This window comes from Cetorhinus maximus, chromosome 17 (assembly GCF_964194155.1).
Source record: "Cetorhinus maximus chromosome 17, sCetMax3.hap1.1, whole genome shotgun sequence".
Lineage (NCBI taxonomy): Eukaryota > Metazoa > Chordata > Chondrichthyes > Lamniformes > Cetorhinidae > Cetorhinus > Cetorhinus maximus.
Window position 1 is genome coordinate 92,088,076 of NC_135895.1, and position 72,089 is coordinate 92,160,164.

Here is a 72,089-nt window from a genome sequence, read left to right on the forward strand (position 1 = left end):
GGCCTCCAGCTGCCGCTCAAGCTCCAAAACTTGGAGCTCAAGTAGCTGCAGCTGGTGGCACTTCCTGCACATGTGGTCGGTCAGAGCGCAAGGAGCGCCTAGGACTTCCCACATGTTGCAGGCGGTACATACCATGGGACTCAGCTGCCATGCCTCTAGTTGAAACAAAGCCCTTACTTTAAGTTAAATACAGTAAAAAAAATGTTAAATTATTTATGTACTTTAAATAAAAACTAGAACCCTCACCTTTCCTTAGCTTAATCTATTTTAAACAGGAGAAGAACACTTACACTCTACTCACCAATCAGTTCTCACCTTTGTGCTGACGTCACTTTTTGAAGCTTCCCCACACTTGCGCTGGTTCTGATTTCTCTGCCGCTCTCTCGCAGATATGATTTGTGATGTCACTCTTGTTATTTTCAACAAGAACTGACTGCAGGACAATCTTCCCAGGCTGCTTCACCTCGATGCTGACTGCAGGACACTCTCCCCAGATAGTTTGAGTTCCACCAGCTCCTGACCTCATTACAGGCTTGGTTCAAGCATGGACAAAAGAGATAAATGCCAGAGGTGAGATGAGAGTGATTGGCCTTGATATCAAGGCAACATTTGACCACGTGTGGCATCAAGGAGACCGAGCAAAACTGGAGTCAATGGGAATCAGGGGGAGAACTCTCCGCTGGTTGGAGTCATACCTAGCACAAAGGAAGATGGTTGTGGTAGTTAGGAGTCAATCATCTCAGTTCCAGGACATCACTGCAGGTGTTCCTCAGGGTAGTGTCCTAGGCCCAACCATCTTCAATTGCTTCATCATTGACCTTCCTTCCAACATAAGGTCAGAAGTGGGGAGGTTAACTGATGATTGCACAATGTTCAGCACCATTCGTAACTCCTCAGATACTGAAGCAGTCCATGTCCAAATGCAACAAGATCTGGGCAATAAGAAGGCTTGGGCTGAAAAGTGGCAAGTAACATTTGAGCCACACAAGTGCCAGGCAATGACCATCTCCAACAAGAGAGAATCCAACCATCGCCCCTTGACATTCAATGGCATTACCATCGCTGAACTCCTCACTATCAACATCCTGGGGGTTACCATTGACCAGAAACTGAACTGGACTAGCCATATAAATACTGTGGCTACAAGAGCAGGTCAGAGGCTAGGAATCCTGCGGCGAGTAACTCACCTCCTGTCTCCCCAAAGCTTGTCTACAGGCTGTCTACCATCTACAAGGCACAAGTCAGGAGTGTGTTGGAATACTCCCCACTTGCCAGGATACGTGCAGCTCCAACAATACTCAAGAAGCTGGACACCATCCAGGACCCACTTGATTGGCACCCTATACACAAACATTCACTCCCTCCAACACTGACGCACAGTGGCAGCAGTGTGTACGACCTACAAGATGAACTGCAGGAACTCACCAACTCACCTTAGAAAGCATCATCCAAACCCATGACCACTACTATCTCAAAAGACAAGGGCAGCAGACATATGGGAACACCACCACCTGGAGGTTCCCCTCCAAGCTACCCACCATGCTGATTTGGAAACATATCGCTGTTCCTTCACTGTCGCTGGGTCAAAATCCTGGAACTCCCTCCCTAACAGCACTGTGGGTGTACCTACACCACACAGACTGCAGCGGTTCAAGAAGGCAGCTCACCACCACCTTCTCAAGGGCAATTAGGGATGGGAAATAAATGCTAACCTGCCAGCATTGCCCACATTCCATAAATGAATTCAAAAAAAACAAATGCTGTCCTTGCCATTGATGAACACATCCCATGAAAAAATTTTTTAAAATTGCTCCCTAATTCTCCCACCCTAATTTTTTTTATTTGTTCATGGGCAATAATTGTCCCTTGTTGCCCTTCAGAAGGTGGTGGTGAGCTGCCTTCTTGAACCGCTGCACTCCGTGTAGTGTAGGTACACCCACAGTGCTGTTAGTGAGGTAGTTCCAGGAGTTTTAACCCAGCGACAGTGAAGGAACGGCGATATATTTCCAAGTCAGGATGGTGCGGGACTTGGAGGGGAACTTGCAGGTGGTGGTGTTCCTATGTGACTGCTGCCCTTGCCCTTCTAGGTGGCAGAGGCCAGCTTCTTCCTTTCTTTGATACCAAATATACTGCCTCCTGCTTCACTGTCCCATATATACTGCTCCCAAGATTCAGCCATCTGCCTGGCATGATGAGTAAGCTGCGGATGGTGTGACCACGCACCTCCTGCCTCCCACCCCATCCCCCACTTCCCTCACATCAATCTGCTCCTTCTGTGTTTCTGCTTTAAGACACCCTTAACTACCACCTGTCCAGCTACAGGAGCCCTGGGAGGAGGAAAGGAACTGAGAGCACAGTGCTGATGAAGAGACCTCGTCATTTAATCTGACACCCACAGCCACCAGCTGAGACACTGGCACGGTATGCACGTCAGCATGGTTGACACCTTACAAACACGTATGCTTTGCACGCACATGGCAACGTACACAACATGACAGACAGTTAGCTTCAGACAGCTCCTTATCACTTTGAAATGTGTCAAAACACTGCACGTGCAAAATGCATTGCTTTCAAAGTGCAGCGGCTGTTCTTCAGTAGGTCTCAGCCAAGCAGACAAATTTTACTTCACCATAGGGAGGAGGCCCTTTTGCTAGGCCTCGCTAACTCACTTCCTGTGGAGGACTCATATTGGCGATAGTGGAGGCCTAAGATTATAGAGAGATCTCAGTCACAGTGAGGGTACTGACTCAGGGAGTGGGCAATGAAACTATAGGGATGTTTACTTTTTTTTTTATTCACTCACGGGATGTGGGTGTCGCTGGCTAGGCAAGCATTTATTGCTGATCCCTAATTGCCCTCGCTAGTCTCAAATAAGTAACATGGACACAGTTACTGCAATAATTATTGCAAAAATAGAATTACGATCTATGTGAAGTGGCATAGATTGTCTTGCTCAGTCCATATTATTTGTACATTGAGAAGATAATTTGGGGCTTTGAGACAGTGAATAAGCAATCCACATCTGGTTTAGAATTAGTCACATCTTTCATGGAGTTAAAGTCACAGATTTATAATGAATACCATTCTCCTAATTATTTCAGATTTGCGGTTTTCTTGAACTCATTACAGAAATTAACATCTCAAGAACCGTGCAAAATTGAAACATAAATAAAATCAAAAAAGTTATGCATTTTATGGTTTTCCAAGCCTTGTTCGCATAGTCCAACTGCTGAGGAAAAACTGAATGACCCAGAATTGCAGCAGCGTGATTTCTATTTAAACAGTTATTCATGATGGGTGTTTTACTGCTAAACACTGTGATCGGATGGCTATTAATATCAGCCAATTCTGAGAATCAGTCCACACTCAATATGGTTTACAATGATGCAAGAGGATGCACTGACTTTTTAATTCTTGGCCTTGCTAACAGAACAGGTCCTGTAATTTCCTAAGTGACAGCAAAGGTCTGCTCAAAACAAGACCAGGCAATCTGATTGATCCCGGAGCCAGAGTACACCACGGGTTTAACAAGGAGCAGTAGATGCAAATTGTTGGCATATCTGGAAAGATATGAAAAGTTTAAACACTGGAGGGTGCTAATTTGGGTCACGTAGTGCTTCTGGGAGGACTTGCCCGCTTACGGAGAGTGGGCCACACCACCTGCTGGTTCCTGTGCCACCTGCATGACATAACTGCAGAAGATACTGTCCAAATGAACAGGAGCTGGACAATATCCAGCCCTGGCTGACAAGTAGCAAGTATTAGTCGCGTCACACAAGTGCCAGGCAATGACCATCTCTAACAAAAGAGAATCTAACCATCGCCCCTTGACATTCAATGGCATTACCATCGCTGAATCCCCCACTATCAACATCCTGGGGGTTACCGTTCACCAGAAACACTGTGGCTACAAGGGCAGATCAGAGGCTAGGAATCCTGTGGCAAGTAACTCACTCCCTGACTCCCCAAAGCCTGTCCACCATCTACAAGGCACAAGTCAGGAGTGTGATGGAATACTCCCCACTTATCTGGATGAGTGCAGCTCCAACAACACTCAAGAAGCTTGACACCACCCAAGACAAAGCAGCCCGCTTGATTGGCACCCCATCCGCCACCTTCAACATTCAATCCTTCCACCAACGACACACAGTGGCAGCAGTGTGTACCATCTACAAGGTGCACAGCAGCAACTCACCAAGGCTCCTTCGACAGCACCTTCCAAACCCGTGACCTCTACCACCTAGAAGGACAAGGGCAGCAGACACATGGGAACACCACCACCTGGAAGTTCCCCTCCAAGACACACATCATCCTGACTTGGAAATATATCACCGTTCCTTCACTGTCGCTGAGTCAAAATCCTGGAATTCCCTCCCTAACAGCACTGTGGGTGTACCTACACCACATGGACTGCAGCGGTTCAAGAAGGCAGCTCACCACCACCTTCTCAAGGGCAACTAGGGATGGGCAATAAATGCTGGCTTAGCCAGCGATACCCACGTCCAATGAATGAATAATAAAAAAAAATTCTGGACCTCAAGCGCTGGTACTATGTGCAATGAAGGGCTTGCTCCTGATCTCAGCAAGACCATTGTGAGGAAGCTAGGGCCTTTTTCACTGGAGTGGAAGAGGCAAAACAGGAAAAAGAGGCAGGGATGTAAAGGGATATTGTCATACCTTCACCTCCTATCAGGCCTGAAGAGCACCACTGAGACAACCCTATTTTGGGCTGCGGGTGCTAAATGGCCCAGGGAGACTTGTACAAAGTTACATTTGAAAAGGAAGAAAATAAATAGGATTTTTCATCCACATTAAAAAGGAAACAAAAAGTATGCCAACAGTTTCCTAAGCACAGATGGTTACTCATTTCTGTGACATTAGTCGTCTCAATTTCTCTGCTCCTCTCACCCACTCTAACCTGTCTCTCCCTGAACTTGCTGCACTCCGTTCTCTCAGGTCCAACCCCAACATTGTCATCAAACCCGCTGACAAGGGTGGTGCTGTTGTTGTCTGGCGCACTGACTTCCACCTCGCGGAGGCTGAGCGTCAACTCGCAGACACTTCCTCCTACCTCTCCCCGGACCATGACCCCACCACTGAACATCAAGCCATTGTTTCCAGGACTGTCACTGACCTCATCTCCTCTGGAGATCTTCCTCCCACAGCTTCCAACCTGATAGTCGCCCAACCTCGGACGGCCCGCTTCTACCTCCTACCCAAAATCCACCAACAGAACTCTCCGGGCAGACCGATCGTGTCAGCCTGTTCCTGCCCCACGGAACTCATTTCTCGTTATCTTGACTCCCTTCTCTCTCCCCTTGTCCAGTCCCTTCCCACCTACATCCGTGATTCCTCTGACACCTTACGTCACATCAACGATTTCCAGTTCCCTGGCCCCAACCGCTTCCTCTTCACCATGGACGTCCAATCCCTCTACACCTCCATCCCCCACCAGGATGGTCTGAGGGCCCTTAGCTTCTTCCTTGAACAGAGGCCCCAACAATCCCCATCCACCACTACTCTCCTCCGTCTGGCTGAACTTGTTCTCACACTGAACAATTTCTCCTTTAACTCCTCTCACTTCCTCCAAACAAAAGGTGTGGCTATGGGTGCCCACATGGGCCCCAGCTATGCCTGTCTCTTTATGGAGTATGTGGAACATTCCTTGTTCCAGTCCTACTCCGGCCCCCTCCCACAACTCTTTCTCCGGTACATCGATGATTACTTCGGTGCTGCTTCATGCTCTCGTCGGGACCTGGAAAAATTTATTAATTTTGCTTCCAATCTCCACCCCTCCATCATTTTCACATGGTCCATCTCTGACACTTCCCTTCCCTTCCTTGACCTCTCTGTCTCAATTTCTGGTGATAGACTGTCCACCCATATCCATTACAAGCCTACCGACTCCCACAGCTACCTCGACTACAGCTCCTCACACCCCGCTTCCTGTAAGGACTCCATCCCATTCTCTCAGTTCCTTCGGCTCCGTCGCATCTGTTCTGATGATGCTACCTTCAAAAACAGTTCCTCTGACATGTCCTCCTTCTTCATTAACCAAGGTTTCCACCCACGGCAGTTGACAGGGCCTCAACCGTGTCCGGCCCATCTCCCGCGCATCCGCCCTCACGCCTTCTCCTCCCTCCCAGAACATGATAGGGTCTCCCTTGTCCTCACTTATCACCCCACCAGCCTCCGCATTCAAAGGATCATCCTCCGCCATTTCCGCCAACTCCACCATGATGCCACCACCAAACACATCTTCCCTTCACCCCCCCGGCGGCATTCCGTAGGGATCATTCCCTCCGGGACACCCTGGTCCACTCCTCCATCACCCCCTACTCCTCAACCCCCACCTATGGCATCTCCCCATGCCCACGCAGAAGATACAACACCTGCCCCTTCACTTCCTCTCTCCTCACCATCCAAGGGCCCAAACACTCCTTTCAAGTGAAGCAGCATTTCACTTGCATTTCCCCTAACTTAGTCTACTGCATTCGTTGCTCCCAATGTGGTCTCCTCTACATTGGAGAGACCAGATGTAAACTTGGTGACCGCTTTGCAGAACATCTGCGGTCTGTCCGCAAGAAAGACCCAAGCCTCCCTGTCGCTTGCCATTTTAACACTCCACCCTGCTCTCTTGCCCACATGTCTGTCCTTGGCTTGCTGCATTGTTCCAGTGAAGCCCAACGCAAACTGGAGGAACAGCACCTCATCTTCCGTCTAGGCACTTTACAGCCTTCCGGACTGAATATTGAATTCAACAACTTTAGATCTTGAACTCCATCCCCCATCCCCACCCACTTTCCGTTTCTTCCCCCTCCCTTTTGTTTTTTCCAATAATTTATATGGATTTTTCTTTTCCCACCTATTTCCATTATTTTTAAATCTATACCTGTAATGCCCTGTCAGTCTTTCCACCCCACCCCCACTAGAGCTGTACCTTGAGTGTCCTGCCATCCATTCTTAATTAGCACATTCTCTTAGATAATATCACCACCTTTAACACGTCTTTGTTCCTTTGTCTGTGACATCTTTTGATTATCTGCTCCTATCACTGCTTGCTTGTCCCTACAACCACCTCCCCCCACCCCCCCCCACCACCTCCAACTTCTCTCCCCCCACCTTAAACCAGCTTATATTTCACCTCTCTCCTAACTTTACTCAGTTCTGCTGAAGGGTCAGGAGGACTCGAAATGTCAACTCTTTTCTTCTCCGCTGACGCTGCCAGACCTGCTGAGTTTTTCCAGGTAATTCTGTTTTTGTTTTACTCATTTCTGTAGTTTGTTTTCCAAAATTTAGTTTTATTCATAAATAATTTGCCTTATATAAAAATAAACAAATCTAAGATTTACATTCTACAATTGTCATTGTGGAAGTTATTATTGCACAAAAACTAATCATAAATTGATTACCATAGTGTGCTGTGGTTTAAAGTGATATAAATTCAAAGGGACTGTCCATTCGGACATGCTTTGCTACCACAGGTACTTTTCATATTGAACAATCACAAATCAGTAATGCCATAAGGCCATCCATACAGAACAGTACATTTCTCAGGCAAAGCCTCTCTACATTTCACTGGGATAAATTTGCATTGTATGATACAGCCCGTTCCATTTGCACTTTAGCCCAATTCAAGCAGGCTTCGGAAATGATTAAATCATTATTAAGGCCAAGAGCTTTATCATGTGTCCAAGTCTGTCATGACCATTCCTGTTCCAAATCAAAGTGGTCTTCTTCAATGTTTGCACAGTTCCAATTGTTGCATATACATTTTCCTTGTATCTTTGAATACTGTGCAAGCATATCATTATAACATTTCCAATCAATTGTTATTTGCTGCATATTACAATCTGTTTGCCAATGCTTATAGGTCAACAGACAACAGTTGGAAGAGCAACGCGACTGCAAGTGGTGTGGCATCACAGTACATCAGTGTACTAGTGCACTCTACAAGTGCCACCTCTTTTCACTCTGTGCCCCATCCTCCCCCTTTTGCCTCACAGGGCAAATACTCTTTCTCAGGCTGGGCCACTGGGGAGGTGCCAAGGGGAGGAACAGTTTCATTCTCTGGGAAAAAGCATAGGAATATCAAGGTTCGTTGCCTTCTCAAATCTGTTACTGGTTGGGAAATGACGTTCTGGGTCTTGGGAGGAATTAAAGCCTAAAGATTTTAAATGGTGGTGCTTGGGACATGAGTAGGTAGAGTGCATTTTTATTTTTTTTTAAATAGAGTTATTTCAGTTTTTCAATAATATATAAATTAGCAATGTGAACTAAAGCTTATACAATCCAAAGAAAGTTTTTGTCTCATCGAAGTTAACTAGCTTTGAATCTGACACATTTACATAAATGGATTCACCTTTAAAAAGGCGTATTATTCCTGCTTGATAACTATTTGTAGCCCATTCCCCTTCATTCACAGAACAATAGTTTTTTTTGCTGGTTTCCATTAGAATCACGTCTTTATGATAGCGGTTCGTTCGTTTGAACAGGATGTGTTCTAAGTTCTTTCTAGGGTCACACTTGTGTGATCGGAAATAAATCTTTGAGTAAACAAAGAAAATCCCAGTTTCGTTGACGATCAGGCCTCTGTCTTTGTATCGTACCCCGCTGGTGAAGGCAAGGCCTTTCCGATCATCCCACACGAGTGGGTTGGAACCCGCAGTGATTAAATCCCCTGCAATAAATTCATTGCAAATAAAGATTAAAGAACAATCAGACTTAGACAAATGTGCACTGAATACTGTTTTAAGTGTTTGGAGTACTTATATTACATGAGTGTCTAGGACAACAGAGACTGAACGCTCGAGGCAAATGTATCTCCTTGGGCACCTGATTTGTAAGGATTATTATGTAATAGTGAATGGAATTTTAAGTATGATATAATTTCTAATTCAAATGGGTATTGTTACAGGTATGGAAGCTGTTGTATTGTTCCAAACATGAATTGCAATCCAGAAGGAAAAAGACAGTTCGGACCAGTACTCTTATTTCCTAGTTTTTAACTGATGCTCCAGTTTAAGGTACAAGACCAGTTCGGACCAGTACTCTTATTTCCTAGTTTTTACTGATGCTCCATTTTAAGGTATACAAGACCAGTTCGGACCAGTATTCTTATTTCCTAGTTTTTACTGATGCTCCAGTTTAAGGTACAAGACCAGTTCGGACTAGTACTCTTATTTCCTAGTTTTTACTGATGCTCCAGTTTAAGGTATACAAGACCAGTTCGGACCAGTATTCTTATTTCCTAGTTTTTACTGATGCTCCAGTTTAAGGTACAAGACCAGTTCGGACTAGTACTCTTATTTCCTAGTTTTTACTGATGCTCCATTTTAAGGTATACAAGACCAGTTCGGACCAGTATTCTTATTTCCTAGTTTTTACTGATGCTCCAATTTAAGGTATACAAGACCAGTTCGGACTAGTACTCTTATTTCCTAGTTTTTAACTGATGCTCCATTTTAAGGTATACAAGACCAGTTCAGACCAGTATTCTTATTTCCTAGTTTTTACTGATGCTCCATTTTAAGGTATACAAGACCAGTTCGGACCAGTATTCTTATTTCCTAGTTTTTACTGATGCTCCAATTTAAGGTATACAAGACCAGTTCGGACTAGTACTCTTATTTCCTAGTTTTTAACTGATGCTCCATTTTAAGGTATACAAGACCAGTTCAGACCAGTATTCTTATTTCCTAGTTTTTACTGATGCTCCATTTTAAGGTATACAAGACCAGTTCGGACCAGTATTCTTATTTCCTAGTTTTTACTGATGCTCCAATTTAAGGTATACAAGACCAGTTCGGACTAGTACTCTTATTTCCTAGTATTTAACTGATGCTCCATTTTAAGTTATACAAGACCAGTTCGGACTAGTACTCTTATTTCCTAGTTTTTAACTGATGCTCCATTTTAAGGTATACAAGACCAGTTCGGACCAGTATTCTTATTTCCTAGTTTTTACTGATGCTCCAGTTTAAGGTATACAAGACCAGTTCGGACTAGTACTCTTATTTCCTAGTTTTTACTGATGCTCCATTTTAAGGTACAAGACCAGTTCGGACCAGTATTCTTATTTCCTAGTTTTTACTGATGCTCCAATTTAAGGTATACAAGACCAGTTCGGACCAGTATTCTTATTTCCCAATTTCTACTGTTTTTGCCTTCTGGGGAAGTCAATATGTTTACCTAGCATTGACAACCTGAATCTAGATCAGGGCAAAAATACTCCAAAATATAGATCTTCAATTCCACTAAAACACAGGCCTGTAAATTAAAACTAACTTAGTTGTAAACTAACATCCCATTCCTTTTATAATCAATGGGAAGTAGTATTAATTATACCTGTGAGCAAGCATGTAATTTCCTTACCTTCTCTCATATTTGAATAAAATTGATACTTAAAATGTAAATTGATGAGAAACAAATGCATTCAGACTTAGAATTATAATTTTCAGAAGTCTAATACCAGATTCAAGAAATCAAGATTGAGAGAAGTTGGAGAGCTGATACACGGTAACAGTCAATGTATGTATAATTCAGCAGTTATTAATTGTGTTGGCGACAACTAGTGGCAAGATAGCAATACTACACCAACTTTTGATTTTTACGATGTGGAAAGGATGTCTGATTTGGCGACCTTTGGATGTGGGAAGACTAGGAACAGGAAAAGTCATACAAATCCATGCATTTTCTGTTGGTATTAGTCCAACCTTCTCCTCAATCCCTTCACACACTAACCAGAAATATACCTAGTTGTCTCTTCAATCAGATTTTACCATAAGGCTCAATTGACTTTCTCTTACAGCTTGGTCTATATGAGTATTTCTACCTTCTGTGAAACCTTAATTTTCTAATTCTTAAATGATGCTGCCCCCCAGTGCCTGAAGCTTTTGTTGACGTGAAAAGTTTGAATTAACTTTATCAACTCTCCTTTACCAATTTGAAAACTTCCAATCAGGCACCCTGAAACCTCTCCTTTCCGAGCGAGAACAAGTCTAAAGTTCTTGACCTTTCCTCAGGTAATTCCTGAGAGCAGGGGGCACTGTTGATGCAGGTTCGATGGGCTGAATGGCCTTCTCCTGTTCCTATGTCCTATTCCTATGCTGCACAAATTTAAGGGCAATAGAATCTTTTGTTTGCTGTAGTTTGACCAAATGCCAATGTCCACTATTGGACAAGCAGCTCAATCTGATATTGATTCAAACCATTCATGATAGAAGTGATCTTTAAAATGATCACTCTATACTTTATTCCTTATTTTACAGGTTCTCTTCTGTCAAATCTGCTTTGTTTCCCTTCTCTCGATGATTTCTTCCCCCTATATCTGCATTGCTCATCTTTCAATTTTGATTCACTGCTTTGCTTGACCTATCCTTGCTTCTCTGCCATTCGTTTTTCTTTCACTTTCTCCTCTTCCCCTTCACATCCTCTTTCTTTACATTCATTCTACTCTTTCTACATGGCGATTATGAGTTACTGACCTGTGAGGTGTGCTGCTGTTCTGAGATCCTTGGTTAGCTTTGTGATGTTCTGAGCTCCTATTAAGAGATATAAGTAATTAATTCATAGCAGTCAGTGACAGAGCAGCAGAGAACATCATATTGTACACAAATACAAGCTCAACATTAGGTAACTTTTCTTGTGCAAGTCAGTTGGTTTGACTGAATCTAATTCAAATGGGTATTGTTACAGGCTGTTGTATTATTCCAAACATGAATTGCAATCTAGAAGGAAAAAGACAGTTCGGACCAGTACTGGAACACTTATTGTGAATCTCGGTCCAATGTCAGGTTACAAGAGGTGAAATTAAATCAGCATTTTCCACACTCCCACCCATTCAGAAATAGATCAAAGTAAGTGTGTTTGTGGCTGCCCATATCCTCACTGTTAATTTCCATTCAGTTTGATGCTGGTTGTGCATTGTCTTTCTTATATTATCATTCTCTTTGGAATTTCAAAATTATCCTGTCTCATTCTAAAACATAATAGAATCCTCTGATGTGAGCTGGGGGGTCTCAAGAGGCAATAGAAGCACATGTGCTAGATTTTCACCTCATACTTTTGAAATATTGCATATTTGCATTGAATCATCCCATACTCACCAATAATTTTCTCTGCATATGGACCCTTGTCTCCATTATCCTAATAAAAAGGGGAAAACAAAATTAGTTTGCAGTTTCTGACCTCAGTTGCTTATTTCTCCCACCTCGACCTTCCATAATTCTGCGTGGGGATGTACCTGTTTCATTTCTCGGATCTCCTTTTGAAGCTCAAGTAAATAGACTGCCCCTAGAGCCAGCCCGATCAGTGCCAGGAGGACCAGGTTCAGAAGCAGAATGGTGCCCATAGTCCTCCAGTCCAGTTTTCTCTTTTTCTTCAAGGTGGGCAGTGCCCAGGCTGGCCCAGGAACGTAAGGATTGAGGTTTGGATTGCCATCCACCATATACACTTGCGGATATAGGTAGCTCTGTTGCATGGTTCAGTTGCACAAAATACAAGCCCCCAGCTCAGTGTTTCCTATGGTGTACGCTGATCTCTCCTTCAGTAGTCTCTCTAAGATCAGAGTAATCCACTGGCTCACGTATTGCAGACCACGCTTTGAAGTTCTGCTCAAATCCCCGGGCCGGGTTTTTATAGTGAGAATCCGTTCTGCGTGCGGCCCACGCACACACCCACTTTTGATTGAAGTATGACAACAGCAGACGAAACGTTTCCACAAGTTACTTCAGAAAAATGTGTGCTTTATCAACTGATCAACATTTGCATCGAAGGCTTGTGGCTTTGCCTTAGCTGTTTTTGCAGTTGCTGCCTCAAGCCAATTGTGGCTTTAGACGCGTCAGTGAGACATCGCAAATCATAATGATGCACACTAGGTAACAGTTCAGATGTCAGAACTCAACATGTCCTTTGCAGCCCAACCACACATTTAATCCTGCATTATTGGGAGGTTGTGTGTGGGAGGCCGATAGGGAGTTTGTGAATGTGACAACCTGACCATGCAATGCTTCGAATTGAGAAGTTATTGTTTGATTCCTCACTCTCTTTGACATTGCAGGGTAGCTTAAAAAATACACACCAGAGTGGACTGAGTGTTGCACTTTTGAAAGTTGCACCTTCCTGTCTCCAAATGTCATGGTGTGAGGTGATTGCCTCATGGATTGCCCTCACTGTGAATTACTTTACAGAAAAACACATGATGCAGTATCTCTCTTGAAATATTCTACTCAATGTTAAAGACCAAATTGTTTAAAGAGGTGAATGAACACATTCAATGCCTCATTAATTAAAAAGAAAGAAAAACATTTTTAATTTATTTGTTCATATGATGAAGGTGTCGCTGGCTAGACCAGCATTTATTGCCCATCCCTAATTGCCCTTGAGAAGGCGGTGGTGAGCTGCCTTCTTGAACCGCTGCAGTCCATGTGGTGTAGGTACACCCACAGTGCTGTTAAGGAGGGAGTTCCAGGGTTTTGACCCAGCAACAGTGAAGGAACGGCGATATATTTCCAAGTCAGGATGGTGAGTGGCTTGGAGGGGAACTTCCAGGTGATGATGTTCCCATCTGCTGCCCTTGTCCTTCTAGGTGTTAGAGTTTTCAAGGTGTTTGGAGTTTGGAAGGTGTTGTCAAACAGGGCTTGGTGAGTTGCTGCAGTGCATTTTATCGGTACACACTGCTGCCACTGTGCGTCAGTGGTGGAGAGAGTGAATGTTTAAGATGGTGGTTGGTGTGCCAACCAAGCAGGCTGCTGTGCCCTGGATGGTGTTGAGCTTCTTGAGCATTGTTGGATTTGCACTCATCCAGGCAAGTAGAGAGTATTCCATCGTACTCCTGACTTGTGCTGTGTAGATGGTGCACAGGCTTTGGGGAATCAGGAGGTGAGTTACTCGCCGCAGGGTTCCCAGGTCTCACCTGCTCTTGTAGCCACAGTATTTATATTGGTCCAATTCAATTTCTGGTCAATGGTAATCCGCAGGATGTTGATAGTGGGATTCAGCGATGGTAAGTCCGTTGAATATTGTCCAGGTCTTGCTGCAAATGGACACAGACTGCTTCAGTATCTGAAGAGGCGCGAATGGTGCTGAACATTGTGCAATCATCAGCGAGCTTCCCCACTTCTGACCTTAGGATGGAGGGAAGGTCATTGATGGAGCAGCTGACGATGCTTGGGCCTAGGACACTGCCCTGAGGAACCCCTGCAGTGATGTCCCAAAACAGAGATAATTGACCTCCAACGACCACAACCGTCTTCCTCGATGCTAGGAATGACTTCAACCAGTGGAGAATTTTCTCTCTGATTCCTATTGACTCCAGGTCTGCTAGGGCTCCTTGATGCAAACTTGCATTTATTTAATGACTTTCAGGATCTCAAGACATCAGAAAGTGCTTCACAGCCAATGAGGTGCTTTCTGAATTGTGGTCATTGTTGTATTGTAGAAAACACAATCTAATTTGCCCAGTGAAAGTCCCATAAAATGCAATGAGATAAATGGCTTGATAGTCTGTTTATCTGATGTTGATTGAGGAATAAGTAGTGGTCAGAACAGTTTTTGTTCTTATTTATTCATGGATTGTGGGCATTGCTGGCAGCTCGCATTTCATTGCTCATCCCTAATTTCCTTTGTGAAGGCGGTGGTGAGCCACCTACTTGAACCACTTCAGGTCCATGAGGTTTAGATATACCTAAAGTACTATTGGAAGGAAGTTCCAGGACTTTGACTCCGCGATGATGAAAGAACGGCAATATAGCTCCAAATCAGGATGGTGAATTAGAGGAGAATTTACACTTGATGCTGTTCCCATGATCCTACTGCCCTTATTGACCTTCGAGGTGGTAGAGGTCACGGCTGTACCTAATCAGTTATTATTGAATATGGTGTTCAAAGAAGCTGAGGAAATAATCGTGTGACTTTAAAGTACACTATCCACCATCAACAAAGCAATCCTTTCAGGGTTGAAGAGTAACTCAATTCTATGTATCGTCATTGTCTTCCCTTCCTCCTGCAATCTCCGGATCTTTAAATCTTGATATCACCTCATCCTTAATGGCTGTTTTACCACTTTTCTTTTTTATTCTTTTTAATCATAATGGTCTCCTGCATGAAGGGCCATCTCCCCACCAACCCCCCGCCCCAACCCCATCCCCATTGAGATCTCTCAATTTAAACAAAAAAGCCCTACTATGCTGCTGGACCATTCTAGGTTTTAGAAGTGAGCTTGAACCAACCATCTTGTTGGGTTGAAATTCTGTGCTATCTCACTAAGGGTGGGCAATAATTCTTAGCCTCGCCAGCAACAGCTTCATACTGGGAATGAACAAAGAAAATAAGAAAATGATGTGATGAGCCTTAACTTTAGTCTTAACTCTTAACCAAGAGAATGCAGGGAGGTCTTGAAAATAACATATTTGGATAGGGAATAAGAGCGTTAAGTAATAAGTGTCCACAATGTAGGTCAAAATTATGATACTCAGAAACTTGCATTGTCAGGACGCTGTGGGTTAACCATCGTCGTTGCTGACTCAATTAACTCACCTTGGAATTCATCATAATTTCTTCAAATGGAAAATGCAAATCACTCTGCTGGATGATTTCAACCATTACTGAAATTTAACAGAATAAAAATTCTGGAGGCCAGAATTGCATCGGAGGATAACCCCTGCTGGTTAAGTGGGTTCACTTTACATGGAAAATGACAAACGCAATGAGGAAATCACAGAATTGCAAATCGAGGGTTGCCCAGCTTATCGTAATCTGTATGAAGTGCTGACTCTTTAATCGGAATTTAGGTGGTCAAGCAAATCAACACTTAACATAACTTTATATTTGCGGCCTGAGTTCCTTCTCTAAAGATACTTAAGCCTTCCTGAAGACTGTTGCTGCAGATGTTAATTGGTCTCTGGTAACTTGGCCAAGTGAGGCAATTATCTATAGATAAGCCTAAACAGAGTCAGCTGAGGATATTTGATGGAGCCCATATTTTGCCTTCAGCCAAAATCAACCCGAAGCAGAATTCCAGGAAGGAACCATGGCAGAAATTCCCAGCAGATCTTCCCCTCACTGCCGCAAGGGTGCTCAACTCATGAAAATCTAACACCTGAAGTTTTGTGTTGCTTCTTAAATGTTCAACCCATTTTTTTATGAATTACATAGAATTACACAGAATATGTAACAACATAAACAAGCCATTCAATGCTATCAGTCCGTGCCAACGTTTATGCTCCACATGAACCTCCTCCCAACCTTCTTCACTTAACTCTATGAGGAAAACCTTCTATTCCCATCTCCCTCATATACTTACCTAACATCCCTTTAAAGATACTATTCACCTCAACTACTCACTGTGGCAGTAAGTTCCACATTCTCACCACTCTCTGCGTAAAAAAAAGCATTTCTTCTATTTGGTTTCTTGATGACTATTGTATAATGAAGGAGGTCTTGTGGTGCAGTGGGTAGTTTCCCTGCCTCTGAGCCAGAAGCTCTGAGTTCAAGTCCCACTCCAGGACTTGATGGCCAAGGAATGTGCTTTCATAACGTGGCCAAACAGGTTGATTATCAACTTGTAATTCCTTCCAACATATGCCAATGGCAGGTGGAGGAGATTCCTGGTCAGCCATGTGATGGGAAGAAATTGGTGCCTCTACCATCACTAATCATATGTTCAGGTTACAACATGCATGTAAAAGTGTATGTTGCCATGGAAACCTTGGGGGCTGATTGGCTGGTGTGGCTCAGATTGGTGCCAACAGAGTGGGGTTTGATACCTGCCCCAGCTGTGGTGGATTCGGGACCTGCCTCTTTGTCCTACCTATGGTGGAGATTGTGGCAGAAGACTCTTAATCAGAAGATCTCAAAATAATGGCCCCTAGTTTTGCTGTTTTCCATAAGTTGAAACACTCGCTCTGTGTCTACTCTGTCAAATATTTTCACAATTTTAAAGACCTCTATTAGGTCAGCCCCCAGCCCTCTTAGTTCAAGAGAAGAGAGGCCCAGCCTGTTCATCCTTTCCTACTAGGTATAACCTCACAGTTCTGGCATCATCTTGTTTTCCATCCCCTCCTCTATATCCTTTCGTAATAAGACAGCAGGAATTGTATTTCACAATGTTTCAAGCATAATCTAAATAAGGTTCAACACAAGTTCAGCATAGATTCTCTACTTTTCATTGATATTCCTCTAGAAATAAACCCCAGCCCTTGGTTAGCTTTTGTAATGCTCATATTGTCCTGCATCACAACATTTAGTGACTAGTGTGTCTCCCAGACTGCATTGCTCCTTGACCCTATTTTGATTATTCTTATTTTCCAAGTAATATGAAGTGGTAGAGAAGGTCGATGAGGGCAGTGTGGTTGAAGTTGTATATATGGACTTTCAAAAAAATTTTAATAAAGTAATGTAAAATAGAATTGTTAGAAAAATAGAACTCTATAAGATTAATGGACCATTGGCAGCCTGGATATGGAAGTGGCTAAGGAACAGAGAGTAATGGTGAACAGCTGTTTTTCAGACTCCAGGGAAATGTGATGTGATGTTCCCTGAGGGTCAGTTTTGGAACCATTGCACTTTTTGATGGATGGCCTGGGCTTTGGATGTACAAGGTATAATTTCAGAGTTTGCGAATAACATAAAACCCAGAAATGTAACAAACCTTTTGGTAGGGAGAGTGAGGAGAGGCAATGTAAAGTAGCAGAGCTTAAAGAGAATATGGGAACAGAGACTCGTGGAAATGTATGTATAAAAGTCTTGGAAGGTGACAGGGTCAGTGGAGAAGGCAGTTGAAATGTCATTCAGGATCCATCACTTTATAAATAGAGTCATAGAGTGTGTGATTTTAGCTTTCCTGACCCACCAGGAATAGGGGTGGGGGGGTGATGATAGAGTGCAGGAAATCCAGACATCAGGCTTTCCTCACATGCTGATTGGCAGGCTTGGCTTCCAATCAGATAGAAAGCAATCCAGAGGAGGCCACAGGAGGCTGCAGGATTCAGGAGCTGTAGGCACCTCAACCAGAGGCAGAAGAAGTCTAACCAGGGTGGGGGAGGGGGGTGGGGATGGTGGTGCTAAGTGACTGTGATCATGGGGGTAGTGGATTGCTGAGTCTTGGCTGAATGCTGGGACTGATAGGGAGTGTCTAATCGTCTAATCCAGGTGGCATCAGGGGATCGGTGATTGAAGGCCTGATGGTTAGGTAGCCAGGGGTCGGGGTAGGAGACCTCACTGGAGATAGGAGATCAGAGACCTCGTGGGTGGAAGCCAGAGGCCTGGTGGGAAGTGAGGAAGAGATCAGAGGATTAGGGGAAGGGTGGAGGTCAGGGCAAGGGAAAGTCAGAGGCCTTGATGGCAGGGAATATCAGGGGCCTCATGGGAACATGGTCAGAGGAAATTGGAATGGGGAGGTTGAAGGGGCGGGTGTTGCTCAATCCCAGGGGTTTGGCCAGACAGACAAGTTGGATCCAGCAGGTAAATGGAAAGGCACTTACGTTCTTATTCAGCAGTCCCTTGCCTTGGGTTAGCTGACAGGATTCCGAGGCCTGGGAAACTCGGCCAGCCTGGGTTATATTTCAAATTGCCTCCTGCTATTTGAAATATAGCCTCGTGCCCTGTCCCACCTCCTTTAAAACCAAAAGGGGGCAGATTGGAGTTGGAATTTAGACTTTTAACACTTCCGCCCACCTGACCCGAACCCACCCTTTTTAAGATAATATTTTCCCTATTGGCTACAAAAGCAAAGAAGCTGTGCAATTTTTTTTACATAAAACACTGGTCGGACCCCAGCTCGAAATGTTGTGGAAAATTCTGGTCACCACACTTTAGGATAGTATCAGATCCTTAGAGAGGATGCAGAGGAGATTTACTGGAATTGTACCAGGGATGAAAGATTTCAGTTACGTTGAACCTGGAGTTTTTATCCTTAAAGCAGAGAAGGTGAAGGGGAGATCTATCTGACAGAGGTGTTCAAAATATTGAAGTGTTTGATAGAGTAAATAAGGAGAAACCATTTCCAGTGGCAGATGTGTTGGCAACCAGGTGGCACAGGTAACTGGCAAAAGAACCAAAGATAACAGGATAAAAAATATTGTGAGGGAATTTATAATTTTGAATTTTTTATATCGTTTTTTTTTGGAAGTTACCACATGTGTTGAGTGACCCCTGGTTGACTGGATATTGTAACATTTAAGCTACCGAATGTACCAAGGGTTGTCACATTCGAAATAAAAGCTGGAAATGCTGCAAAACCTCAACAGTCAACCCTGCCTCAGGACAGGATGGGGTGGAACCCTGTTGGAAGATATTAAATAGGTCGTACTGTCAGTTCAAGGGTCACTGAGCTGGGGTCAAACAACGAGAAAATTCAACTCCACGCGACTGTGCTGCTAAGAGTTGGGGATCGGGGGAGCCCAGGCTGTTATTGGCAGCAGCATGGCTGAGAAGCTGGATCCTTGCCTGTGTTTAGACACTGGAATGTAGCCTGGCCAACACAGGAGGGATATGGGTCTCGGTAGGAGGTCAGCTCAGCTGGTAAAGAAGATCAAGAGGGCTAGACCCTTGAGCAGATTTGAGACACATCGGGAATAGTGTGCCTTTTGGGTTAAGGATTGTACCCATGGAACTCGGGTAAAGTAGAGCTGTCAGCAGGATATGACTAGCTCTTTGAAGGAGGAGAGCTAAAATTCCTCATGAGGAAGACGGATTTAAAGAACTTCTGTGACTCGCAATGATGACTGTGATCTGGGTGTGCTGCTGAGAAGGGAACCTGTCTAGTTGGTGTCTGCCATTTAATGTGCAGTTTGTCATGTGCACGATCACAACCTGCCTGTTAATTCATGTTGACCTCATGTTAATTCTGGCTGTTACAGAGTGTAAGCTCGATAGTGTTGGCTGTTTGCTTTGCTGATTTTTGTATGATAAGTTATTGGCTGGGATTTTCCGGCCCTGGTGTGGTGGGTTCCTCCACAGCTGATGCGGTGAGCCATTCGAATGTCCGTTGACTTTGGCAGGAGGGGCCGGAAACTTCCGGCCATTAACTGCTGGAACCTTGTGCCTTTATTCTCTTAGCAAGAAACTGGGGTTTCTAATTTTGTTGTCTTTAACCATAAAAAGTTGCTGACCCCGAACCAGGTCTTAAACAAATTTTGAGGTCTTGTCTGGAACCTTAATAAAATTTTGAGGTCTAGTCTGATTTTGTAATAGCATTTTTATATAACGAGTTACGGGCCTGAATTTTTCCTCGTCAGGCCCGCGCGATCGGTGGGCCCGAGAGCAATCGGGAAATGGACCCCTGACCGTGGTCAGCCCCCAACCGTGATTTCACGCTGCCTGGCCAATTCACGTAAGACGCGCGCTTAAAAGCTCAGCGTTGCCGGGGTGAGGGCGGGCGACGACATCACCGTGGGTGCGGGCGAGCACTGCGAGAGAGCTCTCTGAAGATAGACAGCTGCCTCAGGGAGCTGCCAGTCATAAAATCAAGCATAAAAAAGCTGGAAATACAATGTCCATGCAGCACAATCAAGCACCTGAAAGCACACCTCATAATAATGCTGTTCCCAGATACTTGTTTTTATTTTATTTCCTAACGGAGATTTCATCCCGCCCTTGGACGAGGTTTCATGAAAAATGTAAAGGCTGCACGGTCGATTGGCCCGTCCGCCGCCACCCGTAAGGCTGGATGCGCCACGAAAAATCGCTTTCAATTGCGCTGTCAATGGGCTTAATTGTCGGCGGGGACGATCTTGACGGCCGCCCGCGCCCGCCGAGCGAGATATGGCGCGATGACGTCGGGACGCTTGGCCAACGTCATCTCGCGCGATTTTACACCTGATCGGGTTGGGCACGCGCCCGCCCGCTGGGTGTAAAATTCTGTCCATGTTGACCTGGGATGCCTGAAATGGTGGCAGGTACAGACTTAATAATAAGAACATAAAGGCCAGGATTTTTACCTTGTCGGGCAGGCACGGCAAGTGGAACCACGAGCAGTCGCAAAACCGACCACTGCCCGCGATCGAGCCCCGACATCGAATTCCACACTGGCTGGCCAATTAACGGGCAGCCAGCATGAATCGCGCGCTGCAGCGCTCAGCGCTGTCGCGGTGGGGGGCAGGGAGAGGGCCAGCGCGGAAGTTCGTGCATGCGTGCGAGCGCCTGCAGTGAACGCTCCCTGAGGCACAGGCCAGCCTCAGGGAGCTGAAGGCTTATAACATTAAATATAAAAAAGTTAGCAATGTCAAAAACATGCCCCATCGTACGTCGGCAGTGGGGGAAATTTCTAGAGTCCATTATAAAAGATTTAATAGCTGAGCACGTGGAAAACAGTGGCAGAATCGGACAGAGTCAGCATGGATTTATGAAAGGGAAATCATGCTTGACAAATCTACTGGAATTTTTCGAGGATGTAACTAGTAGAGTTGATGAGGGGGAGCCAGTGGATGTGGTTTATTTGGACTTTCAGAAGGCTTTTGACAAAGTCCCACATAAGAGGTTAGTGTAAAATTAAAGCACATGGGGTTGGGGGTAATGTATTGAGTTGGATAGAAAACTGGTTGGCAGACAGGAAACAAAGAGTAGGAATAAATTGGTCTTTGTCCGAATGGCAGGCAGTGACTAGTGGGAGGGATTGGTGCTGGGACCCCAGCTATTCACAAGATATATTAATGATTTAGATGAGGGAACCAAATGTAATATCTCCAAATTTGCAGATGACACAAAGCTGGGTGGGAGGGTGAGCTGTGAGGAGGATGCAGAGATGCTTCAGTGTGATTTGGACAAGCTGAGTGAGTGGGCAAACGCATGACAGATGCAGTATAATGTGGATAAATGTGAGGTTATCCACTTTGGTAGCAAAAACAGGAAGGCAGATTATTATCTGAATGGCTATAAATTGAGAGAGGGGAATGTGCAATGAGACCTGGGTGTCCTCGTACACCAGTCGCTGAAGGTAAGCATGCAGGTGCAGCAGGCAGTAAAAAAGGCAAATGGTATGTTGGCCTTCATAGCCAGAGAATTCACGTACAGGAGTAGGGATATCTTGCTGCAATTATACAGGGCCTTGGTGAGACCACACCTGGAATATTGTGTGCAGTTTTGGTCTCCTTAACTGAGGAAGGATGTTCTTGCTATAGAGGGAGTGCAGCGAAGGTTGACCAGACTGATTCCTGGGATGGCGGGACTGACATATGAGGAGAGATTGAGTTGGTTAGGATTATATTCGCTGAATATATGAGGGGGGATCTCATAGAATCCTATAAAATTCTAACAGGACTAGACAGGGTAGATGCAGGAAGGATGTTCCCGATGGTGGGGGAGTCCAGAACCGGGGTCACAGTCTGAGGATACAGGGTAGACCATTTAGGACTGAGATGAGGAGAAATTTCTTCACCCAGAGAGTGGTGAGCCTGTGGAATTCGTTACCACAGAAAGTAGTTGAGACCAAAACATTGTATGTTTTCAAGAAGGAGTTAGATATAGCTCTTGGGGCGAAAGGGATCAAAGGACATGGGGAGAAAGCAGGAGCAGGCTATTGAGTTGGATAATCAGCCATGATCATTATGAATGGCGGAGCAGGCTCAAAGGGCCGAATGGCCTACTCCTGCTCCTATTTTCTATGTTTCTATGCCCCCTCATGTGATTCATGTCCCCTCATTGCTGTTGGAAACCTCATCCCGCCCATGGATGAGGCTTCCTAAAAAATCCAAAGGCCGCTTGGCTTTTTTGCCTGCCCGTCAACCGTAAGCGGGTAGTAAAAAGTTTCATTCAATGAGAGCTATAATGGCCTGTTCATTGCCAGTGGGCGTGCTGCCGATTCCCACGCGCACCCGCTGACCAAAATATCGCACGAGTGCCAGATGACGTCGGGACACTCGTCCAACGTCATCGCGCGTCATTTTACGCTCGAGTAGATCAGGTGCGCACCCGCCCGCTCAACGTAAATTTCTGCCCGAGAAATAGGAACAGGAGTAGGCCATTCAGCCCATCGAGCCTGCTCTGCCATTCAATAACATCATGGCTGATCTGATTGTGGCCTTAACTCTACTTTCCCATCTGCTGCTCCCAACCCCCACCTCCACGTCCCCTTATCCCTTGAGTCCCTTGTAGATCAAAAACCTGTCTAACTCAGCCTTGACTATACTCAATGACCCAGTCTCCACTGCTCTCTGGAAAGAGAATTAAAACCAACTGGAAATCAAACACATACTTGCAGAGCACAATGGATTAACAATCCATCGCCTTAACCACTCAGCCACTTCATCCTCCAATTATAACATTCAAAAGGAGATTGGAAAAATACTTGTTGCTGTATTGGTCAGAAATTGGATATATACCTGAATGGGAAAAATTTGCATCACTATGGGGAAAGAGCTGAGGAGTGGGGCGAATTGGATAGTTTTACAAAGAGCTGACAGAGCCACAGTGGGTTGAATGGCCGCTATCAGTGCTGCATGATTCTCTGATTCCACATTCAAATTGGACAAATAGTGCCAAAGAATATTCATTACCATTATCATCAGTTATATAGTCTCCACTTTTAGTAAGTTAAACATGCTGGCTATTTCAGGCTGAAACAGGTCTTCAGTGAACAGATCACATCTTGTTAAGATGTAAGTTAAGTGACAACAATCAGTTCACGTACAGCTAATCAGACCAGCATTTTTTGTAGTGGACTATTTTTAACATTGGTACTTTTTTGTCATCTGCACCGCCCCCACCACCACCGTCCACCCACCCCCCACTGCAAACACTCCCTCACTCCCAAACAACCCAACAAGCTCCAGTGGAGTTCATGTTCTCTGTTATTGCTTCTGCTGTTCTTCTGCAGGTAATGTTTGTGAGAGAGAGGAAAGGTACTGCAAACAAGCAATACGATTAAATCACAATTTGCAGGTTCCCCTGAAGGAACTTCCTTCGTCCTTATCGAGGTTTAAGTAGTGCCAGAACATTTATTGTCATGTAAGCGATCTAACACATGTACAACCTGCACACTCTCAATGATACAAGACAGCCCATTGCAAATTGAGGCCTGTCATGGATATGCACTAAGGCTCCATATTACTAATCATTTCCATAAGTATCTCACATTCACGGGAGTTGACACACACTACCTTGTACCTATTTTCATAATGACAAAACCCCCGAGGAATAGCCATTGTATGCCCTTGTGATCTGAATGAAACGTGCGTTTTATTGTATGTGTACTTCATTAATCTCTGCAAAAACAAAATGAGCCAGAGGGAGCTTGATAAAAATCCATAAACTGTTTTATTTCACAGTAATATTTTTTATTCATTCGTGGAATGTGGGTGTCACTGGCTAGGCCGGCATTTATTTGCTAATTTCAAAATAAAAAACAGGTTTCATGATCAGACTGGTTTAATCAGTGAAACTTTACATAATAATTCAAAATAAAGAATGCATCACTCTTCGCCACATCAGTGGGTCATCTTACTTCGTTTAAACAAGATTTATTCTGAATGTTCTCCTGAACTGCTAAGCTTTTTATAGCAGCCAAAGCCCTCACTGTAAAACTGAAACCTAAATGTTGCTAACCCAAAATTAGAAATCCAAAAATCAGAATGAGGGAATAAAAGGTAAAAAGAAAACAAGGAAAAGAATGAAAGGAAGGGAAAAAGTAAGAAAGGAAGGAGGGATGGAAGGAAGAAAGGAGGAAAAGAAGGAAAGAAAGAAATAACTTGCATTTATATCAACTTCAAGATGTCCCAAAGTGCTTTACAACAAATGAAGTACTTTTGAAATGCAGTCATTTTTTTTTAAATTTATGAAACAGAGCAGCCAATTTGTACTCAGCAATGTCCAAATAATAGCACTGGGATAATGACCAAATCACCTGGTTTAGAGTTGTTGGTTGAGGGATAAATATTGACCAGAACTCCTCGGCACTTCTTCGAAAGTGCGGTGAGGAGTTTTACATCTACCTGAGAAAGCAGACTGAGGGGCCTCGATTTATCGTCTCAACTGACAGATGGATGAACTATTGAACTCCTTTGAAGAGTTCAGTGCCCTTTTCACCCCAGGGGGAAGCAGCAGAAATGATGACCAAACTCAAAAGTAAACTCTAAAAACGTTGATACAATTTGAAACAACTTTTTGATCAGATGAGCGATGCCTCAGTTCTGTGTCTGGAGGGTGGCTACTCTGCTGTGCTATGGAGGCATTGAACCATCGTCATTTAAAGGAACTTGTTAAAAAACTAAGAAACTGGTCTATCGGAAGAAACTACATACAAAAGGAACGGAGAGCTTGGTTTCTAGTGAATTGCTTTCGGGAGAAATTTGAGTAAGATTGAGAAAACAGCCTCAGAGTTTAGGGTTTTTGCTTTTCCAGTTTTTATAGTCGCACTGGTAAGGCCAGACCCTCCCTGCCCAGCCGTATGTAAAAACTGGTTGACTATAACCTAGTTGTCTCTGCAGCTTCAACAGGGAGTAATCGTCCTTTGACTGAATGCAAATGTAGTTATTTGTGTCAGACTGCCCTATTTAAATGTTATACATATCAAAGTCTTTTTCTGATGCAGTATCCTGATTCACAGCATGTCGTACACCAGATGATGTTTTTTGTATTTCTACAGCTGTCTGTATCTAAATTTCATCCTAACATAGCAGCAAACGGGGGCTGAGAGTCTGCCTTGAACCAAAGATATGGTAGATTCCAAGCTGGGCAAACTCCCACCAGAAACACTTGCTCCTGCTCATTTCTAAATATTTAATTGCCATCTGACATCTAACTTGCTGCTAACTTAGTGTTAATAGGTATCATCATCACTGATTCCAAGTCCTCACATAAAGATACATAAACAAATGCAAGTATTAAAGCTTTATTTTGCAATAGCATATATTATATTCACTTTTTCTTATTACAAAGTGACTTGAGAACATACAATTAATTTGATTCTGAACCTTGCTCGTGACAGTACAATAAAGAGCAAAGTAGCAAAAGATAAAGTTATTCCCTTAATGTTATAGCTTAACCGACATGTACAAAGAGCTAGACTTATTGAATTTACCACTCTGGAAAAGCAGTATGGAAATCAACCCCAACCCCATCTTGAACATTCAATTGTGGCGTGATGATTTGTCTTGAAAAACATCGTCACTTCGTACTCCTCAGATAGCACCTTCCAAACCCACAACCACTACCATCTGGAAGGATAAGGGTAGCAGACACATGGATTCACATCCACCTGGAAGTTCCCCTCTAAGCCACTCACCATCCTGACTTGGAAATATATCGCCGTTCCTTCACTGTTACTGGGTCAAAATCCTGGAACTCCCTCCCTAACAGCACTGTGGATGTACCTACACCACATGGAGTGCAATGGTTCAAGAAGGCAGCTTGCCACAACCTTCACTAGGGCAATTAGGGGTGGGCAAGAAATGTTGACCTAGCCAGTGATGCCCACATCCCATGAATGAATAAAAAAAACACGTGAGGAATTTAGGAGGAATCTAATGTGTGGCACTTCCAATCACTTTACCATAAGTGGCTATGTTCCTCATTGTGGGATCCGAGCATGCCCCATACAATGGTGCAGTGCACTGATGCAATAAGCAACGCTGCTCCAAGGAGCCATCCAGTCTAAACCCACTAAATCAGGCCACCACTGTTGCTGGATCCATGTTCTCCAAGTCAATAGTGCAGACTTCACTCCACAGTGCTGTTAAAAGTGTTGAATAGAAACCAGAAAGCAGCACTCGCCATAAAAAATAAGGGACATGTGATTGAAACACTCTACAGGGGCAATTACATCATGGTGTAGCCATGCATTGCATTGGAGTCAACATGGCACATTTTGGCATATTGAACTACTTGGCCCATTCATTCTTTGATGAAACACTTCATGTCCTGTCATTGATTTAAGAAGTGGTAAAAAGCTAGGAACCACTGAGGAGCAGAAAGATTTTGGGATGCATGTTCAGAAATCACTAAAAGGTATTGGACAGACACAAAGTCTAATTATGAAGGCTAATTGAATGTTGGCCTTTATCTGAAGTAGGTTGGAATACAAAGGGATGGAAGATATATTTTAGTTGTATGCTTCATTAGATCTCACCTTGTATACTGCATGCAGTTCTGGGCACCATAACTCAGGAAGGATCTATCAACATTGGAGGGGGTGCAGTGCAGATTCACCAGAATGATACCAGCAGGACTAAAAAGGTTAAATTAGGCTTACATTCCCTTGCGTTTAGGGGTAAGATAATTGTGGTATTTAAGAAGCTTAGACTACTTGATAGGGTAGACAGAGAGAAACTATTTCCCCTGGTGGGACAGACCAGAAAAAGGGAGAATAACATCAACATTAAAATCAGGAAGTGCAAAAGGTAGCGGAAATCTGGAAATTTCTCCCCCAAAAAGCCATTAAGATGAGGGCAATTGAAAATGTCAAAACTGCAATTGATAGGTTGCTGTTAGGCAGAGGAATTAGGGGTTACTAGGTTACTAGGGCTGTAGAGAGGGCTTTAAACTAAATGGGGAGGGGGGAGGGTTCTGGAAAGGGGATATGTAGGCTTACAAAGCAAAAGGATATGGCAGCCTTGCAGGGCAGCTATTTAGGTATTGATACCCAGAGTGTGACAGAAAGGGACAGAGTGTACAAACATAAAAAAAAGCAGCAAATAGGGTCAAAGAAGGAAAAAGTGGTAAAAAGACAAAATTAATGGCCCATTACTTAAATGCACATCGTATTTGGAACAAAATAAATGAATTAACGGCACAAGTAGGGGTTAATGGGTATGAACTTATAGCCATTACAGAGATGTGGTTACAAGGAACTGAGAACTAAATATTCAGGGGTATGTAACTTTTCGAAAGGATAGGCAGGAAGGAAAGGGTGGTGGGGTAGCTTTGTTAGTACGAGGTGGAATAAGTACAGTAGCAAGAAAGGATCTTGGATCGGAAGATGTAGAATCCATATGAGTGGAGGGAAGAAATAACAAGGGGAAGAAGACACTGGTGGGAGTAGCCTATAGGCCCCCTGATAGTAGCTATACTGTAGGACAGAGAATAAATCAGGAGATAATGAGGGCATGTGAAAAAGGCAGTACATTAATCATGGGTGACTTTAATCTTCATGTAGATTGGGAAAATCAAATTGGCAGAGGTAGCCACGAGCAAGAATTCATGCAGTGTATTCTGGACAATTTCTTAAAACAATATATTGTGAATCCAACCAGAGATCAGGCTATTTTGGATCTGGTAATGTGTAATGAGGCAGGTTTAATAAATGATCTCAGAGTAAAGAATCCCCTAGGAAACAGTGACCGTAACATGGTAGAATTTAGCATTCAGTTTGAGAGTGAGAAACTTGGGTCGGAAGCAAAGGTGGCTGATGAACCATGGCAGACATTTAAGGAAATAGTTCATGACTCTCAACAACGATATATCCCAGTGAGGAAGAAGGATTCAAGGAAGGGGATAAATCAACCATGGTTAACCAAGGAAGTTAAGGACAGTATCAAATTGAAAGAAAAACATACAATGTGCCAAAGAGTAGTGGTAAGACAGGGGAAGCTTTAAAAACCAAAAAAAATGATCAAAAAAATGATAGAGGGAGAAAATAAACCTCGAGTAGAGCAAGTAATATAAAAATGGACAGCAAGAGCTTCTTTAAATATATAAAAAGGAAGAGAGAGGCCAAAGTGAACATAGGCCCCTTAGAGAATGAGGCTGGGGAAATAATAATGGGGAACCAGAAAACGGTAGAGGAGTTGAACAGATACTTTGCTTCAGTTTTCAAGGTAGAAGATACTAATAGCATTCGAAAAATACTAAATAATCATGGGGCAAAGATTGGGGGGGAGGAAATGAATACAATAACTATCACTATAGACAAAGTACTAGAGAAACGAATGGGGCTAAAGGCCGATAGGTCCACTGGACCTGATGGGTTGCATCCTAGGATATTAAAGGAAGTAGCTACAGAGATAGCGGATACACTGCTAGTAATCTTCCAAGGATCCTTAGACTCTGGAAAAGTCCCAGAGGATTGTAGAACGACCAATGTAACACCCTTATTCAAAAAGGGAGGGAGACAAAAAACAGGTAACTATAGGCCAATTAGCTTAACATCTGTCATTGGGAAAATGTTGGAGTCTATTATAAAGGATGTAATAGCAGAGCATTTAGAAATGCAGAATATAATCAAGCAGAGTCAGCATGGCTTCATGAAGGGGAAATCATGCCTAACAAATGTATTAGAATTCTTTGAGGAGGTAACAAGCAGGATAGATAAAGGGGAACCAGTAGATGCAATATATTTGGATTTCCAAAAGACATTCGATAAGGTGCCACACACAAGGGTACTTGATAAGATAAGAGTCCATGGTGTTGGGGGTAGTATATTAGCATGGATAGAGGATTGGCTAACTAATAGAAGACAGAGAGTTGGGATAAGGGGGGCGTTTTCGGGGATGGCAACCTGTAACTAGTGGAATGCCACAGGGATCAGTGCTGGGTCCTCAATTATTTACAATATGTCTTAATGACTTAGATGAGGGAAGCGAATGTACTATCGCCAAGTTTGCGAATGACACAAAAATAGTGGGAAGGCAAGTGGTGAGCATGACACAAGAAGTCTACAGAGGGATATAGACAGGTTACGTGAGTGGGCAAATACTTGGCAGCTGGAGTATAATGTGGGAAAATGTGAGGTTATGCACTTTGGCAGGAAGAATAGAGGAGCTGAATATTATTTAAATGGAGAAAGACTGCACAGAGGTATTTGAGGGTCCTTGTGCATGAATCCCAAAAAGCTAACATACAAGTTAATAAGGAAGGCAAATGGAATGTTGGCCTTTATTTCAAAGGGAATGGAGTATAAAAATAGGGAAGTCTTGCTAAAACTATACAAGGCACTAGTTAGACCACACCTAGAATACTGTGAACAATTTTGGTCCCCTTATCTAAAGAGAAATATACTGGCATTAGAGGCAGACCAGAGAAGGTTCACTAGGTTGATCCCAGGCATGGAGGGATTTCCTCATGAGGAGAGGTTGAATAGGTTGGGCCTGTACTCATTGGAATTTAGAAGAATGAGAGGAGACTTTATTGAAACATATAAGATTCTTAGGGGCTTGACAGAGTCGATGCTGAGAGATTGTTTCCCCTTTTGGGAGAGTCTAGGACCAGAGGGCATAATCTCAGAGTAAGGGGGCACCCATTTAAAACAGAGATGAGGAGGAATTTCTTCCCTCAGAGGGTAGTCAATCTGTGGAATTCTTTACCACAGAGGGCTGTAGAGGCTGGGTCGTTAAGTATATTCAAGGCTGAGGTAGTCAGATTTTTAATCAGTAAGGGAATCAAGGGTTATGGGGACAAGGCAGGAAAGTGGAGTTGAGGATTATCAGATCAGCCATGAGCTCATTGAATGGCGGAGCAGACTCGATGGGCTGAATGGCCTACTTCTGCTCCTACATCTTATGGTCTTATGGCCTTATGGTTACTGAATCAAGGTGGGAGTTGGGTATCAGGTGAATAGACTACTGAGCTCAAAGATGATACCCTCTACCTCTGGTAAAAATAGTTTGGTAATGCACACTGTCCAAGCTCACACATAAAAAATGACCACTTATATCGGACACTATTGAAGGCTATTCATGTCCATTGAACTATATCTCAACTTAAATCATATGGAGAGAAAATTGGAAATAAAGAAATTGTAAATAAACAATATAATTGCATGAAGTACATATTTTAATTGCTGGCTTACAAATTTAAATCTTTCATACTGCAGACTTTTTGAACTTTAAATACTCTGCTGCTTATAATATTGTAGAAAGGAGTGTGAGGAAAAAAATTAGCATATAGTCACAGCTTCGTCAACCATTTGAACTTCTTGTGTCACATTAATTACTGTGCTGCATTGTGATTTGAAGTTCAAAGATCGTTAATATGTTTGGAGGTCACATGGATGTTAAGAGCATGACCTAAAGCTTGTATACCCCAAAGAAAGTCATTAACTCGTCAGTACTAACCATTCTTGGATGTGAGACACTGACAAACAGACGCACTCTTTCACTCAATTGAAATATTCCGGCCTGAAAGGTATTCTTCCCCCATGTTCCTGTATCACTACAGTAATTTATCACATTGATTTTCATTAGACTCAGGTCATTTTGATAATTCTCAGTGTGTTTGAATACAGTTTGTTGTAATGGGACTGCCTCACATTGCATTCCACGGAAATAGACTTTTGCGTAAATAAAGTATTGTCCAGTTTCATTGATGATCAATGCTCCATCCTTGTAGTCAATCCCCTGTGTAAAGGCATGACCCAAAGAATTCTCCCACATCAATCTATCGGAATGATCACTTGTTGATTTTCCTGAGATGGCATATTAAAGTTAGACAAACATATTATCTAACACTTGTTGAATAACCACAACTGCTTTAGATATATTCGCCATTCATTTATGATCAAGCAGGCTGAAACAATTGTTTAGGATTTCAAGATATATACATTTTAATGCTTTCTGCATAAAAAAATCTCCATTTCCTTTTTCTTTCTTTCTATTGTTGTTCTGCATTTTCTTTACTTTTTTTATCCTGCGAGTTCTCACATTCATCCACTTTTTACTTACTATTTCCCATAAATTTATTTCCCCCTATTTCTTCCCAGTAACTGGTTTCCTTTTTCACTTGTGGAACAGACAAGATTATCTACAGACCTGTAAGGTGGGCAGCCATTTTAACTTCACTCTTTGGCTTGGCCATGTCCTCAGCTCCTACAACATAGCACATTTAGACCTTATTAGTTTTATAAGCCATATAATATCCCCAATGAGAAATAAAGGCATCAGTTGCAAGATCTCCTCAATCACCATGAAGTTTTCTTCATATAAATATGTTTCTAAAAAAAAAAAAATTATACTCACCAATTTGCTTCTCTGGTCCATTCTGTGGACTGCCTTCGATCTTCTGAAAATATTACAAGTGTTCAGCAAAACTGGCGCTAATTTCTTCTTTTATATGTACATTTTCAATTTGTTTCAATAATCTGTAAATTGATAACTCACCTGCTTCAGTTGCTCAACGTTTTGTTGGAGTTGGTATACGTAACATATACCAAACACAAGCCCAGTCAGTGCTATGAAAAGCATGCTGACAATGGCAAAATGACAGACTTTTAGCCAGCCCAATTTCTTCTCAATTCTGAGGCCTGGAAGGTCTGGCCACGCAGTTGTTGGCTGACATGAGGGAGGGTCCTCGCTGTCAAGCATTTGCGAGGGATAAAGGTTCCTTGGCTGCATAATCTAAAACCGAGCTTGATACAGATGCAGAATGGTCTGTTTCCTATAGACGCTGGTTCTTGCTGTGCTGGTGAGCACGTTGCTAGCCTATTGTAAATTGTTTTACAGTGATCTGACTTGTTTCCTTGTTTTCTCTCTGTAAATAGGCGACCTTTTCGAAAACAGAGATCACACGGGCCACATTTGTTTTGAAGTACACTTCGGCTCAAGCACACATCACCTCTTGATGCAAACAGTTGCACAAGACCCAAGTGATAACCACATATATCACGTTAACGGTAATGCAGGCAACCACTGCAACTTTTATTAATCCATTTGCTTTAATAACTAAACAATCCTTCCATAATTTATTTTGTTTACATTTTTACAGCCTTGTTTTTGCAATGGTGTTTTTTAATTTGCATTCACTTAAAGAAGTATTAGCTTCTACAACATTTTCAATTTTTATTCTCTTTAGCACTTGGAGTAAGAAAGGAAATGAAAAAGAAAGCCAGATCTTTTTTTTAACTCATGAAATGCTTTACGTTGTTTGTTAACCCTTTCCCCACCTCAAGGTGACTGAAATGACTGAATAGCAGCAGAAGATAATAATACAGGGAAAGGCTGATTGATTTAGTTCCAGGAAATAAAGTGGGATAAATACCTAAAGAGGATAGGAGAACTCGTTGAAAATATTGGCCACAACATTGTTAGGTTCAAAGTTAAAATGGAAAAAGATAATGGGCAGAACTTTACGGTCCCGTTTCGGCAGGGACAGGGCCGTAAAATGCAGCCAGACATTCTAAACCTCATTGGCTTTGGCGGGAATGTAAAATCCCGCTGCCGTAAAATTTCGCCCAGTGAAGTTTTAACGGTAAGGAGGCTGAACTGGAAAGAGCAAAGTTAGTCAGATAAGAAGATTTAGCCCAGTGGGATCATGGTGACCAAACTCCACATACCCTTTGGCCAATGTCCCTTAATACTTTTGGTTAACAAAAATCTATCGATCTCAGGTTCAAAATTAACTCAGTGACCTGGTATCAATTGCTATTTACAGAATAGTTCCAAACTTTCACCATCCTTTGCGCGTCAAAGTGCTTGTTAACTTCTCTTCTGACTTTTTTTGGCTATGCCCCTCGTCCTAGACTCTTCAACCAGCGGAAATAGTTCATCTCTATCTACCCTATCAATTTGCCTAAATATCTTGAAAACATCAATCAAATCACCCCCTAACCCTTAACCTTATAAATTCTAGGGAATCCAACCCCAGTCTGTGTAATCTTTTCTTGTCGTTCAGGTATCATTCTGGTAAATCTATATTAAACTCCTGCGAAGGGCAATATATCCTTCCTGAGATTTGGTGCTGAGAGCTGCTCACAGTACAGAACTCCAGATGTGGTTTTGCATAGCTGTAGCCCAATTTCTACCTTCTTGTATTCGAGTCATCTCGATATAAAGGCCAGCACGTCAATAGCCATTTTGATTATTTTCTGTACCTGCCCATGACTTTTTAATGATTTATATACATGGACCTCTCACATCTCTTTCTTTCTTTGCTTCATAATTTAGAAAGCACTCTGTCCTGTTCATTTTAGATCCAAAGTGGATCGTCTCACATTTGCTTACATTGAAATCCATTTGTCACAGTTATGCTCATGTGTTTAATCTAATGCTTCTTCGTAAATGTATGCTTTTATCTACACTGCTTACAATTCCACCCATCTTTATGTCATTGGTAAACTTGGATGTGTACCTTTCCATTCCATTATCAAAATACAATATTGATATATTCCTAGAAGGGAAAAATGGGGTCAGCAAAGGATAACTGTTTATGGATAAAGAGAAAATTAAAGCTACAATGGAACAAGAATATTGAAGAAAATTATGAGGAGTAATACATGCAATGGAGAAGCAGAAAGTGAGACTAGAACTAAGGGAAGGGAACAAAAGGGAACCTGAGATAATGTTAGCAGATAATACAAATAGGTAAATATATAAATAGTTAAAGAGAGGGTGGGATTTGGGGGATGAAGATATGGTGAAAAAAATGAAGTAAATATTGTATGTCAGTTTATACAAATGGTGGATGTGAGAATATGGTTATACTGGATCAGAGACTGAGCAATCTGCTAATTTGATTGTAGGTTAAACTCACAAATATCAAATCACTTCAATAGTCAATAGATGTGAGCAGCAGTAATTTCTTTCTCTTTCATGCTCTCCCAGACTGTGGTGACCCTAAGGATACTGTTCCTATGCTTCATAATGTGGCTGTGAACGGGACCAGGAAGAATAACTGATCACAGAAGTTGGAAGAACTTTTCCTGCCATGTAGCACTCACTTGGGATTGCCTCTCTGCTCCAAACTATCAGAGGGAGAGAAGTTTGTAATTGTACTAAATTTAACGTTCTTAGATAAAATCCCTAGTACTTGTTGCCAAAGCAAGGAGCTCTCTTACACATCTGGACCCAGCTGTATGACAACTAATTGAACATTACAACACCTGACAGGCTCAAATCTACAATACCTGACAAGTTCAAATCTACAATACCTGACAAGCTCATATCTACAATACCTGACAAGCTCAAATCTACAATACCTGACAAGCTCAAATCGATAATACCTGACAAGCTCAAATCGATAATACCTGACAAGCTCAAATCTACAATACCTGACAAACTCAAATCGATAATACCTGACAAGCTCATATCTACAATACCTGACAAGCTCATATCTACAATACCTGACAAGCTCAAATCTACAATACCTGACAAGCTCAAATCTACAATACCTGACAAACTCAAATCGATAATACCTGACAAGCTCAAATCTACAATACCTGACAAGCTCAAATCTACAATACCTGACAAGCTCAAATCTACAATACCTGACAAGCTCAAATCGACAATACCTGACAAGCTCAAATCTACAATACCTGACAAGCTCAAATCGATAATACCTGACAAGCTCAAATCTACAATACCTGACAAGCTCAAATCTACAATACCTGACAGGCTCAAATCGACAATACCTGACAAGCTCAAATCTACAATACCTGACAAGCTCAAATCGATAATACCTGACGAGCTCAAATCTACAAAACCTGACAAGCTCAAATCAATAATACCTGACAAGCTCAAATCTACAAAACCTGACAAGCTCAAATCGATAATACCTGACAAGCTCAAATCTACAATACCTGACAAGCTCAAATCGATAATACCTGACAAGCTCAAATCTACAAAACCTGACAAGCTCAAATCTACAATACCTGACAAGCTCAAATCGATAATACCTGACAAGCTCAAATCTACAATACCTGACAAGCTCAAATCTACAATACCTGACAAGCTCAAATCAATAATACCTGACAAGCTCAAATCTACAATACCTGACAAGCTCAAATCGATAATACCTGACAAGCTCAAATCTACAATACCTGACAAGCTCAAATCTACAATACCTGACAAGCTCAAATCGATAATACCTGACAAGCTCAAATCTACAAAACCTGACAAGCTCAAATCGATAATACCTGACAAGCTCAAATCTACAATACCTGACAAGCTCAAATCGATAATACCTGACAAGCTCAAATCTACAATACCTGACAAGCTCAAATCTACAATACCTGACAAGCTCAAATCAATAATACCTGACAAGCTCAAATCGATAATACCTGACAAGCTCAAATCGATAATACCTGACAAGCTCAAATCAATCATACCTGACAAGCTCAAATCTACAATACCTGACAAGCTCAAATCTACAATACCTGACAAGCTCAAATCTACAATACCTGACAAGCTCAAATCGATAATACCTGACAAGCTCAAATCGACAATACCTGACAAGCTCAAATCTACAATACCTGACAAGCTCAAATCTACAATACCTGACAAGCTCAAATCTACAAAACCTGACAAGCTCAAATCTACAATACCTGACAAGCTCAAATCTACAATACCTGACAAGCTCAAATCGATAATACCTGACAAGCTCAAATCGATAATACCTGACAAACTCAAATCGATAATACCTGACAAGCTCATATCTCCAATACCTGACAAGCTCATATCTACAATACCTGACAAGCTCAAATCAATAATACCTGACAAGCTCAAATCAATCATACCTGACAAGCTCAAATCTACAATACCTGACAAGCTCAAATCTACAATACCTGACAAGCTCAAATCTACAATACCTGACAAGCTCAAATCGATAATACCTGACAAGCTCATATCTACAATACCTGACAAGCTCAAATCGATAATACCTGACAAGCTCAAATCTACAATACCTGACAAACTCAAATCTACAATACCTGACAAGCTCAAATCTACAATACCTGACAAGCTCAAATCTACAATACCTGACAAGCTCAAATCTACAAAACCTGACAAGCTCAAATCGATAATACCTGACAAGCTCAAATCTACAATACCTGACAAGCTCAAATCGATAATACCTGACAAGCTCAAATCGACAATACCTGACAAGCTCAAATCTACAATACCTGACAAGCTCAAATCTACAATACCTGACAAGCTCAAATCTACAAAACCTGACAAGCTCAAATCTACAATACCTGACAAACTCAAATCGATAATACCTGACAAGCTCAAATCTACAATACCTGACAAGCTCAAATCGATAATACCTGACAAGCTCAAATCTACAATACCTGACAAGCTCAAATCGATAATACCTGACAAGCTCAAATCTACAAAACCTGACAAGCTCAAATCGATAATACCTGACAAGCTCAAATCTACAATACCTGACAAGCTCAAATCGATAATACCTGACAAGCTCAAATCTACAATACCTGACAAACTCAAATCGATAATACCTGACAAGCTCAAATCTACAATACCTGACAAACTCAAATCGATAATACCTGACAAGCTCAAATCTACAATACCTGACAAGCTCAAATCGATAATACCTGACAAGCTCAAATCTACAATACCTGACAAGCTCAAATCGATAATACCTGACAAGCTCAAATCTACAAAACCTGACAAGCTCAAATTGATAATACCTGACAAGCTCAAATCGATAATAGCTGACAAGTTCAAATCTACAATACCTGACAAGTTCAAATCTACAATACCTGACAAGCTCAAATCTACAATACCTGACAAGATCAAATCTACAATACCTGACAAGCTCAAATCTACAATACCTGACAAGATCAAATCTACAATACCTGACAAGCTCAAATCGATAATACCTGACAAGTTCAAATCTACAATACCTGACAAGCTCAAATCGATAATACCTGATAAGCTCAAATCTACAATACCTGACAAGCTCAAATCTACAATACCTGACAAGCTCAAATCGATAATACCTGACAAGCTCAAATCTACAATACCTGACAAGCCAAATGCTCAGTTTGCTCATTGGCACCTCACATAGTGTTTGTGACTTTTGCCAACTACTATTTACTCCTCAAATCAACTGAATTCTTAAGTATTGAACATAACAAGTCACAGGTTTATTAAGCAAACATCCCATGTAGTAGTACTTAAGTATTTATTTAACCAATGTACTTCAAACTCGATCTGCAGTCTTAGTTAAGGCAATCAAACACATCACAGGTCTGAGCTCAGTATATAAGCTGATCAAACCTTAATCGAATCAAAAAAACTCATTAAAAATGCCCAATTTCTCTTACTCCCCCTGTATGACAATCCCTACAACTCTACATTGCATTGTTATCCAAAAGTTAAAATATAGCTCTATAGAAGGCAGATTTCGTTGACTTATCCCTTATTAATAGCTTTGTTCACCCTTACAACTCTTTCTTCTATTTTATAACTTTAATCTTCTCAACAATTTCACTCATTATATTGAACTATTATTTTACCAAATGAAACTTAAATTATAAATCTGCCTTTGCTTCAGTACCATACTATGAACTGATGAGGGTGGGAGTTGGAATAAAGCAGAGGGAGAGTGGGAACTGGATAGAATAGAGAGAGTGTGGAAGCTGCGATAAAGCAGAGGGAGCGGGAGCTGGAATAAAGTGGAGAGAGAGTGGGAGCTGGGATAAAGCAGAGAGAGTGGGAGCTGGGATATAGCAGAGAGAGTGGGAGCTGGGATAAAGCAGAAAGAGTGGGACTTGAGATAAAGCAGAGCAAGTGAAATCTGGGATAAAACAGGAAGAGTGGGAACTGGGATGAAGTGAAGAGAGTGGGAGCTGAGATAAAGGAGAGAGAGAGTGGGATCTGGGATAATGCAGAGACAGTGGGCGCTAGAATAAAATATAGCGAGTGGGAGCTGGGATAAAGCAGAGGGAGCGGGATTTGGGATTAAGTGGAGAGAGTGGGAGCTGGGATAAAGCATAGAGGATGGAGCTGGGATAAAGCAGGGAGAATGAGAGCTGGGTTAGAGCAGAGAAAGAGGGAGTTGGGATAATATGGAAATTGGGAGAGCGACATCAGAATTACCTAAGAGATGAAATAGTTGAAAACAATCCAGCAGTGAGACTAAAACAAGGGAATATCTTAACAGGTGATGTTATAGTGAGCATGGAGATGTTCTGGGGGTGAGTAAGACAGGTCCAGAAATGTTACTCTGAGCCACAGTTACTGAGACATTTCCTGCAGATGTGGGAATCTGGGACAGTCTCACTGTTGACAAACTCACATGTAATGCAATCGAGACACATAGCCTGCCCTGCCATCTGTAGTCTTTTCTACTACAAAAACTTGCTCATTCATAGCCTATGTTAAAATTAGAGATACTGCTTTAGTTAAATGAACAAATTACTTATGGTTTACTCATCTGAACCTGTGCTTTCCTATGGGATGTGGCTGACTATCCAGAGATTCCTCTGCCTCACTTGATTCAGAATGTCTCTAACTTGTACATGATAAACTTGTTGTTGACATCAAGTCAAGGTGCATTAGTGTTGTCTGCCACATGACTGTCTGATATTTAGTTCTTCCAACAGGGGCAGTTGGGAGGCTCCCATTTCTCCTTCTCCAGTGGTCAGGCATGCCAAGATTCCATATGCTCCCCTCTACAGCTGACTAGAGGCCCACCTTCAGTTCCCTGCCTCTCCCTTGTGTTCTGTGCTCTTTTCTCCAACATTGAAGGAAAGAATGAGCGAGAAGAATGGTATGTGTTGAATGGATGGATGGAGATAATTTATTGAGGGTGTCTATGAAGGAGAGGCCTGACATTGCTTAAATATGATAGTGCGTATCAGTGGCGGATGGTCAGATGGGAATGTGAAGAAATGCATGGACAAAGAGGCCTGGAAGCACCTGCAAGTTAAGTTGGCCTGAAAAATGATGTGCTGGACTATGTTCCAGAAGCTAGCGGGAGGGGATTTGTGTAGTACACACATCAGGATGTAGTTGAATCCACCACTGCTGAAGTATTTAAACCACTTCTGGCATTGAATCCACAACTGGCACCATGCTCCTGCTGCCAATCTTATGGCCTTGCCTTCTTTGTTTCATTAGCAGGTTCCTTCCTCCTGACATTCAGCAAGAGTATCTCCCTACAATCCTTACAGCATCACATTCCTAGAGGCATCACTAAAACAAGGTGCCATCTTTGAATATCTGGGCTCCTTTCTGCCAACTCCATCTGTTGTTCTCCCAATTCCAAATTCTATCAAATTGCATTGTTGGAGTGTTCCTTCAAAATTGGATTTGCTCATGTGAGTCATCATCCCCTCCACTCATGTCAATTGGTAAGGAACTCTGGAAATAATACACTAATGCAGTGACTGGGTTAAAAAGCCACCGGCAGTTGAGCTGCACTTACTTCCGGGTGTCCCACGCGCTATCGGACCACGCCACTGCCACTCCCAGTGCACTGGGAATTTAAAATCCATCCCAAAGTTTGTGTTTCCAGTTGTGGGGAAGAGCAAAAGTAAGAGACCATCAAATCAATATAAGACAATCACCAAGAAATCCAATAGGGAATTTAAAGGAACCCTCTTTACCCAAAGAGTAGCAAGAATACGGAACTCGTTACCACCAGGAGTGGTTAAAGTGCATTTAAGCGGAAGCTAGATAAGCATATAGTTTCTGAGGAGGGGTAAAAATGACTCCCCTATTATATCACTCCTAGTCTGACCATAAATTTTTTGTGAATTTGCAAAGAGAAAGGTATTTACTCACTGTCTGTGCTTAACCATTTATGCCCTGATTGCATAGAAACTAGCCTGGTGAGCTTTCTTGAATTTAAAACAAAAAGGAGTTCGTTTTTATTGAGTTAAAAACCAACACAGGTAATGATATAAAACTATTTAAAAAGATAAATCCATGCCCAACATTTGCAACACACACATACACAAGCATGCAAAATTACATGTTATACAGCGGGTATTTGCTTTCTTAGCCAAATTAAAATTCAATGCTAAAAGGTAAAAAATATAGAGAGTACACTGTTTACGAGTCCTTTGTTGGTGTCTGTGTCTGAAATTCCAAGAGTTGAAGCCCTTGTAAAACTGCAATTGCTGGAGGCCATTTCTTTTTAAAACATAATCCATCTTTTCCAGAAGTCAATGATTTTTGCACCTGAGGTTTCTTTTGATGGAGATTCACTATCTCTGTGCTGGATTTTTAAACTGTAACAGAGGTAGTGTCTTAACTTGAGAGAGAGAGCAGGAGGGGGAAAGTATTACTGCCCCACTGGCATGTTCTCCAGACCACTCCTCAGCAGCTTGCATGCTGTAATAAAAGACATTCAGAAAATGGTTACTCCAGTCACATGATCCCTTTCGACATAATAATTTCAGAAGGTATTTGCATAGCTCGTGTCTTAACAACCAGGGCTACTGTTTTATGGCTGAGGTGATTAGATTCTGTAGTGTGCGAGACATTAACTTCTGAATGACTTGGTGGCATAGGAAGAACACCTTTCTATTTATCTATTGTCCTGGTAGACTTTCTGTCTCCACTTAAGAGGTAGCCTTATAGAAATGCAAATGTGAGGTCCAGTACAGTTTCAGTAAATCTTTTGAAGTAGTTCTTGACATTAGCAGGTGTGAAATTCCATGAGAATGCCTGGGCATGTCTTAATTGTACTCCATATTGGAAACTTCCAGAAAATTGGTCAACTGGTAACACCAGACATCAGATGACTTGTGGCACCCATCTTAAGTCAGTGGCCGGGATTTTCCATGCCCGCTGGTGTCAGGCATGTTCGGTGGCGTGAGTGGACAATATGGCAAGAAGGCCAAAAATCGGTTTCACAACATCGTGAAACCAGTTTGTGATTGTCCGCTCAGCCTGTCGATGCCGAGCCGCGTTTCTTGCCATTGGACATCTGGAACCTCATTGTAATACATCTGCATCTCATTGTAAGGCCAGCCTGCTGGACTCATCCCACCCAGCTGGATTGTCCGCCGATGTGTTTCACAACAGCATATACAAGGCGTGCACTTGGTCGGCTGCACTTCTCTTGGGACTTTAAGGTTTGTTTGTCTGCCTTGCTTCGGTCAGCACTTGCAGTCATCAGCGCCAGGCTTCACAGACAGCACCACATCACTTTTAGGGAGGCTCATGGGCAGGTCTGTACCTACCAGATCAGCCATATGTGGGTGGCTTTTCAATGGTTGCAGGGCTAGGGCTTGCTTGGGGAATGGAGAGAAGTGGCCTTAGGCAAGGGAAGATGTTGCAGGACGAGGGTTGTACTGGGGAAGGAGGGTATCCCACGGTGTGTGTGGGGGCACATGTTGATCTGTGCAAGTGGCCTCAAGGTGTTGAGGGCTGAGGAGGCAGGAGGTGTGTGAGAATGGGTGCTGATATCCCTTGAACTGGCAGCGAATTAGATGCCAGCGAATGTGTGATGAACTTGAGTATCTGAGTTTAGGGTGATGAGATGGTTGCCATACCCTGGTTGCACGGATGAAATCATTCATCCTCTATCTGCATTGGATGGCCAACATCTTCTGCGCAACATTGGCAGCGATCACCACTGCCATCGCCTACCAAGCCGGAGTGGTAATGTAGCTGCCCCTCCTGTGGCCAGAGTGGGGGGTAGAGGACATCACAGCGGACCTCCACGGTGTCCAAAAGGTGCTCGATGGCTGCAGCCCTCTTGCCTTTTGGGACCATGTCTTCTTTGCTGGAGTCCTGAGCTGGAAGCTCTGAGCATGGCCGTACTTTAACTGTGGTGCCTGGTGCGATGAAGCGACAAGGTGACAGCGTGGCAGGCGAATCGGAGCCCGCCGGCCATGAAAATGGCGTGTGTTCTGGGAACGCATAATTAATGAGGTGGGTTTGGGACGATACGGCGTGAAAAGCCGCCATTGCGGCCAGCGTTTTTCTGGCCTGCTACCGCACATGGTGCAAATCTGGGATGATTCTCTGCTTGCTTTTTTTAAAAGAATCATTTTAAATGGTTCAGTATCTATTTGATCAGCCAATGAAATTACAGATTAATATCACACGCACAAGGCACATCATCGTGACAATATGAGGAAGTTGAGAATATAGGGTTATGCTGAGACAGTTAGATGAGGAAAGGTGAGAGGAGGCTTGAGTGGAGCATAAACAGCACCATGGGTTTGTATAGTCTGAATGGCCTGTTTTCTATGGTGTATATTCTATGTAATACCAGTTAATATCCCACTTCTACAGAAACCCCAACTTAACAGGACAATGTACAGGTACCAGACCCTTATCTGACATCCCAAAATCTGGAAGGAGCCCAAAACCGGCAATTTAAAATTCGCACTCAAACCCTTTTATTCTTTATTTGATTCGCCTCGGTCTGTGATATTTTGTTATCTTGGTTTCAGGAAAGGCTGTACTGTATGTCTCCCTCCAGCTGTCCATTTCTTCCTAAGAAGCATAACTGACAGACGACCTTGTCAAAGAAGACTGGGAGTTTTATTTCTGTTACAATCGGTGATGCCAGTTGTGTTGGGAAAGCCAGGAAAATACTGGGAGAATGCGTCTAGATGGCTCCCTGACTTCTTCCCATCGCTGGTCAAATGCCTCAGGGATAGTTGGGGAGCAGGAAAAGGAGCCTACAGGCCAGTGGCAGGTAATTCAGGCTGTTATGGGGGTCATTAACAGTGATTTTGCGCCGTGATTTGAATGTTGTAGGAGACGCACGAGTTCCATGGAACTTCAGCAGCTCACCAACTGTTATGTGGTGAGAGCACAATGGGAGGAGACTGTTAACTTTATTTTTCATACTTTATTTTTCTTTATTTTATGTATTATAAGTACAGGACCTAAAATCTGTAAAATCCTCAAATCCGGCACACGTCCAGTCTCAAGCTTCCCGGATAGGGAGTCCAGCACCTGTGCACTCAAAAACTTTCATTTGCAGAACTAACTGCTATTCCACATTGTTATCAAATTATACAATCCTGGTCTTTAATTAAATCTGTTATTCTTTATCCTGAAACTGGTCAGTGTCAGCCCTGGCCCAATAACCCAGTGGCACTTTACACTGACTTACTCTTCCCCACTTAACAGACAAAGACTAAAGGCTAACATTACAATGGAAAGATAAATCAATGACATGAGAATATGTCAGGACAGTCTGATTAACACTCGTTCCTTACATTCTACACCATTCTCCTTTCATATTGTCAATTCAATTCACATCGTCAGAGCCAGTTAAGGAAAACAGGGTGCAGTTGTAGAGGACGTTTATAAAATAACAATTGCACAAGAAACTACCCCAACAGAAAAAGAAACCTTTGCTATTGCACTTCCCATCCTTTAATTAAGAAACCATGCAAAATTTATATTATTGCATAAAAAAACATTAAAGCATTCAAAATATATATGAATTTGTGATACAAAAAGGTTTACTCAAAATTTAATCTGAATTCTTGGTCAGTGAATAATGCACTAACAAATGAAACAGTTCATCCTAAATTAATTGGATTGTACTTAACTTTCCTTAATTTGTCTTTAATACTTAGCTAGATTTCTCCTCCTCCTTCAAGAGGGCATTAGCGACCATGGCCTTCCATTGGATTGGTTCATGATTGTGCTTGGCAACGTACAGCAGTGGTTTGCTGTTGACTCCTGCATTAGCTAGATTATGCAACTAATAAAATATTCAGCAGAGAGGTTATCACATTGTTATAGCTACAATCATATTCCAACTGCAATGAATACCTGTAACAATGTGAATGTAGGTTAGGTAAATTAAATACAGAATGTAATTTGTTGAATCAGAGAATTTGAGTGCAAACCAAAGATTGAAATTGGCTTTCTCTAACCATCTACCCGATTCTAATTTGTTTGACACTAGAGCCTTAATAAATTTAAAAGTAATGCATTATATTCAACTGATCCATTTGACCTACTATAATCAGAAAAAAAGATGACTTGATTAGTTATAGTAAAGTGATGGAAGGGTTCATCAACAGCGCTATCAAGCGACACTTGCTTAGCAACAACCTGCTTAATGCTCAGATCCAGGGCCACTCAGCCCCTGACCTCATTACAGCCTTGGTTCAAACATGGACCAAAGCGCTGAACTCCTGAGGTGAGAGTGACTGCCCTTGAAATCAAGGCAGCATTTGACTGAGTTTATCAGGGAGACCTAGCAAAACTGGAGTCAACAGGAATTGGGGAAAACTCTCCACTGGTTGGAGTCATACCTAGCACAAAGGAAGATGGTTGTGGTAAAAGCAAAAAACTGCGGATGCTGGAAATCCAAAACAAAAATAAAAATACCTGGAAAAACTCAGCAGGTCTGGCAGCATCTGCGGAGAGGAACACAGTTAATGTTTCGAGTCCATATGACTCTTCAACAGAACTAAGTAAAAATAGAAAAGAGGTGAAATATAAGCTGGTTTAAGGGGGGGTGGGTGGGACAGGTAGAGCTGGATAGAGGGCCAGTGATAGATGGTGATAGCCAAAAGATGTCATAGACAAAAGGACAAAGTGGTGTTGAAGGTGGTGATATTATCCAAGGAATGTGCTAATTAAGGGTAGAAAGCAGGACAAGCAAGGTACAGATAGCCCTAGTGGGGGTGGGGTGGGGTGAAGGGAAGGGATCGAAATAGGCTAAAAGGTAGAGATAAAACAATGGATGGAAATACACTTAAAAATAATGGAAATAGGTGGGAAAAGAAAAATCTATATAAATTATTGGAAAAAGAAGTGGGTGGGGATGGAGGAGAGAGTTCATGATCTAAAACTGTTGAACTCAATATTCAGTCCGGAAGGCTGTAACGTGCCTAGTCGGAAGATGACATGCTGTTCCTCCAGTTTGCGTTGAGCTTCACTGGAACAATGCAGCAAGCCAAGGACAGACATGTGGGCATGAGAACAGGGTGGTGTGTTGAAATGGCAAGCGACAGGGAGGTCTGGGTCATGCTTGCGGACAGACCGAAGGTGTTCTGCAAAGCGGTCACCCAGTCTGCGTTTGGTCTCTCCAATGTAGAGGAGACCGCATTGGGAGCAACGAATGCAGGAGACTAAATTGAGGGAAGTGCAAGTGAAATGCTGCTTCACTTGAAAGGAGTGTTTGGGCCCTTGGGCGGTGAGGAGAGGGGAAGTAAAGGGGCAGATGTTGCATCTTCTGCGGTTGCATGGGAAGCTGCCGTGGGAGGGGGTTGAGGAGTAGGGGGTGATGGAGGAGTGGACCAGGGTGTCCCAGAGGGAATGATCCCTGCGGAATGCCGCCAGGGGGGGTGAAGGGAAGATGTGTTTGGTGGTGGCATCTTGCTGGAGTTGGCAGAAATGGCTGAGGATGATCCTTTGAATGCGGAGGCTGGTGGGGTGATAAGTGAGGACAAAGGGGGACCCTATCATGGTTCTGGGAGGGAGAGGAAGGCGTGAGGGTGGATGCGCGGGAGATGGGCCGGACACGGTTGAGGGCCCTGTCAACCACCATGGGTGGAAAACCTCGGTTAAGGAAGAATGAAAACATGTCAGAGGAACTGTTTTTGAAAGTGGCATCATCAGAACAGATGCGATGGAGGCGAAGGAACTGAGAGAATGGGATGGAGTCCTTACAGGAAGCGGGGTGTGAGGAGCTGTAGTCGAGGTAGCTGTGGGAGTCGGTAGGCTTGTAATGAATATTGGTGGACAGTCTATCACCAGAAATTGAGACAGAGAGGTCAAGGAAGGGAAGGGAAGTGTCAGAGATGGACCATGTGAAAATGATGGAGGGGTGGAAATTGGAAGCAAAATTGATAAATTTTTCCAGGTCCAGACGAGAGCATGAAGCAGCACCGAAGCAATCATCGATGTACCGGAGAAAGAGTTGTGGGAGGGGGCCGGAGTAGGACTGGAACAAGGAATGTTCCATATACCCCTTAAAGAGACAGGCATAACTGGGGCCCATGCTGGTACCCATAGCCACACCTTTTATTTGGAGGAAGTGAGAGGAGTTTAAGGAGAAATTGTTCAGTGTGAGAACAAGTTCAGCCAGACGGAGGAGAGTAGTGGTGGATGGGGATTGTTCGGGCCTCTGTTCGAGGAAGAAGCGGAGAGCCAACAGATCACCCCGGTGGGGAATGGAGGTATAGAGGGATTGGACGCCCATGGTGAAGAGGAAGCGGTTGGGGCCAGGGAACTGGAAATTGTTGATATGACGTAGGGTGTCAGAGGAATCACGGATGTAGGTGGGAAGGGACTGGACAAGGGGAGAGAGAATGGAGTCAAGATAGCAAGAAATGAGTTCCATGGGGCAGGAACAGGCTGACATGATCGGTCTGCCGGGACAGTCCTGTTTGTGTATTTTGGGTAGGAGGTAGAAGCGGGCCGTCCGAAGTTGGGAGACTATGAGGTTGGAAGCTGTGGAAGGAAGATCTCCAGAGCAGATGAGGTCAGTAACAGTCCTGGAAACAATGGCTTGATGTTCAGTAGTGGGGTCATGGTCCAGGGGAAGGTAGGAGGAAGTGTCTGCGAGTTGACGCTCAGCCTCTGCGAGGTAGAGTTCAGTGCACCAGACAACAACAGCACCACCCTTGTCAGCGGGTTTGATGACAATGTCAGGGTTGGACCTGAGAGAACGGAATGCAGCAAGTTCAGAGAGAGACAGGTTAGAGTGGGTGAGAGGAGCAGAGAAATTGAGACGACTGATGTCACGCCGACAGTTCTCAATGAAAAGATCAAGAGAAGGTAAGAATCCAGAGGGAGGGGTCCAGGTGGAGGGAGAATATTGGAGGTGGGTAAAAGGATCCGTTGAACGGGGAGAGGACTCCTGCCCAAAGAAGTGAGCACGGAGACGAAGGCGGCGGAAGAAGAGTTCAGCATCATGCCGAGCCCGAAATTCATTGAGATGAGGGCGTAAGGGTATGAAACTAAGTCCTTTGCTGAGCACTGAACGTTCAGCATCGGAGAGGGGAAGGTCCGGGGGTATGGTGAATACACGGCCGGGGCTGGAATTGGAAGACGGGATGGGGACAGATGGAGAGGCAGGGGTGGAGGGTCCTGGATGGGTGTTGGTGTCAATGAGTTGTTGGAGCTTGAATTCCTTTGCACCTGAAAGAAAGAGACAAAGTTTCTTGTTGAGGCGTCGCATGAGACGAAGAATAAAATGAATCTGGGGGCATGGGCAGCTTAGAAATAGGGTGCGGCGGTGCTGCTGGAGGGAGAGGTCGAGTGTGTTCATATGGCGGCGCATGGCACTGAATGTGGATCTCAGAATGCGACGGGAACAGCAGTCCGAGGAGCGTTGTATGTCCCAGAGATACCTGTAATCCTGGGTGGGTTCGAAACATGAGGGATGGAAATTCAGTTGAAATCCACGTGGGATAAGTCGGAGACGGAGACAGTCACTGAGGAAGGAAATATGGCTGTGAAAGCGGGTTTTAGTAAACACCTTGTCAAACACCAGGAGAGAAATGGAAAGCAATGAAGGTGAACAAGGCAAAAGAGAGATACGGAAATCCTGTCGGAGAGAAGAGCAATACTTCTTCTAGTTAGGCATTTCTTGAAGAGAAGTGGCAGTCAATTAAATACTAAGATAAAAGCAAAAAACTGCGGATGCTGGAAATCCAAAACAAAAATAAAAATACCTGGAAAAACTCAGCAGGTCTGGCAGCATCTGCGGAGAGGAACACAGTTAACGTTTCGAGTCCGTATGACTCTTCAACAGAACTAAATAAAAATAGAAAAGAGGTGAAATATAAGCTGGTTTAAGGGGGGGTGGGACAAGTAGAGCTGGATAGAGGGCCAGTGATAGGTGGAGATAGCCAAAAGATGTCATAGACAAAAGGACAAAGAGGTGTTGAAGGTGGTGATATTATCTAAGGAATGTGCTAATTAAGGGTAGAAAACAGGACTAGCAAGGTACAGATAGCCCTAGTGGGGGTTGGGGGGGGGGGGGGGGGCGGGAGTTGGGGTGAAGGGAAGGGATCGAAATGGGCTAAAAGGTAGAGATAAAACAATGGATGGAAATACATTTAAAAATGATGGAAATAGGTGGGAAAAGAAAAATCTATATAAATTATTGGAAAAAAAGGGGGGATCGGAAAGGGGGTGGGGATGGAGGAGAGAGTTCATGATCTAAAATTGTTGAACTCAATATGTGGTTGTTGGAGGTCAAACATTTCAGTTCAAAAGTGGGGATGTTCACTGATGATTGCACAATGTTCAGCACCATTCACGACTCCTTATATACTGAAGGAGTCCATGTCCAAATGCCTGATGTCCAAATGTCCAAGACCTGGACAATATCCAGGCTTGGGCTGACAAATGGCAAATAACGTTCGCGCCACACAAGTGTCAGGCAATGACCATCTCCAACACGAGAGAATCTAACCATTGCCTTTTGACATTCAAAGGCATTACCATCGCTGAATCCCTGACTATCAACATCCTGGGGTTTACCAATGACCAGAAATGTAACTGGGCTAACCACATAAATACTGTGGTTACAAGAGCAGGTCAGAGGCTAGGAATCCTGTGGTGAGTAACTCACTTCCTGACTCCCCAAAGCCTGTCCACCATCAACAGAGCACAAGTTAGGAGTGTGATGGAATACTCTCCACTTGCATGAAGAAGTGCAGGTCCAAAAGCACTCTAGAAACTTAACACCACCCAGGACAAAATAGCCCGCTTGATTGGCATGCCATCCACAAACATTCACTCCCTCCACCACCAATGAATAGTGGCAGCAGTGTGTACCATCTACAAGATGCACTGCAGGAACTCATCAAGGCTCCTTAGACAGCATCTTCCAAACTCATGACTGCTACCATCTAGAAGGACATGGGCAGCAGATACATGGGAACACCACCATCTGGAAGTTCCTCTCCAAGCCACTCACCATCCTGACTTGGAAATATATCACCGTTCCTTCACTGTCACTGGGTCAAAATCCTGGTGCTCCCTCCCTAACAGCACTGTGGGTGTACCTACACCACATGGACTGCAGCGGTTCAAGAAGGCAGCTCACCGTCACCTTCTCAAGGGCAATTAGGGATGGGCAATAAATGCTGGCCCAGCCAGCGAAGCCCACATCCCATGAATGAATAAAAAAATTATAAGATGTGAAATAGAAATATTTTTAAAATGGCTTTATTGGAGAGCTCTAGTTTTACTGATGCCAATTAAATAAAAATACCTGAAAGCAGATCGATGACTGTATGCCAGAGAAATATAGGGCGGAATTTTCCCAGTGCGCTGGCGGGGGTGTAATAGGTGATAGGTGTGCTGAAAATATGGCGTGACCTACTTCATGGCGGAGTGAAGGCCGGTCCCGATCGTCCGCTCAGCCCACCGACTGCGCACCGCGTTTCCCGCCACCAGTCAGCGGTGAGCTTATTGTAATACATCAGCACATAATTAAAAGGCCATCCTGCCAGGCTCTTGGAACCCCCACTGTATCGTCCGTCCACGCTGGTGGGAAAGCACGCCCACGTGTTTCACAACAGCACACAGGCGACGTGCACTTGGCGGCCTTCACTTTGGGGGAACTGAGGTGAGTGATCAGCAGTGTTCTCTACAGCTCACCTATTCTTTACAGGCCTCGGTTGGGGGGGGGGTGGGGGTGCGGTGGGGTTGGGGGGGGTGGTGTGGGTGTGGGGCCACGGCGGGGCAAATGATACCTGGCCACAGAGGCCAGTGCTGAGGGTGAGGGGGTGTCCGGGGCCGAGTGCTGGCCGGCCCCCGAGGTGACTGCTGAGGTGGGGGGCATTTTCCAGGGGCAAGTGATGGCCAGCCTCGGAGGTGACTTCTGAGGGGGGTGGGATGGTGTCCAGGGGCAAGTGCCGGCCAGCCTTGGAGGCGACCATTGTTGGTGGGGGTGGGGGTGGGGGTGAGGGTGGGGGGGGTCAAGTGCTACCCTGGCTCTGCATCCTGCACCCAGGCATTCGAGGTGGGGGTCTGGGTAAGTGAGGGGAGTGGCCACGCATTAGGGACACCTGTATAAACTGACCATGCCCCTGCAACTGAGACAGATCAGGCACAGCCACAGTGATATGACTGGGGTCAGACTCCTAGCCTGCCCGCCCAGGCAAGCAACATGGAGGCACCAAAGGGCCACCAAGCGCTCCAGACTTTACATCTCCCACACTACCCCGCAACCACTTTATTGGACCGTGGAGCAGTTGGACTGCACACGTTGTACAATCTCCTCGCCAACACTGGCCACGTAGCAGTCACTGCTGGAGGTGCTCACAGCCCATTGCAATCTCAGCATCCCGGTTTGGACCAGTGTCCCCCATGTCGCAGTTTGACAGGGCAGCCATGCAGCGCACTCATCTCTGACCATCTGAGGACTGACCAACACTCTCCGGGAAGCATTAAGGGGCAGTCACACAGGGCCAGGAAAGGCGCTAAGTACAGCCATGATAACCACATCTCTCTCTTTCATGCTGCAGGAGGACCACATCAGGATCATGGATCCTGGTGACCTAGCTGTGTGCCTGATGGTCTACAGAGACTGTAGAAGGCTGAGGAGAGAGCAACCAAGGCTCCTGGCTGCGCAAAGGCAGGAGCAGCAACCTCAGGAAGAAGGGGCAGCAGGGACTCCCGCACATGCTGCCCAGGAGTGACAGTGAACCGTGGCTGGTCAGCGCCTAGCGATGCCCAGGGTCTATAAACGCCACCTGCCATTCCTGCAGATGACTGAGAACCAGTGTCGCCAATGACTGCCCATGTCTAGGGACCTGGTCGCTCACACCTGCCACTTACTGCAGGACTTGGCGCCAAGGGGACATGGAGGGCATCCACTGCCAGTGGCTGTGAAAGTGACTGCGCCGCTCAATTTCTATGCCAGTGGCACCTTTCAGGGCTCCACAGGTGACCTCTGTGTGGTTTCACAATCATTCAATGCATCCATGAGGTCACAGATGTTATCTTCTCCATGGCACACAGCTTTGTGCATTTCGCCTGGGACCGGGACAGCCAGGAAGCAAAGGCCACTGGATTTGCCCTGATCTCGGGATTCCCACAGGTACAGGGTGCGATTGACTGTGCTCATGTGGTGCTCAGATCTCCATCGCTGCACTCAATAGACTTCATCAACCACAAGGGTTTCCACTCACTGAATGTGCATCTGGTGTGCGACCACCAGAAACGTATCCTGCAGGTGTGCATGGTTTCCAGGGAGTGTGCATGATGCCTACATCCTGAGTCACTCACAGATCCCTGCAGTCTTCCAGGGTCCAGAGAGGCTGCAGGGTTGGCTTCTTAAGGACAAGAGCTACCCGCAGAGGCCGTGGCTGATGACACCCGTGCGGTGGCCTCAGACTGCAGCAGAGCGACACTATAATGAGGCTCATGCAGCAGATCGCAACATGGTGGAGCAGACCATCGGGATGCTGAAGATATGATTCCGGTGCATGGACCGGTCTGGTGGAGCCCCGCAATACAGTCCACAGAGGATGTCATGCATCGTCGTCGTCTGCTGCGCCCTTTACAACCTGGTGCTGCAATGGGGTGAGGAGTTGGCTGAGGAGGAGATGGAGGATCTGCACATCTCCGATGAGGAGAATGCCAACGAGATGAGGGTAAGGGGTCCTCGGTGGTGTCGATGACAGGGATAAGGCTCTCGCACTGCCTAGACAAGGCAGGTGCACTCGGGAGGCCCTCATAGCTGCCAGATTTGTGAAGGATGATGACGACATGCAGTGAGGTGTGCCCATAGATCCTCACATCACAGTTGTGAACGTTTGACTCCAGTCTGGCTCTGGCACTAATATACTCTGTGAGAATGCTCCTGTCATGGAGATGCAGTGGAGGCTCTAATAGTCACTCAATTGCAGGAGGATGATGACAACATGCAGTGGGGACACTCCATAGATCTTCACATAGCCTCTGAACACGTCCGACTCCTGTCTGGCCGAGGGTAGCTTGGTTGCGCTCCATGATCAGGGCCATCTCAGAGATGCAGCCATGAAACTTTAGACGCATCTGATGCTGTGTCCACCTTCAGCGCCTCAGCCCTTCAGGAGCTGGTGCACAGCATCACTGGTCGCAGATGCTGGTGTGATGGGGGCCAGCCCCACCTGCAGATCACACACAGAGAGAATGAGAGAACCCTGTGGCACCTGCCCACTACATTCTGGCAGCAATGACCAGCACCGCCGAGGTGCAGGTATCAGTAATGTTTCCAGGGAGTGTGAGGCTGGATCATCACTGTGGTCTGAAGGCTGCACAGAGCACAGGGAAGAGGCCCTGGACTGAGACACCTGCCTTTTATCTTGTGCAGAAAGGTTTCACATCTGACTGACAAGAACACTGCTCACTAGAACAAGGAGCCACAGGCAGGGAAACATTCTTAGGAGTTTATTGACAATAGTGAACAGTATGTACAAATGATCAACACCTGTGCCCAGACTATGCAACTACTTTTCTAACCTCTGCCCTACGCCCAGTCTGTGACGGGACTTCAGGGAGGGTGCCTACAGATTCCTCTTCAGAGGTTTATCCAGGGCTTGACTGGAGGCCCTGGGTCATGGACTCTGTCGGCTGTTTGGCAGATGTGCCTGCGAAAGCAAGGGGAGATAGTTAGTGCATGGAAGTGGCCTGTGAAACAGGACACACCACTCACGGCATGGTTGTCTGATGGATGTTGCACTGCTGGATCCTCACTTGGTAGAGCAGCGCCGATCACAACATCAGCACAGGACTGGTCCAGATCCTCGCCGGCCAGCTGGATGGCTCTGTTTTCGAATTCTGTCAGAACTTTGATCTCTAGCATCCCTCCACCTGTCTGCGACCTTTCCCTCCTGTTGTGAGCCAGTTTGTCCTGCATGGATAGAGATGGGGAGAGTGTATCAGGACTCCTGCCGGGCCAGATGATAAATGTGCCTGGCCTGTGTGGGTGGTGAGTGGTTCCATGGATAGGATGAGGATAATGATGGTGTGTGTGAGAGAGTGAATGGTGATGTCCCTTGCACTGGCAGTGAGTGAGGTCCCTGTGGATGTGTGATGGGTTTGTGAGTGTGTGAGTTGGGAGTGATGAAAAGAGCGACTTACCCTGGCGGAACAGAGATCATTCATCCTTTTGCGGCACTGGGTGGCTGTCCTCCTCTGCAGGGTATTTGCACTGACCACCATCGCCACCGCCTCCCAAGCCGGGTTGGTGACATTACTGTCCATCCTGCGGCCAGAGTGGGGATAGAGCACATGCTGGCGGGCCTCCACGGCATATAGCAGTCGCTCGAGGGACCTGTCGTTGAAGTGGGGGGGCTGCAGTCTTTTTCCCTTTGCTGGCCATGTCTCCTGGGCAGCGGTGGTGAGCTGGTGGTGATGAGCGCTTTGCTGGCGGCTGCCATTTAAAGATGGCAGCCGGCGTGATGCAACAGCGGGGTGATGGCGAGTGGGCGAATGAGAGCCCGCCCGCCATGGGAACTGCATGTTTCCCGGGAATTAATAAATATTGAGGCGGGCTCGAGATGATGTGGCGTGAAAACCCTCTAATTTCGTCGGTGGGTAGGACTCCATTTTACCTGCCCACTACTGCATTTAGTGCAATTCTGGGAAAATTCCACCCGTAATCAAGAATACTGAAAATTGGCAATCCGAGGTATGTAGAAGCATCATCAAAATGAACTGAGTCTGGATGTGACACATTGACATAAATGTTATCTCCTTTGCTTAACGTAAATATTCGTGCTTGATAAGTACTTTCACACCAATTGCTCATATTCATGGAACAATAGTAACTTTTCTTTGTTCTCATTAGAGATATCCCTAGGATACTGTTCAGATCTTTTTAAACACATTTTGTTTTAGCAATCTGCCCCTTACACAGTTAAAGTCCCTAAAAAGAATCTTTGAATAAATAAAGAAAAGCCCAAGTCCATGGATAACTCTTGGTAAAATGGACTCGTCTCATGATGGCAATACCACGGATTCCTTCCCAAGTGATTGTCTTGAAATTCTTAGTGAAACCATAGCCTGTAGTGTTTTTTTTTAAATAAATCAGAAAATCAGACTTCCAATGTCACGAACTGGGGTGTAAACTTGGCAAACAAGGTTGATGATCAGACATAGGGCAGAAAGGGAGTTAATCTCAAAGGCCTCTATTTGGTGTTTCCTTTCCATCCCTCAGCAGATTTAAACCTAATTCTTTTTCCAGAGACTAAGTTGATCGCTGAACCCAGGCAGGAGCCTCATTCATATATGCTAGCCAGGGTAATATGATCCCAATGGCCTCTTAACGCAACAACTAGAGCCTTTCTACAGGCCACCTCCTTAAAATCTGAGACAGGGGCCCTAAAAATTAACTATAAATCTGTGGATTCGGGAGAAGCCAGAGAGCTCCTCCAGGCCACACAAGGAAAGTCTAGGCCTCTGCTTCGCTATGCTGTGCCCCAAGGCACCTCCCCAGACATACCCCCAGCTCATTCATCCATGGGAGCCGGCCTCCCTTCCCCTCACATTCAATACTGAATGAAAAATTATAAACCGAGCCGCATACCATTTCACCATCACCTCCCTTAATCTTGAAGTAACAACTGATGCAGAGTGCCATGGTGCATTGGCTCTACAGTACCCAACCCTAGTGACCATTCCTCATGTGTGATCCCAATGTCAACCTCTGATACTATCATACAAAGTCTAAACCTGGCCCAGAGTTTCTCAGTGATAGAAAGCCTCTCCATTGGAACAAAATGGCAGAAGTGGGCAAAAGTCTTAAGTCCCGCCCCCGAATACAGAAATTCCCCTTTTCGCAGGGGCAGGAATGGGGGCCGGCAGGTTTCGCTCATGCATTATTTAGGGAGGCAGCAGGCCGGTTAAATCATCAGCTGCCTCCACTGAAGTGGGATTTTGGTAGGCCAGGAGTGTGAAACCCAAAGTGTGCAGATTAAACCTGATAAGAGCAGGTCTGAACTTGGTGGATTTATTTGGATAGCCTTTGGAGAGATAAGGTACCCCTTTGAATCTAGCCCCAGGACTCTTTTTGAGGAGGTAAAATATGCTTTGGTTGGTGGAGGTAGGTGCCCATTGGGTAGGTGAAGTGCTGTGTGCAATTGTTAAAGTAGGCATAAATGTGCATAAAAAGTGCATAAACTCATTACTGCCAAGGTCATTGGAATTGTCAACATACCTGTCAAAATCAACTGTTAAAAGTGTCAAGAGGAACTGTTGAAAGCATCTATCAAAGGGAGCTGTCAGCAAGTCCTGGCATTTAAAGGTCCTGCCCTTTAAATCTTTGGGGAAAAAAATGTCTGGAGTGTTGGAAAAAAATCATTGTTTGCTTTTTCACTCTGTCTGTGGATACCTACTGCATGACTGATTTCACAACTATCCATTATCAGAATAGGGTGCCTACTATTTCAGTTTGATCGACAGCTACAAATGGCTATAGACTCTTTGAAGTGGACTATGTATTGCAATACTTGTTATAAGGGATTGTGCACTTGAATAAAATATTTGTTGTTATAAGGTTTTATTTAGTTGAAGGGATGTAAATGTAGTAAATGGGTTATTAAGAATTTTTTTTCAATATAGTGAAGTCACTTAGAACTTCATTTTATCTCATGTCTGTATGGGTCCTGAGGTCTGCCCATGGTGGATATTGGGTGAGTTGGCATGACAGGTGTAAGGGAAAGGGATGGTGAGTGGGAGGGTACGTTTGTCATGACCTGGCACTAAGTTGGTGTAGGAGCTATAAAGTGTCAAAGGGTGGATGGAGGGGCATACATTGGCATGCAGGGTATGAGGGGCTATGGGGTGGGTACAGGGCATGAGGTGGTATTTGTTCGCATGGATGGGGCGTGGAGAGTGTATGGAGGTGAGGGATGAGAGCTGGAGGGATGTTTCACGTTTTATTCTTTATTTTTAAGTTTTGCACACATTGCAGGAACCCCAAGGCTGACCTTTCACCCAGCTTGCCTCCACACCCAGCAGTCTCCTCAGTTCTGCAGAGGTCACCCACCCTGGCATCTAACCCAGCCCTGACTGAAAGCACCATCTCCAGGCAGCCATGGTTAAAAATCGGGTTTGCAGAACCGGGAATTCTCCCGACTCTGTAAACCCGACCTGCGAGCGAAAATCCGGGCCCCTGTCTTTCTGGAGGATATTTTCTCACATAATATCCACTTGTTAGCTGAATAACAATCAAGTTCAGTAAACCAGTCTAATTTTAGTTCATCTCTGTAGCCAGCACCACTTAGTTCTGCTGAAGAGCTGTGGCTTAGAGCCAAATGAGATTGATTCATTAAGCACAGGCAATGTTCACCGCAGTCTGTATAACTCAAGACCACACTGGCCAATGTACATTCCCCTACTAAAGCAATCAAATCACCTATAAGTTGCACTATTTAATGTACTTCCTTCTTCAACTCCATTTTCCTTGATACATTTGAACTGCCAACATATCAAACAAACAATAAGTACTGAACTTTAAGGTGTGCAGCCCTCTTTCCAACTTTGCTTTGATTAGTAAGGCTGTGCACTTCAATAAGATAACAAAATAAGTGTAACAATGAATCAACATAGGAAAACATTACTTTGTCTTATTTTTGGAGGTATTAAGTGATGAATGAGAATTTAAAATTCTATTCCCACTTTTTCTACATTTTTTTTAAATGATGCCAAAAAGGAAAAAAATGTTTTATTCTTACCAGTTGTCTGTTTGATAGAACTGACCTACAAAATAATAATGAAAATGGTCAGTTTTTCACATTTGTTTAAGAATTTAAGCGTATGCTACAGCACAATGTACATGTTTTAGTTTGTAATGTCCTGCTGTAATTTGGATGCGTAAACTGCATGCCAAGTAACTCACAACAATGAAACAAGTATCAAGAGTAGAGCGGCAGCAGTGAGCAGCCTCTGTAGCTTTGCATTCTTCTCCAGTTGTGCGATTATATTTTTAGGTGATGTTGCATTGGTCAAAGGGTTCGAAATGTCCAGAGTTTCCATCGACTCCTGGTTGTTTTCTTCCCATGATCAAAGACAGTTTCACAATTCCAAGTTTGTTTCCTACGGAACTAGAATTTTGCAGAGTAGTTTACTTGTAACGGCAGAGCTGAAAAATTACCTTCCAGTAAAGTTTCTCCAGTTTAAAAAAAACCCCTAGGTGGTCCAAACTTCTTGTTTTAAAGGTTTTCTGCTGAGTCATGAAGTTTTAAAAAACAGCCCCATCAGCACCAAGGGAGCCTGCCAAAACCCAACAAGCATGGGAAGAAAAGCAGAAGGAAAAAAGTGGTTACTGCACAACCATTCTTAAAAGGGCAACGACATTTAAAGCTGCACTCACCTCTGCGAATAGCAAAGTAATATTATCAGACTAATTTAGGCTAAGGCAAGGGCCAAACCATATCCAAAGTTGTGCATCATGAAGAAGAAAATTATTCGATTACAGGAGTACATCAGGATTAAGTAGGAAATCAGGAGAAATACAAATTAATACCTTTTTATACCTGTTTTGTGAACCTGCTGACGAAACAGTCCAGCTTTTGTCAACCAGCTTTGAAAGCCTTTGATGAATACATCTAAAAATCCCACTGAAGCTACAAAAGGATAAAAGTCTTTCCCCCAAACAAACCACACAAGAGTGCTAGAGAGGCAGAGGACTTTCCAGAAGTCTCATAAATATATCTTTTTGGGAATCCCAATACATTATCCAAACTGCAACAGTAGGTAGCAATGCGGATCAAGCAGCTGGCTCTGAATGAAGGAAAGCTATCATTTGAAATCCAAATTAAACAAACCCGGCAAAAGGAAAATGAAATAAGCTTGGAAAATGATCCTATCAAAGCTAGATTGGAAGATTTGAAATACAAGATTCAAGCTAAGTATATACCTTTGAAAACATACAATAAACTAAGGTCTTCAAAGAATCAAACTGTTTGAGATCTGAACAAACACATTTCCGAGGTATCACAAAGGTACAAGGAGGAAATAACGATTGTGAATTCCATTGTTGGCAAATTGAAGCAGGAGTTGGGAAAACTGAACAAGAAGTACAGTCAGGCACAACAGGAGTCAGAATAGGCACTCAAGGAAGTTGTGACCTTGAAAGACTTTTTAAAGAACAAATACGTGTCCCTGGAAATACATGAGGAGTTAAAAAAGTTGAATACTATTTCAGAAAAAGCTGTGTTGGAACTATCAGCTGCAACAAAGCAATGCACTGAAGCACAGTGTGAGTTGGCAAGAGGCCAACAAGAAAGTACATTTGAAAGAACAGCTGATTGTCCTTCAAAATCTAATACAAAATAAGTACATAACCCTTCAACAGCATGAAGAAATGAAGACTACCTTGAACAGCAGAAAGGAGGGACAGCGGGACAAAGTCAAGGAGACTCTGTTGAATTATAAGAAAATTCAAGAAGAAACAATTGAGCTTCGCAAAGGAAATGAAAACCTGTTGAAGGACCTTCACACGCTACAAGGATCCCTCAAGGTCATTGTTTGCTCCTCTGAAAAATTATGAATTGAAGCAAAATGAATTTAATGTCACTCTGAAAGAACTGAGTTGGCAGAGAAGACACAGGAATGTTCTATATTCTAGGAGGAAGCCAAAGGGACAAGAAAGAGGCGGCAGAGCTGAAGATGATGGTTGGACATTTGGAAGAAAACTTGGAAAAGCATTACATTTCCAAAGATATATATGAAGAAATAACAATCAAGAACCTAGAATGGCAAGAGAAAATATAAGCTCGCACAAAAGAGCATGGAGTCTCAGAAACAACTAGCAGAAGTAAAATTACAGAAAGTGAGCTTGAAAGATACCAAAAGAGAATTACAATCTGGGAGAGCAAATCCAGACTTTAAAAGCAGAAAAAGAAAATTCTAAGGAACAGATTGAGGATCTAATGAGTGAATTGAAAGTGTCTAAGGAGCAGTGACCATGGAAGAAAGACTCTGAAAGGAACTGAATGCCCAACTGAAGTTGTTAAACTTATTTAGGAGTCCCGCAGATAACTCTGAAACAAAGACAACTGAACATGCCAGAGTAGTTGCTGGGTTGAATGAAAAGATTCATAAGCTCAAAAAGCAATTGGAAAATAAGAGAGTAATCAAATATTTGGGTAAAATTGTGAGACAGGTGGGAATTAAGGTTCCATTTTTAACATGTCAACTTCCAGCAAGAACCTGGCAGACCCCATAGGAAAAGAAAGCCCGAGTCCACTCTAGGAATGGCTAGAGTGAACTCTCCCTTCGGAAAGAACGGGGTAAACCCATGGTATTGGATCATAGAAGATGGATTGTTGATAAAGAGAAACAGAACACTGCAGAGTGCAAGAAGCAAACCAAGTCTTGAAACCCTGGTTTTTGAGACATCCAAGTACCAAGGAGACACAGAATACTTACAAACTAAACTCTGAACCAATAAAGTCAGCCCAAAGCAACTAAGACCATCGTCCAAATGTGAAAAGGACAATATCTGGCAGAGTCATAAAGCCTTCAGACCATCTGAATTTATAAAGATGAGGCTTGATGGGGGCAGAATAAGTAGCATAATGGTAATGTAAATATGTTGGGTAAAGACTTGGGGGAAGATATAGCATAAGGGTATCTGGCAGAGCAAGGATTAATGTGGTACTGGGTACAGTACCACCCGCATAGTGATGTAGAGAGTCATGTGACAGTAGACTGTGTGTAGAAGGTTCTGGAAGAAGCCAGCATGGAGTCAGCACCCATGTAGATCTGTACCTTGGAGATGTATATAGTTATGAGTTGTTGATAAACAGTTTTATGTTCAACCATACAAGCCATCAGAACTCTCAGTGAGACACCAAAACAACCCTTACAACACAGGGGAACCCGCCCACAGACTAATTAGGCTCATTACTGAGCCACTTAAAGGTCATTATCCCTGAGCCTACCAGGAATGAGCGGTGGTCCGGGGATTCTCCCGGGCCTCCGCAGGCATCCCTTAATTTCCTCCTGAAGATCGCCCAGCAAACTCTGTCGGGTTTGCTAGCTGCCTCCCGGGTGAGTCCCTCTTCCAAAGGCACGCCTGCTCAATTGAAGGACACGGTATTGGGAAGGGGTTGCCTGCCAAGAGCCACCCAATGCCATTGCATTCAACACCCCCTCCCACTCACCGAGAACCCCTCACCCCCTCTCCGCAAATCCCAACTTTCCCCACTCACCCAACTCCAAGGATTCAAAGATGATTCCTGGTGATAGCCTCACTGTATTACCAGCAGCGACCACCAGTCCTGGTGGTGCGGCCTGTAATGTAGATCTACCAACCTCTGATTGGCCGACAGCTCTCGTGGGCCAGATTTCTGCCCTACTGGGGCCTTAATTCTGTGGGAGGCCCAATGCTGCCCACTCAAGTGTCTTGTTCCATTTAAATAGTATCACCCCTTGGAAAAGTGACACAGGTTTCCCACTAGTGGATGGAACCCAGATCACCCATTCTAAATTCCGCCCTTCAGTTTGTGAACCATGCCACATAAATACTAGTCTTTCTTTTTTCCCCTTTATTTATATTTACATTTAAATTCCAGCTACATTTCAAGATTATGCTTGTATTCGGTATTTTCCAAAAAGAAATGCAGGAGATCAGAATTTATTTAACTCTTAACTTGCTTTACATTACTAACCTTTACCCTGGTAGAAATGGCTGTGATTTCCTATTAACTTCCCAGTCTTTGCACTCCTCTCCCACTCCTGGTGTTGAAGAAAAAGAGCCAGACTGACAAGAAAGGTCCCAGATTTGATTCCAAATCTATAGTGATGTATCGATTTCATCTGGACCAACAGTGGGAATAGGATAAAAAAAATTAAATATCCAACTGTATGCACAACTGGAAAGGGAGAAAAGGAATAAGGAAAACTGAACAAAATAGCCCTGACTATTGAGAGACCAGAAGGGTTCCACATTTGATTAAATGCCCTCTTCAAAATTAAGACAAAACGTTATGAAAGTTCATGATTGTAAACTTGGTTAAAGAATTTTTACAGCAGGCTGATCCTTTTTGCTTCACAGCACATTTAGTGAGCTTGCAGGTTCTTTGAAAAGAGCACCTAAATGTCAACACGCCGGGTTAGCTGCTGCCCACAGCTGCCCAACATTGCTCCAAAGGCTTGAGTCACCAAGCGAGATTAGATTGATAATGATCTTCACCTTGTACTTTCGATTCAAATCTTGCAGCTAGACACGGACACACAGACTGTGGTCATGCAGGAGGTAAAAAAAGACAGGGCTCAGTCAGGTCTCGAATCAAGAGAACTAATGGTTTACATTTCTTTTCATTGTTGTGAATACGGAAGGCCAATGACATTTTAAAGTTATCATCAAATCTTAAGAGTAAATCTACAAATCCAGGATTTTGACCCGGTCTCAGTGAAGGAACGATGGCGAATATTGTTCCAAGTCAGGATGGTGTATGTCTTGCAGGCAGTGGTGCTCCCATGCATCTGCTGTGTTAACACGATCTAAGCTGGTTGGTGGAAGCTGAAACCAAGACAAAGAGCTTTTCTTTATTGAGAGAGTTTATTGACTGTTCAGCCTCACAGCAACCCTCCCACTCAACCCAGCTATCCCTATTTATATGCTCTTTAGGTAAACCATAGAACTAATTAACAAATAAACTAATTAACTAATTGCAAGCCCCTTAAAGGGGCACTGTAACAAAAAACAAAACTTTAAAAGGAAATTTATTAAATTAAATTAAAATGTTGTTTCTGGGGCTGATGTTGTGCACCAGCTGCTGCAGAAGGCCTCAAGCATACTGCGGGACATTTTATGCTCCCTCTCCAGTGACACCCGGCCATGAACATAGCTGCAGAAGAGGAGCAGACAGTTGGGCCAAATGACCCCCTTGACCGCCTGCTGCCTGGACCTGTTAATGACCATTTTGGCCAGGCCCAGGCACAGGCTTACATGGTGGCCCTGCTCCCTCCTCACCCCCTCCCTCCCTCCCCCCTCTATACCGGGTGTCCAAAGATCAGGAGAGTGGGGCTGAAGTGCAACCAAACTTTGAGGAGCAGCCCCCTCAAAGGGACAGAAACCTCTGGCAATCTGCAAGGGCATGGAACATGGTCTCCTTAAGGCCACTGAAAAGGCAGGCGGCCTGGGAGTCCATGAACCAACTTAGCCTCCTATTGCACAGGACTGCTGCATGCAACACCCTCCATGCCAATTCCCCGATGGTAAAGGAGAGGGCTCCCACGTAGACAGCCCTCCACTGGGGACCCCCGCCACCACTAGACAGCAGGACAGAACGCCACAGCGTGTCTAGATGGCTGGCAAGGGCGAGGAAGTGATGGATTTGCAGCAGTAGCCCACGGAGGAAACCCCTCTGTGCAGAATGGGAAGGCATGGAGGGAATTTTCGCAAGCCAGCTCAAATTGTGGGACTGAGGTCCAAGGTAACCTACGACATCAAATTTCCGCTATTTATATTCTCTTTTTTTTTAAATAAACAAAACAAAAAATTAATAAAATAAACAAATAACTTAGGCAACAGCCCCTGGTGGGGCACTGTAACGAAAACAAAAACGTCAAACAAAACTTAACTAACTAAACCAAAATATCATTTCCCATGATGACAATGCACCCCAGCCCCTGCAGTGCCCGCCGGTTGCAGAAGGCCTCTAGTGTATCGGTGGACACCGCGTGCTCCCGCTCCAGGATTACCCATCCGTGAATATAGCCGCGGAAGAGGGGCAGACACTCAGCTCGGACAACCCCCCTCAACCGCCCGCTGCCTGGCCCTATTCATGTTCCCCCATTTATGCTCTTTTTGATGAAACAAAAACCAATAAATAAAGAAAAGTCAGTAAATGAGGGGCGTAAATGGCCCCTGGTGGGGCACTGTAACAAAAACAAAGCATCAGAGGAAACTTACAAAATCAAATCAAAGTGTCATTTCCAGGGGTGATGATGCATCCCAGCTCCCATGTTCCCCTATTTATATTCTCTTTTGAAGAAACCAAAAATCAATCAATTAAACTAATAAACAGGGATGACAGCCCCTGGTGGGCACGGTAACTAAAACAAAAAAGTGAAAGGAAATTTACAAAGTTAAATCAAAATGTCATTTCCGGGGTTGATGATGCACCCCAGCCCCCGCATTCCCCTATTTATATGTGCTCAAAGACAGTTAATACCCATCTCTTAATATCCATCTGTTTCTCTTAACCGCAACAACGTAATTGACATTAACAAACTTTAATAATGTTATTGACAAGACATTAACAAACCTTAACAATGTAATTGATATGACATTAACATGCTGCCCTTGTTCTTCTAGGAGGCAGAGGACGTAGATTTGGAAGCAGGAAGAACAAGATAGAAACCAACAGTGCCTGCTGTGTCTTACTGTAGTAAAGGGTCACTGTTAAGTCAGGTTGTACTATTCAGGTTACACTCAAAGTTGTAATGCAGCACAAATCTGAGTCTAGACAGAAACCTCCAATTTGCTGTAAACAGAAGAAAGGAATGTTAGGACAGAGACCACGCTGCATTGGCCTTATGGATGGGTCCCATGTGAAATGAATCTGAGCAGTTAGTAATAAGTTCTTAGAGAATAAGAAACCACAGTACACACTTCATGTTCTGAAAGGCTAAATAAAAAAGATGTGCGGGCAAAATGGAAAAATTCAGATGGAGCTGTGCTTTTCTTAAGTTGAATTTAAGGCACATTGGGTTGAATTTTTGTTCTGGGGTCAGGACCCCGAAGTCCTGAAGGGGGGTATTTCCTGGTCCCAATCCCACATTGTGTCCATGTCAGGATGGTGGGCAGACTCCCAAGGCTGGAGGGCCGACAGGAGGCTCTCCAGCACTGACACCTCGGCAGTCACACCGTCTGTGGTGGGCACTGCTGATTTAAATAAGAGAGAGAGAGTGCCTCGAGATGCAGCTGCCTCCTGAAGAGATTTTCAAAATGTTTACCATTAAAAAGGCCATCAGAATGGAGGGGCAGCCCATCCAGTGGACAACAAGTGGTCCTACCAGTGACACTATGGCTGTGGTGTGTGCAGAGGGGTGTTGGGTTCCATAGCTAGTTGGAGTGCTGCCATCCTCTCCACCCCAGTTTGCCACTAGGGGGCTGCTGAATAATATTTTGGCCTCAATTCCAATCAGTCTGTGGAGAGTGGACCACATAATAAGCCCTTTAATTGACCTATTGTGGATGGGTTGCTGGTACCCCCAAATCCCTCACCACCACCTGACCACACCACCCCACCACCCCCCCCCCCACCCCCCCACCCCCCACACCCCCAACCACTGGGTCCTCCCCAGAAAAATATGGCCCAACAATGGGAATGAGGCAGGAGACCGGCATGGCGGCCACTGGCGGGAAATTGCAGGCCCTCCGTCTCCAGCCCTGCCTCCACAGCTGTTTGAATAGCCCATCGTTCCAGATTGAAGTACGTTCTGGAAAAATGCCCCAAAACTCTAAGCAGTGAGTATTAAACATGGGTGGATGTCAACCCAAGAAGGAAAGAGGGAAAGGAGAGAGAGAGGGATGTTTCAGTCAGCATTTTGAGGAAGTTTATGTTTTGAAAGTGGGGAGTCAAGTGGCAAGGCCGAGGGAACAGGCCAAGTAGTTTGAGTGGAATTATCATCATTTGATGAATAGTCAGAAATAGTGGAACTGAATATAAGGCCAATGGTAGAAGGATGAAGTGTCCATGTTGGCTTACAAAGCAGGAGATTTGAGGGAGGACAGCAACAACATCAACAACAATTTATATTTATCATTATTGTCAGTCCCTCGAAACATCATGATTTGTGTGCCCTCAGGCCTCAGGTCATTCAGCAGGTCTATCCTGGAGCCACACGTCTTTGGGCAGATAGGACCATATTTGTGCTGAGGGAGGGGAGTTCTCAAGCCAGGGTTCTGCTCTTTCTCTCCTCCCATCTCGATCGTTTCTGCACAGCAGAGTTTATGCAGTCAGTTTTCGACTGTGTTGCAGCTTGTTGGATGAGGCGCCGCCACATGACACAGTTAGCGGCAAGTTCCTCCCACGCAGCGGTGTCAATTTGTCCCCTTTTCAATGAGACCTGAAGAGTGTCCTCAAAATGTTTTCTCTGAGCTCCTTGAGATCGGGTGCCATACCTAAGTTGTGAAAAGAGGATCCATTTTGGAAGTCGATTATTTAGCATACGGAAACATTGTCCAGACCAGCGAAGCTGATTTCTCATGATCATGGTTGCAATGTTGGAGGAATTGGCTTCAGTGGGGATGCTAGAATTTGTTCGCTTGTCTTCCCACTTGACTTTGAGTGTCCTGTGGAGACACTGCTGGACACTGGAGCATCTGGAGGTGCCTTTGGTAAGCGACCCAAGTCTCACTACCATTCCGAAGGATTATGGTGACAGCAGTACTTTACACTAAAGCCTTTATCCTCTTATGGAGATCTCTGTTGTCAAAGATCCAGTTGTGCAACTTTTGGAAGGCTGCACTGGCACAGCTGATTCTGTGCTGGATCTCCTCTTTGACGGTGGCAATTTGAGAAAGGTATCTTCAAAGATATAAGAAGTGTTCAATGAATTCTATTCAATAACAATGGCTGGAGATGTCGGTGCTTGTCCTGGGGAGGGCTGGTGGATGATTTTGGCTGATGTCAGGTGAGAGACCAACCCTTTAGTTTGTCACGTTAAAGAGATTGAGTGTGGCCTGAATGCCAATTCCAGTGTGGGCCATGACTGGGCTAATGTCGGCATATTGTAAGTTATGGATTTGTTGGACTTGGCTGTCAGCCTGTTGAAGTTAAAAAGCTTCCTGTTGAATCAAAAGTCAATCACAACCCCTTGTGGAAGTTGGTCATGAATGAGTTCCATGAGGTCCATGATCAGGCTGAGGTAGATAGTGAAGAAAATTGGTGCAATCATACGGTCTTGCTTGATGCCCATCTGGTATGAAAGGGCTTAGTCTCCAATCCATTGCAAAGGGCAGTTGCTGTCATGCTACCATGCAGAAGTTACAGGATAGTAACAAATTTTGAAAGACATCCAAGTCTCTGGAGGACTTTCCAAAGGGATTCGTGGTTGATGGAGTCAAAGACCTTTGACAGATCAATAAGGGTCATGTAGAGCTCTTTGCATTGTTCTAGAAACTTTTTTGGATTCGTTGAGCGACAAAAATCACTTCTGTGCTTCCTAGCTGGAAACCACATGGGGTCTCCGGCAGTATGTCTTCATTGACCGATAGGAGGCAATTCAGGAGGATTTGTGTGAGAATCGTCCCCACAGTGGGCAGAAGGGATATGCCTCTATGGAACCCACATGCAGATTTATCACCCTTCTTGAAAAGTGAAATAATGACGGCATTGTGAAAGTCGGGAGATAGTACCTCTTCTTCCCAGATTTTAGAAAAAAGGTCTGAGAGTTTGAGCAAGAGTTCATGACCAGCAGCTTTATAGATTTCTGCAGGGATGTTGTCTGGATCACATGCTTTTATATTCTTCATCTGTTGGATAGCCTTTTGTATTTCAGCAAATGTTGACAGCATACAAAAGTTTGACTGCTGTTGAGTGATATATCTGATGGTTTTGTCTAACACTGTTGAATCCCAATTGAGAAGGTTTCAGTAATGCTCCTTCCAACATTCTCAGATGGCTGTATTGTCTTGGAAAGGGGAGGGACCATTTGGTTTTGGTCCATAGATGGACTTGGTGGCCTGGAGGAAGCTTTGCGTGTCATGTGGATCTGTGTAGCATTGGGCTTCATTGACCTTCTTTACCCACCACTTATTCTTGATGACACATATCATTTTCTGAGCTTCAGGTTTGAGTAGTAAGTATTCTTCTTGTTTCTACTGTGATATAGGATGATTTTGACATGTAATGAAGGCTTGGCGTTTCCAGTCAAGAATTTTGCATATTCCTTTATCATTCTGGTCGAACCAATCTCGGTGCAAAATCCACATCCAATGATCTGGATGCACATTTCTTAGATCACAGATTTTATCTTGCCCCAAAGCCCTTCACACTGGTGTCAATGTCTTGTTAATTACATTGTTAAGGTTTAATGGCAATTATATTGTTAAACAGGTGAAGGGTATTTGTACACCTATAAATGGGGATAGCTGGGACACTGGTGGGGGAAGCAGTTGGAGTGGTATTGAATATGAACTAAGTCATTAAACTCTCCAGCAAAGGAAGCAGCTGTGCCTTAGTTTTTAACCAGCCTGGATCCAGTTAACAATTGGAACCATTGGATCCTCTGAGAGCAAGACTGGAAAAAGTTGCACCCTGGAATTGTGCTCTAATTTTCATATCCTGGAGAATGTAGATGATAAATGTTCTCCTGGATTTCTTTGAGGAGCCTTGTGTTTGGGTGCGCAGCATATTTTCATGGTAGAGCGTACAAGTCTGTGGTCTGTCCACCAGTAGTTTGCACCTCGAATATCATGGATGATGTGTACATTCTTCCTATCCCTTGCTGGGAAATGACAGAGTCCTTGAGGTGCCAAATCTTGGCTGGGGGATGTTTCCACAGTGTTTTGTATTTATCTTTCTGATGAAAGAGTGTGCTTGTGATGGTAGACTCATGTTCAGCACACTTGGTGAGGAGGAGGAGGAGACCATTGGCATTGATTTCTTGGCTCCTTCTTTCCCCATGCAGCCCTCACAGACGGTGTAGTTGCGTCCAACCCTGGCATTAAAATCTCCCAGTAAGATAAGTTTGTCTTGTTTTGGTACGGCTGCCAGTACAGAATCCAGGTCTGCATAAAAGAGCTCTTTGGTTTCATCAGTAGAATGGAGTGTGGGGGCAGAAACAACGATGACTGTGGCCCTTTGGTTGCCACTAAACTGAAGTCGTAGGATTGTGAGTCATTCATTAATGCCACTTGGAAGTTCTGTAAGTATATCCATGATTCTGATTTTGATGGATACGATGATCTTCCTCTAGTTTCCCCTTCAGAAGAAAATGTATCCTCCTCTTTCCTCTATAAGCTGGCCTTCTGCAGGGAGTTCTGTTTCACTGAGAGCAGCAACATTGATGTTATATCTTGCAAGCTCCTGAGAAACTATGGCAGTTCTCGTTTTGGGGCATTTATTGTTGTGATTGTCCATAAGGGTGCATACATTCCAGGTACAGAAATAAATGGATTTTATTGCTTGTGTGTGTTTGCAAAGGTGGTGATCCCTACAGGTGCAGTTTCCCAGTCAGGACAGTTTGAAACAGCCTATGTTTGGGGTACCTTTTCTAGCCCCTTCTTCAAGTGAGGTGAGCAGAAGGGACCTTAAAAAGAATTGCTCAGTCATGGATGCTGCCCTCGGGAGCCATTTCTGTCCCAAATCCAAACATTCAGCAACCACCAGGTATTCAGTGTCTACATGCAGATTTGTGACAAGAGGTTTCCAGCTTCACAACTCTGTCTCCGGCACCACTCGTCCACCACGGTAGGGCTTTAAGGTGTCCCTGGTCAAGGACTGCGCATGTCATCTTTTAATGTGAGGAAGTCGTTTCGCAGTTGACAACCCTGCACAATTTTGATGTGTTGGCAATCTTTACCCAGTGGCATGACAACTGGAGATTGTCAGTCCTACTTCAGCCTTTATCCACCTTCACAACGGTTGAGGGGCACATGTTCCTTGTTCATCTACATGTTCGGCCATTGAGGACTTGAAGTACATGTTTTAATAGAAGTTCGCGCCTCTAGGCCAGTGTAGCAGGCTCATCTCATGCAGGTTTTAGCTGGGGCAGTCTTGGCGGAAAGACAAGCTCTGAGCAGTGCCACAACCTGTCCACCTCGCTGGGATGTGAGGACCAGTACCAGTGGGAAGATACTATTCAGCAGAGCCTTTTAGCCCAACTTACCTTTATCTCGAACCTATAGGGCAGAATTTTGCCGTTGGCGAGCAGAGGGCGGGGCCCGCTCGCCGATGCGTAAAATGACGCGGGAAGACATCGGGCGGAACCCCCGACATCACCCCGCCCCATTTAAATTTTCAGGAAGGCGGGGGCGCAGCAACATCAGCTGCGGGCCCACCGACCTGTCAATGGCCAATTGAGGCTATTGACAGGATCATTTAAACAATTAAAGGACCTGCCCGTCCAACCTTAAGGTTGGCGGGCAGGCCAGGAGCCCCAGCAGCAAATAGAGAAAACATGAAACCTCATCCAGGTTTCATGCAGGGTTTTAAAAATTTTAATAAAATTATTCGGTAAATTGTGAACATGCCCCATCTCATGTGACATTGTCACATCGGGGGACATGTTAGGAAGTTTTTTTTTCTCTATTTTTAATATTGTTCAAAGTGGAAGCAATCTCCCTGAGGCTGCACTTAGCCTCAGGCAGACATGCGCTCTTTTGTGCGCATGCATGAAAGAGCGTACTCTTGCTCGTAGGGAATCCCCCCAGCCCACACAGGAAGCACATAACACTTCCCGCCGGATATCACGCTGGCCTGCCCACGTAAAATGGCGGTGCGGCCCGCTTCGCTGGCGGGAATCAGCTCCTCGCCCACCGGAGATTGGGTCGGGCCCACCCACCCAACAGGCAGAAAATTCTGCCCATAATGTAGTGAAACATCCCAAGGCACTTTACTTTAGAATTATATTTTAAAAAGTATGACACCTAGCCACATAAGGAGAGATTAGGTCAGATGACCAAAATCTTGGTCAAAGAGGTAGGTTTTCAGGAGTGTCTTAAAGGACGAAAGTGAGGCCAAGGGGCGGAGAGGAGTAAGGCAGGAATTCCAGAGCCTGGGGCCTAGGCAACTGAAGGCACGGCCATCAGTGATGGTGCAATTGTGATTGGGAATGCACAAGAGGCCAGAATTCAAGGAGCACAGGTGCCTTTGAGAGGGATAGAGGAGATTATGGAGATAGGGAAGGGTGAGGCCATGGAGGGATTTGAAAACAAGGATGAGAATTTTAAAGTCAAGACATTGCTTGACCGAGAACCAGTGTAGGTCAACGAGCACAGTGGTAGTAGGGGAACGGGACTTGCTGCGAGTTGAGACACAGATAGCAGAGCTTTAGATAACCTCAGGCAAAGAAGAATGTGGGATAGCAGAAAGGAATGCGTTGAAATAGTTGAGATTAGAAGTATCGAAGATATGGATAAGGGTTTCAGCAGCAGATGAGCTGAGACTGCAGCAAAGTCCAACGATGTTACGGAGGTAACAAAGGGTAATGGTCAATAGGTGTTTTTGTGAATGGAAAGCGGTTTCCAGTGCACAGGGTTCAGTGTTGGGGCCCTTGCTGTTAGTGTATATATCAATGATTTGGACTTAAATGAGGGAGGCATGATTGGGAAATTTGCAGATGACACAAAAATTGGCCGTTTAGTTGATAGTGAAGAGGATAGCTATCGACTCCAGAATAATATCAATGGTTTGGTTGAGTGGGCGGAAAAGTAGCAAATGGAATTCAATTCAGAGGAGTGTGAGGTAATGCATTGAGGGGAGGGCAAACAAAGCAAGGGAATACTCAATAAACGGGAGGATATTGAGAGAGTGAGAGACCTTGGAGTGCTTCTCCACAGGTCCCTGAGATGGTAGAACAGGTGAATAAGGTGGTAAAGAAAGCATATGGAACGCTTTCCTTTATTGGACAAGGTAATGAATATAAAAGCAGGGATGTAATGATGGAACTGTATAAAATGCTAGTTAGGCCACAGCTGGAATTTTGTGTACAGTTCTGGTCACACATTATAGGAAGAACATAATTATTCTGGAGAGAGTGCAGAGGAGATTTACAAGAATGTTGTCAGAGCTTGAAAATTGCAGCTATGAGGAAAGATTGGATAGGCTGGAGTTGTTTTCCTTAGAACAGAGGCTATGGGGTGACTTAATTGAGGTGTACAAAATTATGAGGGGCCTAGGCAGAGTAGATGGGAAAGACCCATTTTCCCTAGCGGAGAGGTCCATTACCAGGGGGCACAGATTTAAGGTGATTGGTGGAAGGATTAGAGGGGACATGAGGAAGAACTTCTTCACCCAGAGGGTGGTGGGTGTCTGGAATTCACTGCCTGGTTTGGTGGCGGAGACAGAAAACCCTCAGCTGATTTAAAAGGCACCTGGATCTGAACCTGAAGTGCTGTAACCTGCAAGGCTACAGACCAGGCACTGGAAAGTGGGATTAGAATGGACGGCTAGTTTCATACTTTTTTTCTTTTTTGGCTAGTGCAGACACGATGGACTGAATGGCCTCCTTCTGTGCCATAACTTTTCTATGGTTCTGGGTGGAAATAGGCGGTCTTAGTGATGACATGAATCTGAGGGTGGAAGCTCATCTCTTGACCAAATGTGACAGCAAGGTTGCAAGCAAGCTGACTTGATTTCAGACTGTTGCCAGGGAGAGAAACCATCGCACTAGATCTTGGAGATGACAGGGTGATGGGAATGTGGCACTTTGTGCTGGTGAAGACAGCATTTTGAATGAGATGAAGCACGTAAAGTGTTGAGACAGGGAGGCCAACTAGCGGGTAGAGAAACCAAGCCTCAAAAGTAATGATGACATACAGAAAGGTTTCAATGCAGGGGGGTAGAGGTAGAGACAGTGGCAGAGTTAGGGGTAATGCTGCAAAGTTTCAAGAAAAAAAATCTTGGCAATTAATGT

The 72,089-nt window shown here is 44.1% G+C and overlaps 2 protein-coding genes across 2 annotated transcripts; both read right to left on the bottom strand.

The window, feature by feature from the left end:
• Positions 1-7,271: 7,271 nt before the first annotated feature.
• Positions 7,272-12,607, bottom strand: LOC144692778 (tumor necrosis factor ligand superfamily member 6-like). The gene is made up of 4 exons (XM_078561859.1): positions 12,245-12,607; positions 12,108-12,147; positions 11,487-11,543; positions 7,272-8,680 (listed from the first exon to the last, which is right to left on the bottom strand). Exons 1-4 carry the CDS (start codon positions 12,479-12,481, stop codon positions 8,277-8,279), a joined length of 738 nt encoding a protein of 245 aa, XP_078417985.1. The 5' UTR covers positions 12,482-12,607; the 3' UTR covers positions 7,272-8,276.
• An 18,094-nt stretch (positions 12,608-30,701) lies between these two features.
• LOC144692779 (tumor necrosis factor ligand superfamily member 6-like) lies at positions 30,702-32,391 on the bottom strand. The gene is made up of 4 exons (XM_078561860.1): positions 32,025-32,391; positions 31,884-31,926; positions 31,677-31,733; positions 30,702-31,333 (listed from the first exon to the last, which is right to left on the bottom strand). The coding sequence occupies exons 1-4, from the start codon at positions 32,256-32,258 to the stop codon at positions 30,936-30,938; spliced, it is 732 nt and encodes a 243-aa protein (XP_078417986.1). The 5' UTR covers positions 32,259-32,391; the 3' UTR covers positions 30,702-30,935.
• Positions 32,392-72,089: the final 39,698 nt, after the last annotated feature.

Bases quoted from the DNA above. Each gene is read 5' to 3' on its own strand.
- LOC144692778 (XM_078561859.1), bottom strand. From the start codon at position 12,481: ATGCAACAGAGCTACCTATATCCGCAAGTGTATATGGTGGATGGCAAT. The intron at 12,148-12,244 runs GTACATCCCCAC...CCTTTTTATTAG, and splicing joins AGATCCGAGAAATGAAACAG to GATAATGGAGACAAGGGTCC. The intron at 8,681-11,486 runs GTCAGTAACTCA...AATTTATTGCAG, and splicing joins AACAGCAGCACACCTCACAG to GGGATTTAATCACTGCGGGT.
- LOC144692779 (XM_078561860.1), bottom strand. From the start codon at position 32,258: ATGCAGCCAAGGAACCTTTATCCCTCGCAAATGCTTGACAGCGAGGAC. The intron at 31,734-31,883 runs GTGAGTATAATT...GCTATGTTGTAG, and splicing joins TGGACCAGAGAAGCAAATTG to GAGCTGAGGACATGGCCAAG. The intron at 31,334-31,676 runs GTCTGTAGATAA...ATGCCATCTCAG, and splicing joins AATGGCTGCCCACCTTACAG to GAAAATCAACAAGTGATCAT.